The sequence below is a fragment of the Mesocricetus auratus genome, unplaced genomic scaffold (genome assembly GCF_017639785.1).
Source record: "Mesocricetus auratus isolate SY011 unplaced genomic scaffold, BCM_Maur_2.0 Super-Scaffold_4256, whole genome shotgun sequence".
NCBI lineage: Eukaryota > Metazoa > Chordata > Mammalia > Rodentia > Cricetidae > Mesocricetus > Mesocricetus auratus.
The window spans coordinates 70,500,711-70,571,895 of record NW_024429182.1 but is presented as its reverse complement, the minus strand read 5'-3'; the positions used below and the strand labels follow the sequence as shown (position 1 = coordinate 70,571,895).

Below are 71,185 nucleotides of genomic sequence, written 5' to 3'. Positions count from 1 at the left end.
TCCTCTGGAAGAACATCTAAACACCAGTCCCTAAACAAAATATTTTGTAATCACACACAGAGGAGCTGGGCGTTGGTGGCGCATGCCTTTAATCCCAGCACTCGGGAGGCAGAGGCAGGCAGATCTCTGTGAGTTTGAGGTCAGCCTGGTCTACAGAGCGAGTTCCAGGACAGCCTTTAAAAACAATACAGAAAAACCCTGTCTTGAAAAATCAAAAAAAAAAAAAATCACAGACAGAGGAATATTCAGTTATAAAAAGAAATGCAGAAATGCATGCTGCAACATGGATGAGGCCTGAAAATATTCTAAGTGAAAGAAAGTAGCCCCTAAAGGGTACATGTTATATGACTCTACTTTAAAAAAAAGTCCAGAATAGGTTTAGAGTAGTGCACTCGCATCTGCGCACGCACACACACGCACACACACACACACACACACACACACACACACACACACACACAGAGACTTGGGGTTTCTTTTGGGGATGATGGCAATAATAAAGGTGTTGGTTGTACAACATCATAAAAATACCAAAACCCAAATGTTGTGGAATATTATTTTAACTAGGCAAAGATGTGTTACATTTCTTTAGGCTGCATTTAATTATGAAAAGATGTGTCGAATTTGTTCACCTTGCCTGTCTAAGATACATGATTGGTTTAATAAAAAGCTATGCAACCAGTAGCTAGGCAGGAGAGGGATAGGGTGAGGCTGGTGAAAGAATGAGAAGAGAGAAAGGGAGAAAGAGAGGGACACACCCAGGGCCAGAAGCCAGGCAGCCACGAGAAGCAATTAAAGTATGACATGCAGAAAGGAAGAAAAGTCAAAGTCCCGAAGCAAAACATAGATAGAGAGAAACAGGTTAAGCTAAGGCCTAAGTTACGGTCAAAGCATCCATAACTAATAATAAGTCTCCCTGTCATAATGTAGGAGCTGATTGGTCTGTTAGACACAAACAAACAAAAAACATCCAGAGAGCTGGCTCCGTGGTGAATGCTGCTTGCTGCCAACCCTGATGACCTGAGTCTGATCACTGGAACCCGAATAGTAGAAGGAAAAGAACCAACTCCCATAAGTTGTCGTCTGACCTCCACACATATACTGTGGCATTCCTGTGCTCAAATTCCCCCCATCAAGAGTGTGAGCCCCCCACACCTATAATTTAAAAATACTAAAAATCGGCTGGACAAACCCCAGCACTCAGGAGGCAGATGCAGGAGGATATCTGTGAGTTCAAGGCCAGCCCAATCTACAGAGTGAGTTCCAGGACAGCCAGTGAGGGCTGTTACTCAAAGAAAGTCTATCACAAAAAAGGAAAAGGAAAAAAAAATCAAATAATAAAAGCATTTCACTCAACAGGAGAACATACTGTAACTTAACAGATGTATATTGGCCTTTTAATCACATAACAGTTTTTATTTATTTATTTATTTTTTTGGTTTTTCGAAACAGTGTTTCTCTGTATTGTTTTGGAGGCTGTCCTGGAACTCTCTCTGTAGACCAGGCTGGCCTCGAACTCACAGAGATCCGCCTGCCTCTGCCTCCCGAGTGCTGGGATTAAAGGCGTGCGCCACCAACGCCCGGCCAGTTTTTATTTATTGTAAAGAGAAGCTTTTTCCTTGAGAGAAGCCTTCCCGCCAGCCTGGTTCTAGAGCCGCATCAGTCCCAAATAAACATACAGGAGGCTATATTAATTATGAAGCTGTTGGCCTTGCTTGTTTCTTACTGGCTAGCTCTGACTTAAGTAATTACCCCATAATTGTTAATCTAAGTATTTCTCTTACCGGAGAATAGTTTCGGGCTTCCTAACCCATGGCGTTACATCTTGACTCTCTGTGTTTCTCCTTCCCAGAGTCCTCCTGGACTCCTAGTCCCACCTATCTTGATTCCCTATTGGCCAGCAGTGCTTTATTTACATATACACAGGACTTCCCCAATATCTCCTCTTTTCTGTCTAAACAAAAAGAAAGGTCTTAACTTTAACATAGTCAAATTATATATAACAGAACAGTTATCAAGTAAGAACACAGTTACAATATTTTAGCAAAATTTAAAGAAAATATCATCCATCCCATCCTTGTGAGTCCAAAGTTCTATATGTAGCTTATCTTTTATCATAACTAAGGAAAACTATAATTATAACTATCTGTCTTCAACTCCATCAAAGACCACAGAAGGATAATATGTAAACACTAGAATTTACAGAGACATCTTGCTACCTGGACAGTCACCCAAAGTTCCTCTGTAATGTTGGGGCATCCATCTTTAGCCCATAGGCCACAATGTATCCAGAAGATTTCTCAGCAAAGCAGGAAATTTCAAAACTGTCCATCTGCATTGGCAGTCTGTCAGTCATTTCTCTGTGTCCTGCAGAAAGTCTCGTAGACTCTTCCATGAAGCAGGAACCCTGTAAGCCTGAGTTCAGCAGTCACTTTCCTGTGGGTCCTGCATGTCCAGATTATACAACAACAGTCAAGCAGTACAGGCAAGAGCAGTTTCTTGCCCAAATGGCTAATCTTGCCATGTTGAAAGCAAACTCCATAACGAGTTTCTTCGATGCCCATCTTCCTCTCAGACGTAATTGGTGCTGCCAGGAGCAGACATTTCTCATTGTCAAGAAAAACCCTAAACCATTTTAAATGCCATTTTCTGAAGGTCTTTGAAAGGTTTGAAGACTATCTATCTCAAATATAATTTTGTATATCTAGAAAACCTAACTTACCTAACTATAAATTCTATTATAAGTAACTATCTATAGTCTGTATTCAATTATGCACTACGTTTTAAAAGATCAGTATAAGCACAATACTTAATCAAGAGGAGAAATATACACATCACAAAATTGACCTTGAATTTGTATCAATAAATGAAAAACAATACCCATACCATAATTCCCCTTTTTTACTCAAATACTCATGTATTTTCCCATGACTGCTCAATTCACTCCTTCGAGAATCTCCCCACTGTTAAGGCATGCCTCAACAGCCATGGCTATCCTCTATAACCCTCACAGCCATTAGAGCTAGCTAATCATGAGTTGACCACAGAATCTATGCTGGGCCAAGTAGATTTTCTATCCCTAGAATTTGGGACAAAGGTAAGTATAAGCTAGAACTGATAACAAGTGAATTTGTGGGCTATGGAGAAGTAAAACAGCAAGTTAATACATAGAGCCGAGAGTCCTAAGAGCTGCCTGGACCCCACCCTAACTCTAACCCCAATCCTGATCTTGCATAATTTACTTGTGCCAGACTCGACAATCATCTATTTTACTTCCTCTTACTTCCCAGTTTTAACTCTACTCAGTTCCTCAAAATACCCAGGTCTCTTCCCACTGACTTAGGGCTCCAGCCTTACCATAAATTACTTTTTAGTCCCTACCAAGGGCAGAGTGGTAAATAGAAGAGCTCCAAGCTAGGTTCAAACAATAAGATTGTGAACTGGATTCATAATGATAACAAAAACAGACCAACTTTCACTGGATATTACTACTGCTTTGAATTCTTGAAAACACTAGTGGTCAGATACTCAAACTTCCTCTCCTTTACACACTTGCTAGCCTTGTCCATTAGATTAAACCAAGGAGCAAAACTAAGCCAAAACTAACACACAATCAAGTGAAGAGGCCGTAAAGTAATTTAAACAGTTATGTGGTTAGTGACATGACAAGTGACTAAGACCATTTTCACTGTCAAGTCTGTTGATCTAAGTTCAATCACAGGAACCACATGGGACAGAAAGAACTGATTCCCAAAAGTTGTCCTCTGGTCTTCACATGCATGTGTGTGCACACACTCTTCCTTCACTCCCAAGTAGTTACAGACAGGATTGGTGGCACATGCCTTTAGTTCCAGATACTTAGAAGCTGAAGGAGGATAACTCAAACCCAGGAATTGGATGCTGGCCCGGTTAATATGACAAAATCTAGTCTCAAAGTAAATAAACAGTTATTAACAAAGGGGAGAGAGTGGTCAGGCCTTGTCATGCCTTCCAGTACTTGGGAGCCAGACACATCTTTGGTTAGAGTGGTATGGAGGCCAACCTGGGCTCCACAAAACGTTGTCTCAAAAAAACCAAGAAAACAAATGATTTTTTTTTTTTTTTTTTGGTTTTTCGAGACAGGGTTTCTCTGTGGCTTTGGAGGCTGTCCTGGCACTCGCTCTGTAGACCAGGCTGGTCTCGAACTCACAGAGATCCGCCTGCCTCTGCCTCCCGAGTGCTGGGATTAAAGGCGTGCGCCACCAACGCCCGGCAACAAATGAAAAATTAAGAGGAAAACCAGAGTAAAAAATGTTTCCTAGCAACTGCCTGCAACATCTGGTATTCCAGGGCACCTGTACATACACATATATACTTACAGAGAAACAAACAAGTAGATATAAAACACCTCAAAAGACATGCAGATAAAAGCCAGAGATGATGGTACCTGCCTGTAATACCAGAATTTGGAAGGCTCAAGGCCAGCCTCGGCTAGACAGTGGGTACCAGAGAAAGAAAAAAGGACTAGATCAGATACTAAGGTCATAATATACTAAGGTCAAAGGAGTTGGATGCAGTAGGCATGCTCATCTCTGCACTCCAGAGGCTGAGGTAGAAGGATGGAGAATTCAAGGCGGAAAAGCCTCTAGAACAACCGAAAGCTAGTGGTTCCAGCATAGAAAGTGTAGGAGAGAAACTATACTAGAAACAAGAAAGGAGGCTGTCACAGACACCCAAAAAATGACAGATGCTGGGCTATGACATCAGTGTTGAAGACTTCTGGACAGGGTCAAGAGATATTTAATAAATCTAAAGCCGATACAATACACTGACAGAAGCTGGGTGTGGTGGCACAAGAAATATTTAATAACTAAAGCTGATACAACATATTGACAGAAACTGGGTGTGGAGGCACATGCCAGTAACACCAGCATTTAGGTGATGAGGCAGAAGATTAAGTCTGTGGTCAGCCTGAGCTACACAGTGAGTTCAAGGCTAGCCTGTACCACACAAGATCCCACTTAAAAGCACAGGCATGGGGTTAGGGAGGTGGCTCTGCAGTTAAGATGGAGAACTGCTCCCTGAGTTCGGTCCCCAACTCCAGTTTGTTTTGTTTTCTGTGTGTGGTGGTGGAGGGGGGGGGTTTCCAACACCTCTGGCTTCTAAGAGCAACTCTATTCACATGAACATACCCACAACCCAGCACACATACACACGGTTAAAAGTAAGTCTTTTAATATTCTACAACTCTGCTGCCTCTTACAGTCCCTGCCCACATGCAGCTAATGAGCATTTGAAACGTAGTAACAACAAGGAACTTAACCTTTAATTTTGTGCAATTTTAACTAATTTAAGTAAGTGGCTGCTGTATCAGACAACACAGTTCTAGACTAGTCACCTAACTTAAAATATGAGACAGGATAATAAATTTGTGTAACAATATACAACAGGGACGCCGGGCGTTGGTGGCTCACGCCTTTAATCCCAGCACTCGGGAGGCAGAGGCAGGCGGATCTCTGTGAGTTCGAGGCCAGCCTGGTCTACAGAGCGAGTTCCAGAACAGCCTCCAAAGCCACAGAGAAACCCTGTCTCGAAAAATCAAAAAAAAAAAAAAATATAAATATATATACACACAACAGGGACACTCAGAATGGTAAAATAAATTCCCTAAGATAGGAAGATGTTCAAGACATATTAAGAAATAAATAATATGCACAATACCACATTTTTCAGTTTTAAGAAACTATAGAGCAAGGTGTAATGGCCCATAGCTGTAGTCCCAGAAATTGGAGACAGGAGAATGACAAGCTCAGAACCCTAGGTTACAAAGGGAGACACTATCTCAAAAAGCCAAGGATTAGATTCCACTCAGTAATAGAGCCCTTATGTAGCACGTATAAATTTCTGGGTTCCAAACTGTAACAAACTAACTCCATGCAAAGAAAATAAATTGAGTGCTAGGGGTATGGTTTACTGGTAGAGTGCTTACCTAGCACACTTGAGGCACTAGGTTCAATCCCAACACAGCCAAAATAAAGAGTAGACACTACAGTAAACAAAATTGGTCACCCTAAACAACAGAGGCCCTTCATATTTCCTTTCTTAAAGAGTCCCCATGGAGCCGGGCGCACGCCTTTAATCCCAGCACTCGGGAGGCAGAGGAAGGCGGATCTCTGTGAGTTCGAGGCCAGGCTGGACCGACAGCCTCCAAAACAATACAGAGAAACCCTCTCTCATAAAAAAAAAAAAAAAAAAAAGAGTCCCCATGGGGGGGGAGACACCAATTATCTTTCTATCTGAAGAGAAAACACAAGAGCTAAAACAATTCCCTGGGACAGAGGCTACAGCTTCAGTGGTAGAGTATGGGGTTCAATCCCCAGCACCAAAAGGAAAATCAAACACAAACCAACACTGTCTCCAACCTTAACTCATGCAATACCTTCAATGCTTTTACCATGCAGGTGCTTAATGGAATCACAACACAGGAAAACAGCAGCCAATGCAGAGAAGAGCAGATTACACTTCTCTGGAAGAGGTCATTCTGAGGATGATCTTCCCAAAACATTCCACAAGATTCATGTTATGTCTCAAACCCCTGACAAATGGCTGAGATGCCTATTTAACATATCAGAGTGGACCTGGGGGCCAGGTTCTCCCTGCATCCCTCAGTACCTGTCTCTTACTGAGTATGGTTGGCACACCCTGCCCCCTACCCTAAACTTCTCTAGCCCAGGAGCTGGGCTGCCCTTCCCCTTATAATCCAACCATTTTGGTTTCTTGGTCTCTTTGTCTACCGTTTACTTTCCTGGCCTCTCGGTCAGGCTCACCAGCACCACCACCACCAGCACATGGCTCAACTCAGGGCCATGTCCACTCCAGACTCCCCCTGCCCATGTCCCTGCCTCTCCCTTTTATCTACAATAAACCTTCTCTCCTTCACCATACCTAGGACCAGTCATGTCCTTTATTTTCTCATTCATTATATAAAATACTATAGTATTTATAATCAAATTATTTTTTCTGTACTATGAGATGTATGTGAACCTTAGGATTACAACTTAAGAAACAAAGTATGACAAAAAATATATTTAATCGTATTATATTTAAGGCCACTTTATTCCTACAGCAAGTCCAGGGTACTGGGATAGTTCTCATAAATGGGTATTCTGGCTGTGCAAGGTGGCACATGCCTGAGGCAGGAGGGCTTCCATGAGCCCCAGGCCAGCCTGGCCTAAAGATCCTGTCTCAAAGAAATGATAAAGAATTCTAATATCAGTCATGGGAACTTAACCCTTTAAAGGTCCAAACCTTTAACAATGGAAGGGTTTTTCCTAAAATGTACCTATGCATTTGTACCTTCAGCCAGTATGGAATTGAATCTTCACTTGACATTTGGGAGTCATTATTATTCTCAACATCTATTGCTGGATCCAATATTTTGAGCTCTAATTACTAGCATTTAATGAAGGAACACAGCACCCCCCCATACCTCATGGTATAGGCTATTCTGAAACTAGCAATTATGCCTCAGCCTTCCAAATGATAGAATCACAAGTAAACTGCCTATTCCCTTTGAGAACCACCCTAGATTACTAGACATGAATCTGAGTCTCTCCATCTGCATTGTACCCAAACCAGTCAGCAGGTCAGGCATGTCTTTGACTACTGAGCTATAAACCCAAGCCCATGTTTTATTCTTTCATGAGCAGGCACATTCATCCCCTCCCCTTCCTTCTTCATCAGACTGTGTGTTCGCTGATTACAGTACTTCTATCTGCTGGCTTTAGTTTCACCCTGGGAAACAACATAATTAGAATTTCTAGGCAGAATGAATAGTTGCTGTGGGAGCATTAAGGTCCTACTACAAGAAACACATTCCATGGAGAGTGGTGGCTCGTGCCTGTGACCCCCCAGCACTTAGGAGACTGAACTGACACAGATAACCTGGGCTATACAATGAACCCCGCACCAGCCTGTATCAGTCTAGGAAACAAAAGAATATATTTCATGACATCGGTTATGGGCTGCTGAGGACTTTGGCTTCTTATTAACTCTTCCCTAACGTACGTGCCTCTGTGTGTGTGTGTGTGTGTGTGTGTGTGTGTGTGTGTGTGTGTGTGTGTTAGGAAGGGGTTTGAACCCAGGGCCTTGCACATGCTAAGTATGGAATCTCCAATGAAATACCTTTCTGCCCACTCACTATGTTTTAAACGAGCTGAGAGAATTCCACAACCCTTTAATTCCAGTCAAGTCAGGTGCAGCGGATCTATCAGTGGTTTCTAATGAAGTCCGACTCCGTCGTCATTAAGCGCAACGAAATCAGGGATGAGTGGGAATCGGAAGGTCTAGCTAACTAAAAAAAGGAACGATGGCAATGACAACTAAAAATTTACTTAGCTCGCCTACAGCACCCTCGGCTCGTGCTCTATAGAAACTCATGTAAACAGCTAATTATTTCTCGCTTGCCTCGGCACGGGAGCAGGTAACAAAGCCGATGGGTTCTGAAGTCAACAGAAGAGAAAAATAAAGCACTGCCACCCATCTCAAGGGGGTCGAGTGGAAACGCGGGCAGAGTGAACTTCTGTGCGATGGATCGAGCACCCCACCCCACACATACATACACCGGAAGTTTTGAAATATCCTGCAGGCTCCCACAGGCAGGCTTCCCTCCGCCGCCGCTCTCCGGGCCCTCGGTGGGCAAGGGGATCTGCCCGTGTCTGCAGCACCCGAGCTAGGTAGGCCACCAGCCAAGAGCCAGGCCGTCAATCACAGCCAGCACTTGCAGCTGCGTCCCCGCCGCCCGCGCGCCAGAGCCAGGCAGCGGGCAGGTGGCGGCACCTGCGGCTGCGACCCGAAAGGGGGCTGTTCCGGCTCGGCTGCCAGGCCCGGGGCCACGCGAACCCTCGGCGATGATCTCTCGGACCGTCGTCCCGAGTGCGGCCGCGCGACAGGCCCGGCCACGCGAACTCGGCTCCGCTCCCGGCCCTGCTCGCCCCGCGCCACTCACCGAAGAAGCCTTGCACGATCCCGAGCGGGTGGCTCAGCCAGTCTTCTCCACAGGGCATGGCGCTGAAAGCCGGGGCCAGCGCGGCCCGTGCGGCGCTTCTCCGTGGGCCGAGCGCGCTCGAAAGCCCGCTGCTCCTCGGGGGCTCGTCTGCGCCCTCCCACGCGCGGGGCGTCGCGAGCCGCGGGCCGCCAGGAGAGGCTGCAGCGGTGACGAACGCCTCAGAGCTGCTGGCCAGCGGCAGGGGAGGCTTGACGGGCGCAACCTCCACTTCTCACAATGGCGGGAAATCGCGGCCACCGACCGCGCTGCCAGCGACCTGGGTGGAGCTCCAGAGGGAGGGGCGGCGGGAGCGAGCTGCGCAGTCCCGGAGGGGAGGGGGTGGGCGGGGCGCGGCGGCCATTTTGGAGACGGGTAAGGACGGGGCAGTCGCGCGGCCGCCATCTTGGAGATGGGCAGAGGGAAGAGACTGTGCTGTGTTTGTAGTAGTCACCATGTGAGCGCATCGATGGGAAACTCCGTCAGGCTGCCTCGTTCACCCAAAAGTTTGCGTCCTTGCGCAAGGACCAAAAGGCTCAGGTCTCGGAGTCAGCTCTGAACAAAATTAAGGGGTGAAACTCCATTTGGTGACCCCCAATCTGATCTCTTTGTGACCTTTTTTTTCTTCTGTTTTTGGTGCTAGAACTTTTCGATGGTGCCCTGCCCAAAATCCCATGTAAGAACTTGTCCCCAGCTCAAAGAGTTCTTCCTGAACGATATAATTATCAAAGAGGCATTGCAGCCTTTGTGGGCATCTCAGTATTGCAGAGCAACTGGTTCCTCATGGAGAATCAAGCGCTCAGAACTCTCTTCTAGCCCAGCCTTTAGTTTCTGACCTGGAAAGCACTCAGATGCATTTCTGCCTCCAACCTGGCAACTAGGGAGCTGTGGCAAGATACCCACTCACCCTAGAGTTACTCTTGGAGGGCAGATCCAGAAGGGCAACTCTACAGCAACCTTTAGCCTAGGGAATTTAGGAATTGTCCAAGTTTTCATAAAGAAACCATTTATGGGATGTACCAGAAAACCCTGATTTCATCATCTATACCTATCTGGCAAAAAAAAAAAAAAAAAAAAAAAGGAATGGTAATCTGAATGAACCCTAGAAAGTAGATAGCTGAAGAATAAGAAGAACTGCTGGGGACTGGAGAGAGATGGCTCAGTGGTTAAGAGCACTGGCTGCTCTTCCAAAGGACCTGGGTTCAATTCCAAGCACCCACATGGCAGCTCACAGCTGTCTGTAACTCCTGTTCCAGGGGATCCAACACCCTCACACAGACATATATGCAAGCAAAACATCAATGTACATAAAATACAAATAAATAATTAAAAAAAAAGAACTGCTCAGTGGTAGTGCACTAGCCTGGTGGCCTGGCATGCAAGAGACACTTGGTTTAATCCCTAGCAAGAGATAAAAGAGGGAGAGATGATAACAGAAATAGAGACAGCAAGCCTGAGTCCAGAGACTTCCATGGGGAAGTGAGGAAAGGCAGCAAAGCCTGCCCCTCTGCCCTTCTTGGTCTACTGCTCTTAAAAGCACACCCGTTGATGAGGGAAAGCTGCCAGGCATTGTCTCTAAATCCTAGGGAGATATAGGCAAGATAGGTCAGGAGTTCACAGCCAACCTTGGCTACATACCCAGTTTGAGGCCAGCCTGAGCTATATATAGCCCTGTCTCATAAAAAATAATTTTATTATTAAAAAATTAATAATAAGCCGGGCGTTGGTGGTGCACGCCTTTAATCCCAGCACTTGGGAGGCAGAGGCAGGTGGATCTCTGTGAGTTCGAGGCCAGCCTGGTCTACAGAGTGAGTTCCAGGACAGCCTCCAAGACAATACAGAGAAACCCTGTCTCGAAAAACCAAAAAAAAAAATTAATAATAAAAAATGTGAACATGTATGCCACAAGTTTATGAACAACCAGGGACAAATAACTTAAAGTGGCTTACAGTTTGTGGTTATGTAGCAGTGACCCACAGAGAACGATAAATTTGTAATGATGGAAGTTTTCAGTTTCCAAAGACAAGTTACAGGAAATCAAAATACGAAAGTCTCATAGTAGACATAGTCTAGTAGTGGGTAAAATCTTTCCACTTCTGGGCTGATAAAGATCTAAGATTCGTCCAGGTGGATTAGCTTCTGGTGAAAGGGGAGGAGGGCACCTTGAAAACCTATATCCTGCTTTTATGCAAACAGTGGAAGGACAGGAGTTTTTCTTGTATATAATTCTGCTCAGTTGCCTTCAACTCTAGCTTGCTACAGGATGGAAGAGGTAATTTGGACTTGGCATCTCAATATACTTTTACATCTGGCATTTGTGAGTTGAAAAATTAACAAGGTAAAGACGGTGTTATTCTTTGAATGATAATTCCTCATAGGCTCATTTGTTTGAATACTTGATCTTCAGTTGGTAGAACTATTTAGGAATGATTAAGAGGTGTGGTCTTGTTGGAAGAGATGTGTCATGGGGGCAGGCTTTGAAGTGTGGAATATTACTGTAACTATGTAAAGGTGTGTTGCATTTGTTTATGCTGCATTTGTTTAATAAGGTAAAGATGTGTTACTTTTCCTGCCTAAGGCACCTGAATGGCTAATAGCTAGGCTGAGGAGGGATAGGCATGGCTGGCAGGCAGAGGGAATAAGTAGGAGGAGGGATCCAGGCTAGAGAGAGAGAAGAGAGAATGAGGGAGAAGAGGAGTGAGACTCCAGAGTCAGCCAGCTAGGCAGCAGTCAGACAGACAGACATTGAGTAGGACATACAGAATGAAAGAAAGGTAAAAAGTCCTGAGGCAAAACACAGATGAAGAGAACCAGGTTAATTTAAGTTATAAGAGCTGGTGGGACATGCAGAGGATAAGGCCAGTGTTAGTGCTCGGGCATCTGTACTAACCTGCCCTTGGGGTTCTGACAGGACATGTCCTCAGCTGCAGCCACTAAGAGCACCTCCTTTGCACATTCACTACACACCCTTTCTCCTCTCTCTTTCTTCCCCCCTCCCCAGTCATTTCTTACTCTCTGCTGGTCTGTCTGTCTCTCCCCCTTCTCTCTCTTTTCTGCTGTTCCTGTCCCCAGAAGCTGACCTCCACACACCCCACCCCTGTTTTCCATTCCCTTTTCCTTAGTGAGCTCTGTAGCATGGCATCTTTCTCTCTCAAGCCACTTTTTAAGTTACACAGTCAAGCATTCATAACTAATACTAAGTGTCCTTGTTGTGATTTGGGAGCTGGTTGGTCACCCAAAAGAATGTCTGCTGCATTGGAGCTTCAGAAACCTCCCACCATCCCCAGTGTGTTCTCTCTGCCTTCTGCTTTCAGATCATGACTCGAGATCTCAGCTGTTCCTGACACCATGCCTTTGCCCCGGACTCCGACCTCTGAAACCCAATTAAAATCTTTCTTTCATAAGTTGTCTTGGTCATGGTGTTTTATCACAATAGAAATGTAGCTAAGACAGATGATATCACCACTTCATTCATCCATTAATTCATTCGATAGGGACAGTAGTCATGTTCTTGGAATTGAATGGGGGAAATTTCATATTTTAGCTTTGTTCCTCATAATATAAAAAAATTAAAGATTGTGCTAAGTTTTTGGCTTTAGAAATTTATTTATCGATTAATTTTTATTGTATCTCAGGTTTTTTTGGAACTCACTACATAGCTCAGGCTGAGCTACATCTCCAGTCCCCAGCAATGGACACTTTTGCGTGTGTGTGTGTGGGGGGGGGCTTTTTCAAGACAAGGTTTCTCTGTGTAGCCCTGCCTGTACTGGAACTCAAAGATCTGCTTGTCTCTGCCTCCTGAGTACTGGGATTAAAGGCTTTTGCCACCACCTCTTGTTTTCCACAATAATGGACTCTTTTTTTTTTTTTTTGGGTTTTTCGAGACAGGGTTTCTCTGTGGCATTGGAGGCTGTCCTGGAACTCGCTCTGTAGACCAGGCTGGCCTTGAACTCACAGAGATCCGCCTGCCTCTGCCTCCCGAGTGCTGGGATTAAAGGCGTGCGCCACCAACGCCCGGCAATAATGGACTCTTAATCTAATTGTGTTATTGGTCGGATTGGAGTCCAAGAAGAGGAACTGATTAGAATAAGGCCACTTTTCAGACCCTTTTCTCTCATTATTACTCTGTTTTTCTTCCTATTGTGGTCTAAAATGTAAAAAAATCGTATGTTAAAGTTAATTAGTCAAAGTGATAGTTTTGGAATTTGGGCTTTTTCTGAAGTGACCACATGTAAATCACAGAAATCTGCCTGCTTCTGCCTCCCGAGTGCTGAGATTAAAGGCATGCACCACCAATGCCCGGTTCAGGAAAGCTTTTTATCATTTCAGGCTGAGTAGATTCTTTGCTATTGGTCTGATGGAGAGAGATATATGTTCTCTCCTCATGGAATGTTTAGACCTCTGCTCCCTTATGATGTCAGTGTTCCAGGAAACACACTTAAGTCTGCAAGTTATTGTTACTATATGTCTAGTTGATTGTTTTGCCAAGCTGTAAACTCAAAAAAAAAAAAAAGGAAGGATTTCAGGTCTGTTTCACACATCATTCTCTGGTGTGTAGTTCTCTGCCTCACTTATTAATGCAATGACAACTTCTAATCTAGCATGACTTCTGACAGTTTGAGGCCATGTTATCTGTGATTCACCCATAAGCATCTCCAACATTATTCTCCCTCCTTCCAGGCCCTGTTAAAATGCTTGTCTAAAGAAGCTCAACACTAGCCGGGCGTTGGGGGCACACGCACTCGGGAGGCAGAGGCAGGCGGATCTCTGTGAGTTCGAGGCCAGCCTGGTCTACAGAGCCAGTTCCAGGACAGCCTCCAAAACAATACAAAGAAACCCTGTCTCGAAAAACAAAACAAAAACAAAAACAAAAAAAGACCTAAAAAAAAAAAAAAAGAAGCTCAACACTGCCAGAATTTGCTGTTTTTCTTCCAGCCAAAACCTGCTAATAGGCAGATAGGTCCCGTGACCCTAGATTAGAGCAGTTACTCTGGTATGTTTGCAATTACAAATCTATTCCCTGCCTCTTTGAAAGGTAAATCGTCTACCATTTGGAGCTGCCTTACCAGAGACACTTTTTTGTTTCTCCAGGGTTTCTCTATGTAGCTCTAGTTATCCTAGCTCTCACTCTGAAGACCAGACTGGTCTCAAATTCAGAGATTCACTGGCCTCTGCCTCCTGAGTGCTGCTAATAAAGGCGTGCACTACCACTGCATAGCTCCAAAGACTTTCAATGCATACATGCAAGGAGACAGTAGCCTGGAGTTGTGGCACATGCCTTTGAAGCACTTAGAAGAGGCGATAGGATTTCTGAGAATTCCAGGCGACCCTGCTCCCCCCCACCAAATCAAGGAGATAGTAACTCTTACTCCTATTTCCTACTACTGCCTGTCATAAAGATAGGAAAATTGCTGCGTGTGGTATTACTAATCTCAGGACAGGAAGAGCTGATGCAGGAGGATGAAACCTAATCTGGGCCACATAGCAAGATCTTGCCTCGTAAGCAAGCAAATAAACCAAAAATAAATAAATGAATAAATAAAAATAATAATTAAATAAATACCAATAGCCGGGCGGTGATGACACAGGCCTTTAATCTCAGCACTCGGGAGGCAGTGGTAGGTGGATCTCTGTGAGTTTGAGACCAGCCTGATCTACAGTGCGGGTTCCAGGACAGCCTCCAAAGCCACAGAGAAACCCTGCATCGAAAAACCAAAAAAAAAAAAAAAACCCAACAAAAACCCAGATAGCCCATGAGAAACTCAGATAGTCAGGCGCAACCAAGAACCTGCGACTTTCAGCAAGATTTACTGCTTGGATTCGGAACCGGAGCGGCCACGCCCCTCTTCGCTAAGGTTCCTGCGTCTGGCCTAGTCTCGAGAGGCCGAGGGTATCACGTGACATACTTGGGCCTGAAGTCCATTCCACCTTATTGCTTTTGGGCGGCGTCAGCTTCCGGAAGAAAACCGGTCCCAGAGCAGCATCCCAGGCCTGCAGTCCCGGGCGCAAGTGCGGAAGTGCGGTGGCACCGTGGGTGATCGGTTTCCGGTCTGTGCTGCTGCACCGGGCTCTTAGAGCCACGTAACGGCTGGGGGTCTGCAGCCATGGCGGATAGGAAGACTAATGGTGGCGGAGCGTCCGCCTCCTCGTCGGGCACTAACTTACTCTTCTCCTCCTCGGCCACGGAATTCAGCTTCAACGTGCCCTTCATCCCCGTCACGCAGGCCGCCGCCTCCCCGGCTTCCCTGCTCTTGCCCGGAGGTAGTGAGTCCAGGGCGCTTGGGGGCCAGTGTGTGCTCAGAGGAGGGTGGGACAGGAACGTCGCCTTCTCTGGGCCGCTTTTCAGGGTCAGCAGTGGCCAGCTTCCAGAGGGCCAGGGCCTGTGCGATCCTGGAGGAGGGGCCTTGCTCTTGGTTCAAGGAACTCCTGTCATTGCACAAGTTTTTGTTGAACACCCACTGGTGTGCTGGGTGCTGGCAGGGAATGCAGCTGGATTTGACAGTTACCCTCTGCTAGAGTACCACAAGCTATCCTCTTACTGGGAAACCCCTGTGATGGGGCAGGACACCATCTAGGAGACAGTAAGCTGTCTCCAGAGGGGACAGGACCCCCTCTTGCAGAGTCCTATAAGCTCTCCTAGAAGAAGACTTCGGGTTTCAAGAGGATACCTCCTAGGATAGACAGCGTTTTCTACTAGGATTGATACGTAATATCCGGGGTGTAGGTACAGAATGCATTTCTCATTTTTCAAGGTATCGCTTCCTCTGAGTTTTGCCTTATTCTCTCAGGCTCTCACCTGCCCTCACCTCCTTTTGCTTAGGCTCTGTGTATTGTCTGGGAAGATTGATTTTTGGACGAAATTATAGTGCTTAGGAGCGCAGACTGTTCCAGTCCAGGCCCTGCCACTAACTTGCTGTGTGGCCTCAGGCATGACTTTTATTCGTCTGCTTAAATTTCAGATTTTTAGCCCCCACCCCAACCTTTGAGACAAGGTCTCTACATTGTCCTGGCTCTCCTGGAACTCACTATGTAAAGGAGGCTGACCTCAAACTCACAGATATCCTACTGCCTCTGCCTATGAGTACTGGGATCAAAGGCGAGCCGTCATGCCGTCTCTCTCTTTTTGTAGAGTTCTATAGTGCTCTGCACATAGTGTTGTGTAAATATTTGTGAGCTAAGAACCTCTGCCTCTCCATTTGGACTGTGAACTTCTTACCTGTTTTATCTGCAGGGTCTTGTTTATAAATGTGCCTAGCACATAGGTCCTTATCGGATACTAACCCCTTTCCACTAAATAATTCCAACTTGGAAGATTAAGGGAAACTTCCTGGAGAGGAGAAGACAGACTAACTGGAAGTACCTGTGTATGAAGGGTCCCCTTTCTGTCCTGACTCTTCTTGGTGCTGTTAACTGTCTGACATGTACACACACCTGTTCATCCTACCAGGCGAGAGTGTAAGCATCTTCAAAACCGGGACTTAGTTTAGCCCTCGCTATAGCCAACTGCCCAGAGTGCAGAACTCATGATATCCAGTGGTGATTTGGTGAGTGAGTGCGGGATATTGGGTTGTGGGACTCAATACCGAGAGTTCGCCTGTCTCATCTAAGCAGCAGTGTTGCTGAAAGGTTAAGTGTTGCTTTCTTTGCTAAAGGATTGTTGTGGCTGCTACAAAGTGCCGTGAAGGATCCAGGAATAAATAAGGTGGTGCCTCGGAATTTTCAGATCACTCTCTGTGTCCTGAGTGGTGTTTGATTCATGCCCATCTTCCTTGCTGTATAATAATGGATTTGTGTGTGTTTTGAATTATTATTATTTTTAAAAATTCTGTGTGTTGGTGTTTTGCCTGCATCTGTGTCTATGCGAGGATGTCGGACCCCCAGGAACTGGAGTTACAGTTATGAGCAAGCTGCCATGTGGGTCCCACCTTTATTCATTTGTTAATTGACTTTTGAGACATGGTGTCATCTTGTAGCCCAGGGTAGCTTGTGCAGTCCACTTGTCTCAGTCTCCTTAGTGCTTTGGGTGCTGGCATGAAACACCATTCCCAGATTTATACTATCTTTAAAATGCTTGATGATCTAGTTTTATTATTATTATTTTTAAAATTTGTTTACTTTATGTATATGAGTGTTTTGTTTTCATCCATACCAGAAGAGGACACCAGATCTCATTATAGATGGCTGTGAGCCACCATGTGGTTGTGGGAATTGAATCAGGACCTCTGGAAGAGCAGCCAGTCAGGCTCTTAATTACTGAGCCATCTCTCCAGCCCCCTAGTTTTATTATTTTTAAGAATGTGTACTAGTGTGCGTGTGTGTGACTTTGGATCTCTCTGGAGCTGGATTTGCAGGTGGTTGTGAGCTGCCTGTGTGGATGCTGGGAAACCAATGTGGGTCCCCTGTAAGAACAGCACATGCTCCTAACCACTGAGCATCTCTTCAACCCCATCTTGAGAAGTGTTACTTCTTAGATGCAAGCTTTTTTTGTGAGAACACACAAATAGCTTTTAGAACTGCCATTCCATAGCAAGTATTTTCTTTCTTTTTTGTTTTTGAGACAGAATCTCTTGTGTTCTGTAGCTCTGGCTATCCTGGAACTCCCTATGCAAACCAGGTTGACCTTGAATTCACAGAGATCCACCTTCCTCTTCCTCCTGAGTGCATAACAAGTATTTTCTACACTTAAAAGATTTCATGATTAGAGATCTCTTCAGAGCATTTCTGGAGACAAAGGAGACCCCACCTCCTGGGAAATAACAGTGAATCCCCTCAGTGGAAGAGACAGGAGGCAGCCTTAGGAGAGCCTCTCTCTGTCAGGCCCTGTCGCAGAACAGCGTGTCCATACACACCAACACCTCCTTACGTAAGCTGTTGTGGTACAGCTTTTAAAACAGCTGGAGGTGGGATGTGCTTGACCCCTGTGAGTCTCAGCTGGTGAAATGGAGGGATGATGTTCCTTAAGGTCTCAGAGCCTCACAGGAAGTGATTTGAGCAGAGTTTGAAGGATCCGAAGAAATGAGGGAGTCTGGAGATATGAGAAAAATCTGCAGGCTTGGCGGGAGTTGGTGGTGGATGGTATGGGGCAGTCTGGACCTCTCTCCTCTCCTGTTTCCTGTCCTTCTACTCTCCTTCACGTAGATCACTGACTAGAGTGTGTGCAGGGGAGTGACCTAGTGGCCTGCGGGACTCATACTGTGCTAAAAGGTTTGTGCTTCACTAAACTCCGTGGGGAGCCTTTGAAGGGTTTTGTTGAGAGTCTCCCTATGTAGCTCTGACTGGTCTACAACATAGAACTTGCTATGATGACCAAGTTGGACTTACTGTCACTGAGGTCCTCCCGCCTGTTACCTCCTGAATGCTGGGATTAAAAGTGAGTACCAACACACCTAATCTTTGAAGGATTTTTAGCAAGACATTGAAATTAGAAGTGTACTTAAGAAAGGCTTGGGTTTTCTATTTATTTATTTTTGTTTTTTTGAGACAGGGTTTCTCTGTATTGCTTTGGAACCTGTCCTGGAATTCACTCTGTAGACCATGCTGGCCTCGAACTCACAGAGAGCTGTCTGTCTCTGTGCCCCCCCCCCAGTTGCTGGGATTAAAGGCATGCACCACCAACACCTGTCAAGGCTTACATTTTCTAAGAGTGCCCTGGAATAGGATTGATGGTCACAAATGTGGTCAGTTGATAGCCCCTTTAGGTCAGGCAGGAGTAAATGTTACCCTAGCCCAAATGAACCACATTGAGTAACAAGGGTAGAAGAAAGATAAGAGACTTTATTTTTGATTTTTATTTTGTAATGCTGAGGAGCAGACACAGCCTTGCACACTCCAGGCAATCAGTCTGCTATTGAGGGGCGTTCCATGGCAGAGGTGTTTATCAGAGGCCTCATGACTCTTGGGCCAGACAATCAACTCTGTGTGAGTGTCAAGGTCCATTATCCTTCATTAGAGCTCTGAGTTCAAGCTCTGCAGCTGGTGTGTAGTAGGTACCCCATTCCTGATTCTTCAGTGAATATTGAAAGGACCATACAAAAGGTCTGAGAGATGTGAGGTTTCACATTGACATCTGGATAGTTGGTGAATTTCTGTTTGAAATGGGAATGGTTAACATAATAAATTCATTGTGAGGCTTACTAAGTTTGACACACGTGACTGGGTCTACCAGAAGTATTGGAAAATTATGGAATACAGGAGGACAGTCTGAATTTGACATGAGATGGGAGAGTCACAAGCTCCGGGTCTAGACCCATTTGTGTCTCTATAGAATTAGAAAGTGCTCCTAGGATGAAGCTGGAGATATGTTGAATCTTCTTCTTCTTCCTCTTTATTATTATTATTATTTTAAATTGGCTTCATGTCTTAGGGTTTCTATTGCTGTGAAGAGACACCATGACCACAGGAACTGTTAAGAAGAAATCGTTTATTTGGAGTGTTCACTTTACAGTTTCAGATGTTCAGTCCATTAACATCGCAGTGGGAAGCATGGCAACATTCAGTCAGATGGTGCTAGAGCTAATAGAGCTACCTACATACTGCAGGCAACAGGAAGTCAACTGAGACTCTGGATGGCATCCTGAGCATAGGAAATCTCAAAGTCCAATGAGACACTTCGTCCAACAAAGCCATATCTCCTGATAGTGCTACTCTCTATGAGATTACTGGGGCCAGTTACATTCAAACTGCCACACTTTATGTTGGCCAATATGATTTGGAACTTTTAGGCCCAAGTGTTTTGTCTGCCTCAGTCTCTGAGAAGCTGGGACGTAGGCATGTCTTTGGATAGTGTAGTCCATCATAGGCCAGAAGGACAGCCATAGACTCTGCACTCTGACTAGAGCTACATTTTGGGTATTATGGCCAAACCTGTGGAGTGGAGTCTCCTCACTATTGGTGTGTGAAGTATAATTGGGACAGCCTGAAAGCTGAAGGCAGAATCACTATGAGGTCACAGAGAGTCCAGAGCTTTGGCAGTTCTCCAAGGGCAGGAACCATAATGTGCCTGTGTGCTGGGAGCGGCTCCAAACATCTGATGGACTGTAGCCCTCCAGCAGTTGCAGATAAAGGTGACCAAAGCAAGATTAGGAGGAGAAAGCTGAAACTTGCTCCTAAAAGTAGAACAAGGAAGAGTGGGGTCTTGATGTTAGTTAGTGGGAAAATGATTCCTTGTGAATTACTTGATTAAAAAAAAAGATTTCTTGTGAATTACTTGATTTTTCTTTTTTCAAGACAGTGTTTCTCTGTGTAGTTCTGGCTGTCCTGGAACTAACTCTGTAGACTAGGCTGGCCTCAAACTCACTATTTCTGCTTCCTGGGCTCTGGGAATAAAGGAGTGCAATCCTACACCTGGTAAGAATTACTTGATAGCAGAATAGAAGAGATGTTGTTGGAGCTTGAGCTGAAAATACAGTGAAGATGCAGTTGTCCAGTCAGGAGACCTTCTTTTAGAAAAATTTCTTTCTAGTGACTTGCTGTTTTGCTAAATTTTTCATTTATTGTGTGTGTTATATGTGGAGGATCAGAGAATATTTTGTGGGGGTGGTTCTCGCTTTCCTTCCTGTTGGTTCTGGGACAGCCAACTTTACCTGCTGAGCCGTCTTACCAGCCTGTGACTTGGTGTTCTTTAATGTCTGAACATGTAGTTATGACTACTGCTTACATTTTAGGGGTTGCAGTTAATGGGCAACATACCTTGCCTTGGAAACACTAAGAGCTCATGCTTGATGGCAGGTTTTCATCAGGACCACAGGCTCCCAAGTAACTACATGGATACTCCTTGCTAATTATGAAAGCTCAGCCAATAGTGTAGGTTTGTTTTTAGTTAGCTCTTATAACTTAAATTATCTCATTTCTGTTCGTCTTTGTGCTGCCCTGAGGCTCATTTGCCCATCATGCTTCTTCCCCATCTGCCTCGAGACTCCTCAGACTCCACTTTTCTTCTCCCTGGCAATCTCTCTGTCCTGAAAAATCCTGCCTGGCTGCTGACTGTGTAGCTTTTTTATCTTTTAATTTTTAAATGTTTTCAAAAAATTTTTTTTCAAGATAGGGTTTCTCTGTGTAGCAGCCCTGGCTGTCCTGGAACTCACTTTGTAGACCAGGCTGATCTTAAACTCAGAAATCCACCTGCTTCTGCCTCCCGAGTGCTGGCATTAAAGGTGTGCACCATCACCGCCTGGCCAGTTTTTTTATTAAACCAATCATAGTGACATATATTCACACAGTGTAAAGGACTATTCCATATTTCCCCCTTTTCTCTAAATAAAAAGAAAGGCTTTAACTCTATAATAAGAACAATTATCAGGTAAGAATTACATTTACAATGTCCAGTCCATTTGTATTTGGCATATTTGGAGAAAATGCTACATTATCTTTGTGAATTTAAAGTTTTATACCTAATTTACCTTTTATCATAACTAAGGAAAATTTTAAGTTTGATTACTTAGTCTTTAACTCCATCAAAGACCCCAGAAGGGTGTAATGTTACCTAATGACAGGGGCATTTGGCTGCCTGGGCAATTGTCACCCAAAATTCTTCTGTAACATTGGGGCATCCAGCTTTGGCCTACAGTCCTAGTATATCTGACAGACGCTTTTGAGAAGCAGGGCATCTTGAAAGACTGTCCTACCTTGTCTTGTCAAAGTTTGGCAGTCACTTTGCTTTGCAGCCTGCTGGTCCATTTTACACAGTATACTGTCAGCAGTTGAGGCGAGGGCAGTTTTTTGCCCAAATCGATAGCTTTTACCATAAAGAAAGCAGACTCTATATGGAGTTTCTTCAGTGCTATCATCCCATTTTGAAGCAAATTGGTGGTGTCAGGAGGAGACATGTCTCTGTTATGAAAAGCCTTAGGTTATTAAACACCTTAAATGCCATATTCTAAGCTGGGCATTGGTGGCACATGCCTTTAATCCCAGCACTTGGGAGGCAGAGGCAGGCGGATCTCCGTGAGTTCGAGACCAGCCTGGTCTACAGATTGAGTTCCAGACAGCCTCCAAAACAATACAGATAAACCTTGTCTCGAACCCCCCCCAGAAAAAAATGCCATATTCTATAGATCTTTGAAGTGTCTGAAGACCATCTATCTATCTATCTATCTAAATATATCTGTTTAACCTTTAAAACATGACTACAAGTTTGATTATTATGGATGACTATTAACCTATATTTCTTAATTCTATATTACATTTCCTCCCTCCCTCCCTCCCTCCCTCCCTCCCTCCCTCCCTCCCTCCCTCCCTCCCTCTCTTCCTCCCTTCCTTCCTTCCTAATAGGCAGGGTTTCTCTGTAGCTTTAGAGCCTGTCCTGGAACTCACTCTGTAGACCAGGCTGGCCTCAAACTCACAGAGATCTACCCGTATTTACCTTCCGAGTGTTGGGATTAAAGGCGTGTACCACCACCACGCAGCTTATACATTACATTTTTAAATGAGCTGCATAAACACAATACCCCAAACAAGAGTAGAAATATACATACAGTATAACAAATTTGAATCAATAAATGAAAATCCATACCAGTGTAAAATATTTTGAGATTAATAGCTTTTTGGATTAAAGTACATTCGATAATCTACCCTTTTTCCTGTCATCCCTATATTGTATTCCCCTTTTTTCCTTTAGGAAAAGAGCTTTGAATTTAACTCCTTTGTTTAGCTTGTTTTCTGATAATGACCAATAACGATTTGTAACCAACCCCTTTTAAAAACTGTAACGTGTTTAGGGTTTTTTTCTGTCTGGATCTCTCTTTACTGAGTATCTTTACTGTTTTTTTGATTGCATGAGACAAATCTTAAACTGCTGTGTCAGCCGCTGGCACTGCTTAGTTTAATGAGTGGTGCCACATGGCGCTTGGTGACTGACATACCTTTACTTGTCAATATAACTACTGCCTGTGCTTTAGTTTCTCTTTATCATTGCAGAAATAAATTTAGATAGGTTTTGGTTATATGGTAACATTTGAATTATATCAGGAAAAAAGATTTAACATATAAAAATAAGTACAAAATTGCTTCTTTAAAAAAATCCTTTATGTAAACATGAACATTTTTGTTTTATTTTGTTTTGGTTTTTCCAGACAGGGTTTCTCTGTGTAGCCCTGGCTGTCCTGGAACTATGTAGACTAGACTGGCCTTGAACAGAGATCCACCTACCTCTGCCTTCTGAGTGCTTGGATTAAAGGCATTGCCACCTCACCTGGCTGTAAACATAAATGTTTACAAAAGAAGTAATTACATTTATATAGAAAGTTAAAAGGGCACATTCCAAAGTGTTTTCCTTTTTTTTTTTCTGTTTTTTTTCTTTCTTTCTTTCTTTCTTTTTTTTTTTTTTTTTTTGAGACGTTTCTCGGTGTAGCCCTGGATGTCCTGGAACTCACTCTGTAGACCAGGCTGGCCTCAAACTCAACTATCTCTCTCTCCTGAGTGCTGGAATTAAGGTCGTGGACCACGATGCCTGGCTTTCCAAAAGTTAATGTTAACAATGACTGGCTGTGGTGGATGAACTCATAACTTTTCTGTACTTTTTAGCTTTTTCAAATTAAGTTTTTTCTCAAATTTTTAAGTTTGTTTAAAAGATTTATTTATTTATTATATATACAGTATTCTGGCATGTATGCCTGCATGCCAGAGAGGGCACAAGATCTCATTACAGATGGTTGTGAGCTACCATGTGATTGTTGGGAATTGGACTCAGATCCTATGGAAGAACATAACCTCTGAGCCATCTCTCCAGCCCCCAGAGGGTTTTTTTTTTAACTTTTTATTTATTATTTGTATCTTTTACATGCATCTTGATCTCATTCATTTCCTTGTCCCTTTATATCTGACCTCTGCCCTTGCACCCTCCTCACCAAAATAAAATGAAATGAAATTTAATAATAATAAAAAAAAGAACTCTTGTGGTGGAAACAGTAGTATGACACAGGGAGTCACACAGTGTATCCTTTTGTCCGTATATCTTTAGTGTTCATTGCAAAGAGTCATTGGTTTGGTTTGAGGCCTCTGGTTAAGAGAAAAATTTTAAGAGAAGGACTTTCCTTTTTCCCTTATAGTACAGAAAATACAAATTAAGAGTAACAAAGTAACAGGTCTATGCTCCGTCCTGGTCACTGAGCCTCCCACAGAGGTGCTGCTGCTTTTTAAGCATTGTTTCCTTTGCTCTCTCCTGTTGTGTTGCAGAGGACTCCACAGATGTTGGTGAGGAGGATAGTTTCCTTGGCCAGACTTCTGCTCACACCTCCACCCCACAGACATTCAGTTACTTCTCTCAGGTGTCAAGCAGTAGTGACCCTTTTGGGAATATTGGACAGTCGCCCTCCACAACTGCATCGGCTGGACAGTCAGCATTTTCCAAGCCCCCAACCACACTCCCTTTTACAGCTGGATCCCAAGATGTGTCGAATACATTTCCCCCGTCTGTTTCCAAGGCTCATTATGGTGCTGCACCTGCCTCACAGATGGGAATAAATACCTATTTGCCTTCTCAGCCCAGTAGTCTCCCTCCAAATTTTGGGAGCCCCCCTCAAGGGATTCCTCAACAAGGACATAACCCATATCGCCACACTCCTGTCAGCAGCAGGGTGAATCCCTACCTTACACCCCCACAACTGCAGCAAAGCCAGACGCCAGGCCACCCCTCCTACCCTCCGCCTCCTGGACCCCCTGTGCAGACGTACCAAATGCCGCCAGGACCGATGCCACCGGTACGTGGACGTCATGCCAGTTTTTTCTCTTAGTGAAAGTTTTAAAAAACACTGTACATTAAAACTTTTTGGGGGTTTATTTTTATGTGTTTTGTTTTGTCTATGTGTGTTTGTGTACCTTGTGCATACAATGCCCTTGGAGACCATAAGGAGGCATCAGATCTCCTGGAACTGGAGTTACAGGTGTTAGCCATCATATGGGTGCTGGGATTTGAACCTGGGTCGTCTGGAAGACCAGCCAATGCCCTTAATTGCTGAGTCATCTCTCCAGCTCAGCTTTATACATTTTAACATACACTGAGGAGAAAGTATATTTTTAACTTATTTTATGTGTATGGGTGTTTGACCTGAATGTGTATCTGTGCACCATATGTGTAGTGTATGCCTGGTGTTCCAGAAAAGGTTACCAGATTCCCTAGAACTGGGGTTGTAGATGATTGGGAGTTGCCGTTTGGGTCCTGGGAATTGAACCCAGGTTATCTGCAAGCACAAGCACTGGGCCATCTCTCCAGCACCAGGACAGAATTTTTTTGTTTGTTTTTTGAGACAGGGTTTCATGGTTTAGCCCTGGCTGTCCTGAAATTTGCTCTGCAGACCAGGGTGGCTTTTTACGGAGGGGTGTGGTGTGTTACTGGTGATCAAAACCAGGGTGATAAATGTGGTAGGTAAGCATTCCCATTGAGCTATACCCCCAGCTCACTTTTTAGTTTTGAGATGGGATCTTACTAAATTGCTTGTTTGGTCTCAAACTCTTGATCTTCCTGCATCAGCCCCAAGTCCTTGATATTATAGGTATATGTCACAAAGGTTATTCTTTGTAAACTGCATGCTTAAAAGTAAACTTTTTTTTTTTTTTTTTTTTGGTTTTTCGAGACAGGGTTTCTCTGTGGCTTTGGAGGCTGTCCTGGAACTCACTTTGTAGACCAGGCTGGCCTCGAACTCACAGAGATCCGCCTGCCTCTGCCTCCCGAGTGCTGGGATTAAAGGCGTGCGCCACCAACGCCCGGCAGTAAACTTTCTTTTTTTTTTTAAAATATTTTATTTATTTATTGTGTACACACAGTCTTCTGCCTGCATGCCAGTGGAGGGCACCAGATCTCATTCAAGGTGGTTGTGAGCCACCATGTGGTTGCTGGGAATTGAACTCAGGTCCTCTGGAAGAATAGTCAGTGCTCCTAACCTCTGAGCCATCTCTCCAGCCCAGTAAACTTTCTTTTTAAAGTAGCTAGTTGGAATTAGCAAGATGGCTCAGGGGAAAGGCACTTGCCATGCAGCCTGAGGACCTACCTGATTTAGATCCCAGGGCCCATATGGTGGAAGGAGAGAGCTGACTCCTACAAATTTTCCCCTGACTCCCACACTTGACTGTGGTGCAAGCCTCCCCACCCAAATAAATCAATCAGTAAATACATAAATATATAAATACAGAAATAAAATTTGTTTTAAGGTAGCTATCAAATGGCTCATATTCAAGTTTACATCACCTATTTACTGAGTAATGGTTGATTTTAATTGCCTAGGTACATGCTGATATTCTCCAACTTTAGTGTATAGTTTCAGTAAGTGTTATCTAAGATGTGAAAATTGAGGCAATGTAGTCTTCACAGAATGCCAGCTGCTTCTTATCTTACCCATACTAGTTAGTGAGAATGCTCATTTACAGGGCTAAAAGTGATTCCTCCACTAACTTTAATGTTTATAGTTTGGTTGTAGCCAATCAAATGTGTGTGTGTGTGTTAGATTAACTTTACATGTTTACATACTTAGAATGGAATGGCTGGGTCAAGAAGTATGGGTATTGTAAAGATGTTAAAAATTATGGGACTTGCCGGGCGTTGGTGGCGCACGCCTTTAATCCCAGCACTCGGGAGGCAGAGGCAGGCGGATCTCTGTGAGTTCGAGACCAGCCTGGACTACCAAGTGAGTTCCAGGACAGCCTCCAAAGCCACAGAGAAACCTTGTCTCGAAAAACCAAAAAAAAAAAAAAAAAAAAAAAAAAAATCATCAGACCTATGCAGGTCTTGTGCAAGCTGCACAAGTTCAAGCCATACAAAATCCAAGCAATGAGAAGGAGAAGTGGGCACAAAGTTCCACCCCTAACCAAGAGGCTGTTTGCACTTCATAGCTTCTGGGAGAGGGAAAAGCCGTTTTTGTTGATGGAGTGGCACTTACTATATCAGCTACACTCCAGGGCAGGCCTCATGCTCTGGAGTAGTTGGCCAACACAAAATGAACTACATGGGTTTTTTGTTTGTTTTGTTTTTGTTTTTCGAGACAGGGTTTCTCTGTGTAGCTTTGGAGCCTGTCTTGGACTCTGTAGTCCAGGCTGGCCTCAAACTCACAGAGATCTGCCTGCCTCTGCCTCTCAAGTGCTGGGATTAAAGGAGTGCACCACCACCACCCTGCTAAACTCCATTTTTGTGTGTGTGTGGTTTGTTTGTTTGTTTGTTTATTTGGGTTTTTTTTTTAAAGAGAGAGCACAAAGTTGGGTGATTGGGGACTTGGAAGGGGTTCGTAAAGGGAAGTATATGTCTAATATAGTGTATGAAAAAAATTAAAAATAGATTCATTAAAAATTTAGAAATTTCCAGGCAGTGGTGGTGCACACCTTTAATCCCAGGCAGAGGCAGGTAGGTCTCTGTGAGTTCGAGGCCAGCCTGGACTACAGAGTGAATTCCAGGATAGCCAAGGCTACATAGAGAAAACCTGTCTTAGGGCAGTAGGTTAAATATGGGAAATATATTTGTGGGTATCATTGTGCCTTTAGTGTGCAGAAGTCTAGTTTATTTTGCAATTGTTTATTACACTAGTTGTGATGCTAAATAGTTACCTAGAAATACATGTAGGATAATTATTGATGTCAGTTGGATTCTGAAGCAGTTAGAGAATTTCTTTTGGGCCCATGTGACGGTTTTAACCTTGTTCCCTTCAGCTTCCTCCGTCAGTGCAGTCACCAGCACAGCAGCAGATCCCTGGCAGACCTGCAGGACCCCCTGCATCAGTACAGGGGCCTTCTCCTTTTGTACTTCCGAACCAGTATGAACCTGTTCAGCCTCACTGGTTTTACTGCAAGGAGGTGGAACATAAACAGCTGTGGATGCCTTTCAGTGTGCTTGACTCTTTGAATCTTGAAGAGATCTATAATTCTGGTAAGTACCCGTTTTACATTATTCCATCTCATTTGAGGAAGAGAAAAGATGAAGGGTGTTTATCCATTACCTGCTTTTTCCAACTGTCAGATTCCTGACTCTGTGTAGATCTCCAGATCCCACTTTAAGATGGTGGTGCTGATTCATATGTATCCTGAGCTATTGAGCAAAGGATTTAAAGAAATAATTTAGCAATTTCTTTTGCTTTATCTGAACACAATGGCACACTTTTCATCCCAGCACTTAGGACAGGCAGATCTCTGTTAGTTTGAGGCCAGCCTTGTCTACATAGTGAGGTCTATGCCAGCCAAAACTACATAGTTAGACCCTGTCTCAGTGAAACAACACTACCAAAAAGTTGTTATAAATCAGAGAAATGTAGTTCTTACATAATCCAAGTTTAGCTTTTCCCATTTACCTTACTCATTTGTAGTTTTAGGACATCAAGTATTTCCCATGGAACCCTGGTTTGTGAAAAAACTTTTCTGAGATCAGATGAGTTTTGGAAATTATTCTCATGTCTGCCTCTTGAGAGAGATGCTACATAGGTCTTAAGGCTCTGAGAAGTCTTGCATACAAATATGATTCTTTATCTTGATATTTGATTATGAGACTTAAATATCAGTCATTATTCTTTAGCAATATACTTCATGGAACTCTGTGGTACATTGATGCTATTGCTGTGTTTTACTTTTGAAATGGGGTCTCATTCAGCCCAGGCTGGCTTCTAACTTACCATGTTGACCGAATTAGCCAGGAACTCATAATCTTCCTGACTCCATACCCAAGTACTAAGATGACAGGTATATGACAGTCTGGTTTGATTAAAAAAAACATGAGCTATTTCAGTTATTTGATGATTTGTGTTTTAAAAGCTTGCCCTCACTCTTTCTTTCTACTCACGAAGAGTCATGATGCATGGCAGCTCACTCCTGTGATCTCAGTACATGGGAGACTGGAGCAGGAGAACTGGTGGGAGTTTAAGGCTGGTCTACACTACGTAGTTGGGTGATGGGTGTTGTGGGAAGTGTAGGCAGAGAGCAGTTGTCATGTGATTCCTGGGAAGAGAGGATGGAAGTGAGGCGTTCTCCAGTAAGAGAAGAAATACTTAGATTAATAATTATGGGTTAATAATTAAGACAGAGCTAGCCAATAAGAAACCCTAGTCACCAGCCAGTAGTTTCCTAATTAATATAAGCCTCATGTGTTCATTTGGGACTGACATGGCTCTGGGACCAGGCTGGCGGGAAGAATGCCCATAACAGTTGTTGGAGCCCTGTTTCCATCTGGAGTCTATTCTGACTTATAATTATGGCATTAGAGTTCAATCTTGCTTGCTTCAGTCTCCTTGAGAGCCGTGAGAAAGTTCTGACTAAGCCCATGGGATAGAGTATATTATCTCTCTAATGAACTGATGCCAGCTGTAGGCACACAGAGAGCTAATGCAGCAGCTTGCTGCCAGCAGGACCCACATGATAGACAGGAAGCCTGGCTGCTCCTTTATTCAAGGACAGTACAGGGAGCTGGTTAATTGACTATGCTGCTCTTTGGTCTGCTTTGCCTCTGGTCTGTATAAAAACAGGGTCCTAATTAAACTCGGGGCTGTCCGGTGTGCTGAAAGGCATGGACTGGGCAGTCCTTCCAAATCTATCCTGTTTCTGTCTCTGTTTCTTTATCTGCCATTTCTCAATCCTCACACCCCTATTCAGGTAACCCAGCTGACTCTTTGGCGCACGCTGTGACACATAGTGAGACTCTGCCTCAAAAAAAAAAAAAATGTATGTCATAATTTTGAGTAATACAGGTTGTCTAGTGTTTTTCAATAAAAACAAGCTTAGTTGTCTTCTTTGAGTATTGACTTGTAACATCATGAATATTAAAATTCATGTTACTTGCATTTTCAATTGTGCCTGGTAACATTAGGGGAAAATGTCTTCTTTTGGTTCCTAGTGCAGCCAGATCCTGAAAGCGTGGTTCTAGGCACGGATGGAGGACGCTATGATGTCTACCTCTATGACCGCATGAGGAAGTCTGTGTATTGGGAAGAGGAGCCAGCTGAAGTGAGACGCTGTACTTGGTTTTACAAGGGGGACACAGATAGCAGATTTATTCCCTATACAGAGGAGTTCAGTGAAAAGCTGGAGGTATGATGTTTACCTTTTTATACTTTTTTTTTTTAAGCAAACAATGACATGTATGAGAGAGGCTTCTGTAACTTACATCATTCACAGTGGAGATGACTTTAATTACAAGATGGTCTGTCTTGATCCTTGTCACTAAGGAGATTGGTCTTTAGGTGGTATCATCACTCAGGAAGTACTGCACAAAGCTCAACCCCGTGTCAATATAAGACTGTATCAGGGTGTGTTGGGGACAGTCTACATCTGCTGACGTGCTTATATCAAGCCTGCAAACAAATTTAGGCAGAAACTAGGCATGGAAGCAATTGTCTGTAATCTCAGCATTCATGAGGCCAAGGCAAGGCTATCATGAGTTTGAGGACTGTCTTGGCTACAGAGAGAATCAGTCTACAAAAACAATCTCCTTTTGATTTTTCAAGGCAGGGTTCTCTGTGTAGGTTTGGAACCTGTACTGAAACTCACTCCATAGACTAGGCTGGCCTCAAACTCCCAGAGATCCACCTGCTTCTGCCTCCCAAGTGCTGGGATTAAAGGCATATGCTACCATTGCCTGACTAAAGCATGATTTCTGAAACAGTTTTATGGTGTGTGTGTGTGTGTGTGTGCTCGCTCTCACTGTGGTGTATGACTGGAGGTCAGAGAACATGCCAAAGTTGGTTCTTTTCCTTCCACCACATGGGTTCTGGGAATGAACCTCAGGTTTTTAGGTTTGGCAGCAAGTGCCTTTATCCACTGAGCCTTCTGGATGGCTCTTTAAGTATAATTTTAGTATATAATTTTAGTATAACAGGGTGCTGATTCCTAGAGCTTAATTTTGAATCTAAACAAGCAAATAACTAAGGATATACTATAAATAATTGTTTGTCTTTTTTAGGTAGGGTCTTACTGTAGTTGTAATATCTCAAAGTCAAACGTTTCAGGCTTACTATTTGAAGCTAAAAGTACAGTATTCAAGTGTGAGTATCTGAAAGCAGAGTAAGCACTTTTAAAAAAATTGTAATGATAATATTGTATGTGGGTGACACAGGCTCCAGGCTGGGGTGGCTGTCTAAGCTCTGCCCAGCTTTCCAAGAAACCCACAGTATTGGTGGAGGCAAAGGAGGGTGGGAAGTGAGAGACATTTGATGCATATGACTCTGTGTTATGTTGGTAATCCTGCCCTATCTGAGTACCAGGACAAAGAACAGAAAATGCTTTTGATTTGATAATGACACAGTTGTCTCTGCAGAAAACCAGGAGAGGGGCGGTGGTGGTGCACACCTTTAATCCCAGCACTTGGGAGGCAGAACAGGCAGATCTCTGTGAGTTCGAGGCCAGCCAGGTCTAGAAGAGCGAGTTCCAGGACAGGCTCCAAATCTACACAGAGACGCCCTATCTCAGAAAACAAAAAAAAAAAACAAAAAAAAAACAACAAAAAAAAAAAACCAGGAGAACATTTAGAAATACCATTATTAGCTCAAATACAATAGTTGAGGGTGACCGTTTATAATCAGCCAATGTAAATTAGCAACATACCTGTTAAGAGAAGCTTTCTTTGAGAGGAGCCTTCTCGCCCGCCTGGTTCCAAATCCGCATCAGTCCCAAATAAACACACAGGAGGCTATATTCATTATGAAGCTGTTGGCCTTGCTTGTTTCTAACTGGCTAGCTCTGACTTAAGTAATTACCCCATAATTGTTAATCTAAGTATGTCTCTTACCGGAGAGGTTTCCAGGCTTCCTACCCCAATGGCGGTTACATCTCGAACTCTCTTGTCTTTCTCTTTCCCAGAATCCTCCTCGACTCCTAGTCCCTCCTATCTAGGTTTTCTATAGGCTCAACAGTACTTTATTGACAAATAACAGGACTTCCCCAACATCTCCTCTTTTCTGTTTAAACAAAAGAAAGGTCTTAATTTTAACATAGTCAAATTGTATATAACAGAACAGTTATCAAATAAGAACATAGTTACAATATTTTAGCAAGATTTAAAGAAAATCATCCATCCCATCCTTGTGAGTCCAAAGTCCTATATGTAGCTTATCTTTTATCATAACTAAGGAAAACTATAATTATAACTATCTGTCTTCAACTCCATCAAAGACCACAGAAGGATAATATATAAACACTAGGATTGACAGAGACATCTTACTGCCTGGACAGTCACCCGAAGTTCCTCTGTAACGTTGGGGCATCCATCTTCAGCCCATAGGCCACAATGTGTCTGGAACACTTCTCAGCAAAGCAGGAAATTTCAAACTGTCCATCTGCGTTGGCAGTCTGTCAGTCATTTTTCTTTGTCCTGCAGAAAGTCTCGTAGACTCTTCATCAAGCAGGAACCCTGTAAGACTGAGTTCAGTAGTCACTTTCCTGTGGGTCCTGCATGTCCAGATGATACAACAACAGTCAAACAATCTAGGCAAGAGCAGTTTCTTGCCCAAATGGCTAATCTTGCCATGTTGAAAGCAAACTTTATAACGAGTTTCTTCGATGCCCATCTTCCTCTCAGACGTAATTGGTGCTGCCAGGAGCAGACATTTCTCATTGTCAAGACAAACCCTAAACCATTTTAAATGCCATGTTCTGAAGGTCTTTGAGAGGTTTGAAGACTGTCCATCTCAAATATATTTCTGTATATCTAGAAACCTAACTTATGTAACTAGAAATTCTATTATAAGTAACTATCTATAGTCTGTATTCAATTATGCATTACGTTGTAAAAGATCAGTATAAGCACAATACTTAATCAAGAGGAGAAATATAAGCATCACAAAATTGACCTTGATTTTGTCTCAATAAATGAAAAACAATACCCATACCATAATTCCCCTTTTTACCATTAAAAAAGATTGGCTGTGATCACTAGCCAATTATAAACAATCCCATTTAAATGAAAACAAAGATTTATAAACAAGATGGGAATTGGGACGTCGCTCATTCCAAACTGCTTCCTGCTGGAAGGGGGCGCTGTTTATACCATGGGGATCATGACAAAACTCAGAAACCTGTATAAGTCCGTATTTTCGGGGTCTGTAAGGCTGTATCATCTTAGCTGTCTCGGTCGTTGAAACACCTGGTCCACTGCTTCTGGGGGGTCTTGGTTCGTGAAACCACAGAAACATGGAAGGAATTCTCAGCTTTTCATTTTCTGTAGAAACATAAATAAAAACTCCTTTTCCAAGTAACATATCCTTACACTTAAATTTTGAAGTCAAGGCATTTTTAAAAGATAGAAGTTGGATTAATTCAGCAGCATTTATAATCAAGTGTACTTTAGCAGCAGTTCCTTCCTGAGCAAGCAAAAAACTGAAAAACACAATAGTGTACAGTATCCAGACTCTCTGTGTATTTTCCATCTTTGTGTGGCTTATTTATTTATTATTACTTTATTTCTTTCACTTTTATTTCTTTTTCTCTGAGACAGGGTTTCTCTTTGGAAATCTGCCTGCCTCTGCCTCTGGAGCAATTCCTACTGGCGTGCGCCACCACAACGCCAGCTTTTATATTTATTTACCACTTTGCCGTTTCATTTTCTCTCTCAATCTCACATATATTTTAAAACACACTGTAAACGTTTAGAGATTTTCTTCATCCAAGTCTGACTTTACTGTAAATCTTTATGTTTTTCTGACCACGTGTCTTATCTGTAAAACCACGGCTGTTTTAAACTGCCGGTTTTTCCGTCAAGATGTGACTCCAGCTTACCGCCTCAGTCCATGCTGACATCCAGCAAAAGCTGCCACTTCCAGCTGTACGTACACACCTTTCAATCGTTAGCAGAGTCTCTTAAAACAACCTTGTTGGTTTTTTTTTTCTTTTTCTTTTCCTTTTTCTTTTTCTTTTTCTTTTTCTTTTTCTTTTTCTTTTTCTTTTTATGCCGAGTCAGGAAGACTCCAGTAAGCGAGCCGCGTGAATCTCGGCTTGTCGCTAGCAAAACAGAGCACACCTGAGAAAAATGCTGCTACCAAAATCTGTGCTTCTCTCTGTTCTTCTGTTTCTAAAATTCCTTTAAAGCTTTTGTCATTCTGCGTGGAAATTCATGATCCCACTCCTGATCACCATTATGTTAAGAGAAGCTTTCCTTGAGAGGAGCCTTCTCGCCCGCCTGGTTCCAAATCCGCATCAGTCCCAAATAAACACACAGGAGGCTATATTCATTATGAAGCTGTTGGCCTTGCTTGTTTCTAACTGGCTAGCTCTGACTTAAGTAATTACCCCATAATTGTTAATCTAAGTATGTCTCTTACCGGAGAGGTTTCCAGGCTTCCTACCCCAATGGCGGTTACATCTCGAACTCTCTTGTCTTTCTCTTTCCCAGAATCCTCCTCGACTCCTAGTCCCTCCTATCTAGGTTTTCTATAGGCTCAACAGTACTTTATTGACAAATAACAGGACTTCCCCAACAATACCTGTGTAATAGAACTGATCAGTTAGAAACATAATAAAAAATATTGTTTATAATGCCAAGAAAACTACAAAGTCTATAGAAAAAGTCCAATAAAAGATGCTCAGTTGGGTGTTGGTGGTGCACACCTTTAGTCCCAGCACTCAGGAGGCAGAGGCAGGTGGATCTCTGTGAGTTCAAGGCCAGCCTGGTTTACAGAGCGAGTTCCAGGATAGGTTTCAAAGCTACACAGAGAAACCGTGGTTCGAGAAATCAAAACAAACAAACAAACAAAACAAAACAACAAACAAAAAGATGCTCATGAGGGCTAGGGCGTGTAGTCGAGTGTAAAATGTCTGCCTAGTATGCATAAGGCCCCTGAATTTGATTTCTAGCATTTTGAGGAGAGAAAAGATATCCATAAGTTGTACACAGTGACATGAGCTGTTAGGCTCAGGAATTCAAGGTTATAATAAGATTACCCCCCATCTTTATGGAGGAAAGGTATAAAAAAGATGGGGAAAAGACTGTAGAGGTTGTCTCAGGAGTAGAGCAGTCTCAGCATCAAAGTTGTCTTCTCAGAGTCCTTGAGAGACTTAATGTGTCTTCTTCCTCTCTAGCCCAAATACTGTTGAGTTACCCACCCCTAGTACCTATGAAAGCAACTTTATGAAGAACTAGGTTGTTGCAGATGAAGTTACTTGGGTAGGGTGTCCGCTAACTCCATATAGCTAGTGCCTTTGTACATAATAAATAAACAGGCAGACATGTTCAGATAGACAGAATGCTATCTATGGTTTGATAGAATCAGAATTTGGAGTTAGGCTTCTGCCAAGGAATGACCTTGATTGTAGCAAGCCAATGGTAGTTAGGAGGGGTGTTCTATACAGGGTTCATAGGGATTGGTGTCCTGCTGTCACTGTGATTTGGAGTGGTAGCCTCAGGACTATGTGACAACAAGATCATTTTATGCTACTTGACTTCTTCAGCCCTAAGAAACTGATACACTGTCTAAACCTCCATTATCTTCTCCTTGTAGCAGAGATAGGACTTAGAAGTGTGTGAGAGCAAACGCTGGAGTAGTTTATGTCAGAGGATAGAAAGCAGGGTGACCAGCAAGCCAGACCTACTGTTTCTGCTGCATTGCCAGCATGATTCCACTCCTTCTTCACACTTGTCCTGATGTGGGTAATGACTGATTGGTTATGTGTTGTTTTGTCACTGTAGGCTGAGTATAAAAAAGCTGTAACGACGAATCAGTGGCACCGCAGATTAGAGTTTCCAAGTGGAGAGACCATCGTTATGCACAACCCAAAGGTGAGGTGCTTTCTGAGATGGTGGGAGGCCCCCTTTAAAGGCTTTTCTGCTGTGTGTGTGATACCATTTCATTTTTAGTGTTTTTCACTAAATGTATTGCTTTTTAATTAATTAGGTTTTTCGAGACTGGGTTTCTTTCTCTGTAGTTTTGGATCCTGTCCTAGAACTCTGTAGACAGGCCTCGAACTCACAGAGATCTGCCTGCTTCTACCTCCTGAGTACTGGTATTAAAGGAATGTACCACCGCCACCCAGCTTTAATTTTATTCTTTAGTGTGTGTGTATTGAGAAAGGGTCTCTCTATGTAGCCCTGCTGTCCTGGAACTCACTTTGCAGAACAGGCTGCCACGAACTCAGAGATCCAGTCCATTTGCCTTTGCTTTAAAGGTTCAAACCGCCATGCCTGGCAAGTGTATCTTGGAATACCTTCCCAAGTGCTAGGGTTTTTATTTTTATTTTTTATTTTTCTTAGACAGGGTTTCTCTGTATAACAGTCCTAGCTGTCCTGGAACTCTCTTTGTAGATCAGACTAGGCTAGAACTCACAGAGATCCACCTGCTCTGCGTCTCACGTGCTGGGATTAGAGGCGTGCACCACCTGTTTGGCATTACCTCAATACTGAAATAATTTTTTCTTTTTGCGTTTTTTGTTTGTTTATTTGTTGTTGTTGTTTTTTTAAGATTTTATTTATTATGTATACAGTGTTCTAGAAGGCACCAGATCTCATTACAGATGGTTGGGAGCCACCATGTGGTTGCTGGGAATTGAACTCAGGACCTCTGGAAGAGCAGCCAGCGCTCTTAACCTCTGAGCCATCTCTCCAGCACCTGTTGTTTTTGTTTTTAAGTAGTTAAGTTTTTTTTTAAGATTTATTTATTTACTATGAATACAACATCCTACCTCCATGTATGTCTGCACACCAGAAGAGGGCACCAGATCTCATTATGGATGGTTGTGAGCCACCGTGTGGTTGCTGGGGATTGAACTCAGGACCTCTGGAAGAGCAGTCGCCATCTCTCCAGCCCAAGTAGTTAAGTTTTTGAAGAATCAAAGTTATGTGTAGATTTCCCCCCCCCCTCACTTATTTGTTTGTTTTGTTTTTAGGTCCCAACCTCACTTTCCCCTCCCTCTCCTCCCAGGTCCACCTCCCATCCACTTCTCTTCTGTTACTCTTCAGAAAAGGGCAGGCAAGTCATGGATATCAGCCAGGCAGAGTATATCAAGTTGTAGTGAGACTAGGCACCCCTTCTATTAAAGCTGGATCAGGTAGTTTAGTAGGAGGAAAGGGTCTCAAAAGCAGACAACAGAGTCAGAATCAGCCCCTGCTGCCACTGTTACAAGTTCCACAAGAAGACCAAGCTACACAACTGTAACATATGTGCAGAGGGCTCCCTAGTTGTTGGTTTGGTCTCTGAGCCCCTATGAGCTCAGGTTAGTTGATTCTGTGGGTTTTCTTGTTATGTCCTTGACCCCACTGGCTCCTCCAATCCTTCTTCCCGCTCTTCCATAGGATTCCCCAAGGTATGCCTAATGTGTTTGGCTGTGTGTCTCTGCATCTGTTCCCAACAGTTGCTGGGTGAAGCCTCTGAAGAGTTGGGCTAGTCACCAATCTTAGTATAGCAGAATATCACTAGGAATCATTACATTGACTTTTTTTTGTTTTGTTTTGTTTTCCAGTCATGTTTGTTCTATCCTAGGTCTCTCGGCTGTCCCACCTCTGGGTCCCAACTCTCAGGGGTTATTGCCCCCTCATTGTATGGGTCTCAGGATGAATCAGTTATTGGTTGATCACTCTTACAATTTCTGTGCTATCTTTACCCCCAGAACATCTTGTAGGCAGGACAAACTGTGGGTGGAAGGTTTTATGGCTAGGTTGTGTCCCAGTCCCTCTACTGTAAGTCTTGCTTGGTTACAGAAGATGGCTGGATCGGGCTTCATGTCCTCCATTGCTTGGAGACTTAGCTAGGGTCATCCTTCTAGATTGCTGGGAGTATCACTTGCACTAAATTTCTAGCTAGTCCTAGCGATTCTCTCCCTCCATCCTCCCCCCACCTGATCCCTCCTGTGCCTATCCCCTCCCCCTCATCCAGATCCTTTCCCATCCAAAGACAATGTCTGTTCTATTAAATCTTAACTTCTCTCCACAGGTGTGCATGTGCACATACCTTTATAACCCCTTCCCATTCTTGTGATGCTGAGACTCAAACTTGGGGGAAACAATCAATATATACTACTTTTGATTTTGGTGTATGATTCCAGCATAGGCATTGGAAATAACAATATGTTTAGTTTTGATAGTTAATGGTAGCTGGACCTTTACAGAATTTGCTTGGGGAACAGGTCTACATCATTTATAATCATGTATACTGTAATGCACAGGATTCTTCATATTAAACACATTAGTTTGAAGTAGGCTTAGCGGTACATGCCTACAATCCTAACACATGGGAGGCAGAGGCAGGAGGATGGCTGCAAGTTCTGGTTGGTCTGATTTTTATCTAGATAACAGGTTCCAGGCCAGTCAGGGGATGTGTAGTGAGACCCCATCTTGAGAACCAAACAACTCCCCCCTCCAAAAAAAAATACTGCTTAGCTTATAGTGGGAAATAATCTTGCTATGAGCCTTGTCATAATTTGTGTCTTGAAGGTTATTGTCCAGTTCCAACCTTCGTCAGTGCCAGATGAGTGGGGGACAACACAAGATGGACAGACAAGGCCCAGAGTTGTGAAGCGTGGAATTGACGATAACCTTGATGAGATTCCTGATGGTATGTTTAGTTTCCTTAGGAGAAAGGTCTGTTTGGGCTGCTCTGTCAGTGTCATCATTCACTATGAAAAAAGAAGCAGTTACTAGAATTTCTGCCAGAGTGCTCAGAGCCATATAGGTTGGTCACATTTGTTTTTTCTTATTATTGATCCTTTTTAATTTTTATTTATTTTTGTAAGTGGTGAGTGTTCTGCCTGCATATATGTTCATGTACCATGTGTGTGCCTGGTGCCAACAGAGGTCAGAAGTAGGAGTCAGATCCCCTGGGAGTTAGGGATGGTTGTGAGCTACCATGTGGGTGTTGGGAACTGAACCTGGGTCCCTTGCCAGAATAAGCACTTTGAACCGCCGAGTGAGTTGTCATCTCTACATTTCAATCTTTTTGTTTGGAGACAGGGTCTCACTATGTAGTGCTGGCTGTCCTGCCTCTGCCTCCTGAGTGCTGAGATTAAAGGTATGAACCACCATGTTCAGCTCATTTTTATCTTTATATGAAAAGGTTTTGGATTATTTATAGGGGCTTGTTTTCAGTTTCAGAGGGTTAGTTCATTATTATCATGAAGGGGAACATGGCAGCAAGCAGGCGACCAGGTAGGCAGGCAGGCAGGTGTGGGACTGGAGAAATAGCTGAGAACTTTAGATCTGTTCCAAAGGCAAAGAGAATGAGTGAAACCTCAGTAATACCTCCCAAGCCACACCTCCCAATCCTTCCCAAATAGTTCCACTCCCTGGTGGCTAAATATTTAAATATATGAGCCTATGGCTGCCATTATCATTCAAACCATACTCCTAGAGGTTTTTGGTTTTTTTTGTTTGGAGATGGGGTTGCAGTGTATAGCCCTACTTGGCTTTGAACTTGCTATGTAGACCAGGCAAGCCTCCAACTCAGAGATCCACCTGCTTCTGTCTCCAGAGTGATGGGACTGAAGGTGTTCAGGACCATGCCTGTCCCTCCTAGAACATTTTTGAATTAAGGAGAAGGATTTGGGGAATAAAGATATTGGCAGATTGCTTGTCCATGTCAGATTTAGTGCTCTGGGGAGCTATTTATTTATTTATTTATTTATTTATTTATTTATTTATTGTAGTTGTTTTTTGAGACAATTTCTCTCTGTAACATCTTGGCTGTCTTGGAATTCACTTTGTAGACCAGGCTGGCCTCCAACTCACAGAGATCCATTTGCCTCTGCCTTCTGAGTGCTGGGAATAAGGTGAGCACCGCCAGACATCAAAGTTTTTTGTTTTCGTTTGACTGAGCTCAGGGCCATTTCATGTGCTCACTTTATACTACCGAGCTACACCTTCATCCCAGCCCTATGGAACTCCGAAAAGATCACATGTTATGGTGGGTAGGTCCATGGGTTTGTGAAGAACAGAGCCTGTTTCCTTGACTTCTCCATTTAGTTTGTTGTTATTTGTCTTTTTTGTTATTGTTGTTGTTTTTTCAAGACAAGGTTTCTCTGTAGCTTTGGAACTACAGTTCTCTGTCCTGGAACTTGCTCTGTAGACCACGTTGGCCTTGAACTCACAGAGATCCATCTACCTCTGCCTCCTGAGTGCTGGGATTAAAGGTATACACCACCACTGCCTGGCCTGTTATTTGTCAAGGTAGCCAAATTATTTTAATTTGATAAAGGGCAATGAGGGATATTTGCTTAAAAGGGTAATAGATTTCTTTGGCCAGTTTTTGTTGTCATTGTTTTTTGAGACAGGTTTTCTCTGTGTAGCTTTGGAGTCTGTCCTGGAACTCTCTCTGTAATCAGGCTGGCCTCAGACTCTCAAAAGATTTGCCTACCTCTGCCTCCAAATTATTTGACTAGTTAATGATAAAAGAGATATCAAGAATTTAGCAATTTAGTTGGGCAGTGGTAGTACACACATTCCCAGTGCTCCGGAGGCAGAGGCAGGTAGATCTCTGAGTTTGAGGCCAGCCTAGTCTGCAGAGCGAGTTCCAGGATAGGCTCCAAAGCTATAGAGAAACCCTGTCTCTAAAAACAAACAGACAAAAAAGAATTTAGCAATTTAATTAACTGTGCCGAAATCTCAAAGTACGTGTGTGTGTGTGTGTGTGTGTGTGTGTGTGTGTGTGTGTGTGTGTGTGTGTGAAATGATTTTTGTTATTTGTTTCTTTTTACTAGGAGAAATGCCTCAAGTTGATCACTTGGTGTTCATGGTGCATGGCATTGGACCTGTGTGTGACCTGCGCTTTAGAAGCATAATTGAGTGTGGTAAGTGCAAGCCGCGTTTCATTTCATAGAAGAACCTGAGTACTGAGGGAAGGGCTCTTATTTTTATTTTTTATTTTTTTGGTTTCTCTGTGGCTTTGGAGGCTGTCCTGGAACTCACTCTGTAGACCAGGCTGGCCTCGAACTCACAGAGATCCGCCTGCCTCTGCCTCCCGAGAGCTGGGATTAAAGGCGTGCGCCACCAACGCCCGGCTGGGAAGGGCTCTTAATATTCATTTTATAGTAATTCCTAGCTGTGTATTTGTGGCTGAGGGCACTAAAAGAGGAGATTTCTGTGGTCAGTAGGAAGTATTAACATGTGTTGGAGGATCCTTGCTTCTAAAGAATTAGAAGGTGTCATGAGAATAATTTCAGGTTTTGGCAGACCTGGAGCTCCTGTGCACTGAACTGATTCATAGGGAATCCTCTGAGAAACTGTTTAAGGATGTGCCAGTGACCAACCATTCTCAGTTGGGCTGGGAATGTAAAGACTTTGTCTGCAATAATAGTTTGCATTTACTGGACACTTGGTATTACTTGTATTGTATCCCTCACAAATATACCTCTGGGTGTGAGTTTGCTACTGTTATCTCTAGTGCTAAGTGAGGAAAGGCCTTGGTTGAGGTAAGTACTCTACTGTCACAGTTAGTCAGTTCTGGAACCTGATGAGGAGGAGGGAGGGGATTTGATTCCAGTCGTCTGGCCTTACACTGTAGAGGTGGTTAAGTAATTATTTTAGGCTTCAAAAATAATGAAACCGCCGGGCGTTGGTGGCACATGCCTTTAATCCCAGCTCTTGGGAGGCAGAGGCAGGTGGATCTCTGTGAGTTTGAGGCCAGTCTGGTCTACAGAGAGAGTTCCAGGACAGCCTCCAAAGCCACAGAGAAACCCTGTCTCAAAATCCGCCCCCAAAAAGAAACTTTTTAAGGTCTTCCTAACAGATGTTTGTTCATTTACTATTTTGTCATTATTTTTAAAAGCATATATCTTTATATTATTAAAAATGCCAGCACATTTAGGTTAGCTTCCAAGCTAAGATAATCAATTTACCTCATGATTTTTTTTCCTTTTTTTTTTTTTTTTAGTGGATGATTTTAGGGTGGTTTCTCTCAAGTTGTTGCAGACACACTTCAAGAAGTCTATAGACGATGGGAAAGTCAGCCGAGTGGAGTTCCTTCCAGTTCACTGGCATAGTGCCCTCGGTGGGCATGCCACGGGTGTGGACAGGTTTGTAGATTTTTGATGTCATGTTTTTCAGAGCAGATTTCAGAGCAGAGCAGAGAAAATTAGAGGCAGATTTCAACTGTAATGCAAACGAGCTTATTCCAACTTTAGCAAATAAGGTTCTTTGTGTTAATGATAATCTTGCTCTGATGTGGCGAGATGCTAGTTATAAATATGTGACTGTTCCCCATGTATATCTGTGTGTTTGCTCTTACTGTCAATATTTAAGAGGATCTAGGAATGACATTAGACCCTTTGAATTTATTTTTGGTGCTGGAAATTGAACTCAGATTCCCAGGTGTGGTAAACACATTCTGACTCTGCGGCTGACTTTAAAACCCACTCTGACCTGCTGTGGTTAGGTGGGGCCCGCTGGGAATGCTCAGCAGCCTCCTTGTCTGGTTAATAACCAAGTAGATCTCCTTCAATACGTGATGTCCCCCATGGCGCAAAAACCCCACCCCTGTTTGGGATTTAGACTGATAGTTTCTTTGTGGGGATGTTAAATGGTAGGATGTCTATCGATGCCACTGAGGGCTAGCAGCATTTACCAGGCACTGTGACAGAAATCCACACTCAGTTTAGAATGTTCCCATTTCAGAGCCACAGGTTCAGATAATATTTACCCCGCCACATGTGGCTAATAAAATGCTCCCTGTTAGTGGTTCCTGTGATGTGTTGGGGCACATGCTTTCATAAAGCTATCCCTGCAGACAGCGTTCTGGCCACATTCTATCAGGTGCTCACTTCCTCAGTAAATGCTGAAGAGCTTTTGTTTCAAGTGACTCCTATATTCTAACTGTGACAGCCTCTTGTCTCTTGCCAACCACAATTTTTGTCAGGCATCCAGATTTTCAGTTAGTCAAAAGAAAATGGACAGTAGGTTTTTTTTTTTTTTGTTGTTGTTGTGTTGGTTTTTTTTTGTTTTTTTGAGACAGGGTTTCTCTGTATTGCTTTGGAGGCTGTCCTGGAACTAGCTCTTGTAGGCTCTGGCCTCGAACTCACAGAGATCTGCTAGCCTCTGCCTCCCAAGTGCTGGGATTAAAGGTGTGCACCACCAGTGCCCGGCAGACAATAGGCTTTTCTATGTAAAAATCATCCTGTGGCATTTACAAGTTCATTGTACTAATTAATGTATAATCTGTACCTTTGTATTTTTTTTTTCAGAATAAAAATCTAAACTGTTAAAAAAAACCCAGAGGTTGAAGGTAAATGCTAACAGTAACTTTGTTTTTCCTTTTAAACAGGAATATCAAGAAAATCACTTTGCCAAGTATTGGTCGGTTTCGGCACTTTACTAATGAAACTCTGCTAGACATTTTGTTTTACAACAGCCCCACCTACTGTCAGTCAATTGTGGAGAAAGTGGGAGTGGAGATAAACCGGCTATACTCGCTCTTTTTGAGTCGGAACCCAAACTTCAAAGGAAAGGTCTCCGTTGCTGGTCACAGTTTAGGTAAAGCTGTCACGTAGTTTCAGATGTGCCTGTTCAGTTTGTCCAGTCATTGCTTTGTGTTTGTCTGGCTGCAAAATTTTAGAGAGCTTGGGTTTTGAAGAGAAGACAGTGTTTTGTGTTGAGGCTGCCTTTGCTTTTTGTGTCCAGTAGCAGAGGAAGGGTATGTGTTTTCACTGTTGTTTCAAGGGTTTATTTCACTTACGTAGTGAGTGTGGGTCTGTTGAATGTATGCCATGTATATGTGGGCTTCCTTGGAGGCCAGAAGGAGGGTAACTCATCCCTGGAACTGGAGTTAATGGTGCTTGTAAACTGGTGGGTATGGGTACTGGGAACCAAGATCAGGTCCTCTGGAAGATCAGGGTGCACATAACCACTGAACCGTCTCTCTAGCCATTAGACTGTACATGTTGTTTTGTCTTTAGATGAAACAGAAATATTACTGGATCTAGAATGGGTAGGTAAAGCTGTCCCATGTAATTTCAGATTTGCGTCTTTGGTTTGTTCAGAAGTTGCTTTGTGTTTTTCTGGCTGTAAAACTTAGAGCATATACAAGACTCATACACATGTACACCCCTGGGCGTATGTACTACAGCACCCACTCAGGGTCAGAGGACAGCTCTGTGGGGTCCTTTCTCTTCCACCTTTACATTGTGCCGGGGAGCAGAGATTTTATTTTAGCTTACAGTTGTAGTCTGTCCCGAAGGGAGGGCAGGGCAGGGCTTCCTGTGTACACAGGAACCTGGAAGCAGGAGCTGAAGTGGAGACTGTGGAGGATGCTGCTTATTGGCTTGCTCCTCCAGGCCTGCTCAGTACACTCCAGGATCACCTGCCCAGAGATGGCACCACCCAGAGCAGGATGGGTCTTTCTGCTTGAGTCACTGCCAGTGTGATGGGGGTGTTTTCTAGTTGAGGTTTCCTGTTTTCTGATGATCCTAGCTCTGGCAGGTTGACAGAAACCTAAGAACCAGCACACATGGGCTCTGGAGATGAAATTCAGGTTGCTAAGCTTGCAAGGCAGAGACCTTTACTGGCTGAACCAGCCGTCTTGCTGGTGCTGATTGTTGGATTTTAATCAGCTGCTCATCATTGCAAGACTTCTGCTAGAGACTGATAAAAAGCCAGGAGGAAAGTACCTGGGGCAGGTAACTTTGTTAATAAAGCACAATATATCTTTTTCTTACTTAGGTTCATTGATTCTGTTTGACATCTTGTCTAATCAAAAAGATGTGAATGTCTCTAAGTCTTCAGGGTCCATGGCTGTTTCCAATGGAGTTATGAAACAGGAACAGCAGGTAAGTCTGTAGTTAACCTGTGAGATTTAGAGCTAGCCCCGGTTGTTCTCCAAAGCTTGTACTGTTTCTAGTAACTTTTTAGTTGTCAAAATGCATGGAGACTCAGAAGTACAGTAGAGGAGTTGGGCTGCATTGGAGGCAGATGGGAGGAGGATGGGTTCAAAGCCAGCCTGGCAGCACAGTGAGATGCTCATTCCTGTTCCTTATGGATTATAAAGTAAATGTGAAGACGTAGGATTTTAAACAGTAAATTATTATTACATTTGTTTATTTATCATCTATCTACTTATTTTTGAGGCAGAGTTTTTCTGCGTAACAGCCCTAGCTGTCCTGGAATTTTATTTTGTAGACCAGGTCTGAGATCCGCCTGCCTCTGCCTCCCAAGTTCTAGGATCAAAGGTGTGCACCACCACTGCCCAGCTTTAAAGGTAAATTATTATAGGAATGGAAACATGAGTGATTTACTAGACGAATATGCGTTAAAGTCCGGGTGACAGATGGAAGAATGCTAAAATTGTGGTTTATTTGTAGAGCAAAGTCATTTCAGATTTTGTGAAGATTAGGAGACATATTATGGGAGTTTTTTTCTGAGCTTTCTAATATTTTCTTCTCCTTTTTATTAAGATACCTGAAGAGTCTAAGTTGATGTCAGATGAATCATGTGACCTTGATGTTGAAAATGAAGAACCCCTAACTCTGCATGGAACCTTGGAAGCTCTCAGCCTCTTTGATTACATTAGCACTTTTGAAAAGGAGAAGATGGACATGGAATCCCTGGTACTGATAACCTGATTCATTTCACTGAAAATTATTCTTCCTTTGTATAAGCTTGAAAATTGAAGAATGGCATAAGCATTCTTACATCAGAATTTATTCCACATAAGCCAAAAATTTAAATGATTAAAAAACAGAGAACAGGCGGCTGGGGAGAGAGTTGTCTCAGGTTAAGAGCACTGGCTGCTCTTGCAGAGGACTGAGGTTTGGTCCCTGGCACTCACACTGAGGCTCACAACTGTCTGTGACTCCATTCCAGGATCCAGGGCCCTCTTTTGGCTTCTGTGGGCACTGGCACACACATAGTGACATAAAAAAAAAAAAAAAAAAAAACCCAAGGAACACATACATATAGAATAAGTACAGCAAAAAATTTTTTTCCTGGTTTTTCAAGTCAGGGTTTCTCAGTGTAGCTCTGACTGTCCCGGAACTCATTTTGTAGACCAAGCCTCAAACTCGGCAGGGATCACCTGCTTTTGCCTCCCAAGTGCAGGAATTAAAGGCATGCGCCACACCACTGCCTGGTGCTAGGTACAGATTTTTTTTAAGATTTGAGAAAAAAAGTAGTTAAATGTGTGAAGCTTTTTTAAAACATTAGACAAAACCCAGAAGCCATACATGGACAAGAATCTCAAAGTAGTGAATAGCATGACGTACCTCACGACCAGAGAGAGATTAGGAAAGCACTGGACACAGAGTGGCGACTTTCATGGTCAGAGCTTATCCAGGACTTTGATAAGGAAGCAGCAGGCAAACAGGCCTCGAAACAACATGATCTGTAGGAAAGAAAGTTACAGGTGCCCTCTTGCTGTGGGAGAACAAGTACAGAATGCCAACTAAGAGTAACTTGATACTGGTTTTAACCAGTTAGTGATAACAGTCTGTGTTGGCTAGGAGAAGAAGTTGGCACTGTTTTACTCTGGTTGCTAAGAGTGTAAATGGGCACAGTGTCTGCAGAGCTTTCTAATGTCTTCCCAAATAAGAGTGTGGGCCCTTTGCCCTGCCGCTTTGACTGCTGGAAATGGTTTCTGTAAGGAAGCCCCTGGAAATACCTGCAGGGATGCTCACTGAACACTGTTTTCAGTAGTGTGGGACCTTAGCAACCACAGTGCACACTGGCAGGGTGTTGGTGGAGTCATTTGTGCAGCCCTGCAGTAGGACTTGCAGCACTTGAATGACAGCAGTGTCATCGATCTTGACCTGTTAGGTACTCGGGTGAAAAGAGAGGAGCTCGAGGCCGGCACACGCACTGAAGTGCATGTTGCTGTTGTGCGCACATTAGGGATCTCTAAAGAGAGGGCAGTTTGCTCCAGTTATCACTGAAAGAACTGGGACTGGGATGGATGGGAAACGTTTTGGAGGAGAGATTCATTGTAAATAGTACAGTTTCAGAATTTTGCATGACATAAATATATTTTCTATTAAAAATAATAGAATTTTTAGTGAGACTAATGTAAAATTTTTTTATAGTGCTAGGTACTTTAGTCAAGACCTCACAAAGGCTAGGCAAGTACTCTGCCAGCAAACCAAGACTGAACATTTTAAAGCTTAAAAGTATCTATTGTTTTAAGTAAGAAGCCCCAGCTTTAAAATTATCTATTGTTTTAAGTAAGAAGCCCCAGCTTTTTTGAGGGTTGACTGACTTCTTGGTTGGTTTAGTTGACTTTTTTTTTTTTTTTTTTGGTTTTTCGAGACAGGGTTTCTCTGTATTGTTTTTGGAGCCTGTCCTGGAACTCGCTTGGTAGACCAGGCTTAGTCTCGAACTCACAGAGATCCGCCTGCCTCTGCCTCCCGAGTGCTGGGATTAAAGGCGTGTGCCACCAACACCCGGCGGTTTAGTTGACTCTTATAATGGTCTTTTTGTCCCACTTTCGGCTCATCTGTCCCTAGATTGATTGATTAATATGCTTTTGCTTCCCTTTAAAGCTTATGTGTACAGTTGATGACCTGAAGGAGATGGGGATACCCCTTGGGCCCAGGAAGAAGATAGCCAATTTCGTAAAACTTAAAGCAGCCAAACTGGTAAGGTTCATCTCTGCTCTTTTTGTTTGTATTTTTCATCTTTCAATGCAAGGTCTTACACTATAGCCCAGGCCAGCCTAGAAAGAGAACAACTCAAGTCATTTTAGGTAAAGCAAACTGTTTGATTAAGTGTTGAGAAAAGCCATGAGATTATAAGATGTTAAATAAATGAGTCCCTAATTCCAGTTCACAAAGCTGTCTGAGTCTCTCGTCGTCTGTGGACAGATCTCCAGAAGTTCATCTCCACACGTCATCTTATCCAAAAAAGAGAATGATCTGATATTACCCTAATGAGCATGGAGGTCCAGTACACATTGTTTCAGGAATGTGCTGGGTGCTTCTGTATGTAGGCACAGTTGGTTCTCCACTCACACAGCAGTGAGGCCAGGTCCTTGACAAAACAGACAAGGATTGAGGAGGGACATCTTTCAGGCTCTCTGCTTCATGTCCTTATTTTTTTCCTGCAATAAAAGATTAAAAAGTAGAAATGTTCACTGAAAAACTCCTAGAAGGATCCTGTTTTATAGATTGCAATGATTTAGCTATATAAGCTACGGCATTTTAAGCATGCTTGGAAATAAAGATCTATAGTATATTCTCTCTTTTTTTTTTTTTTGAGACAGGATTTCTCTGTATTGTTTTTGAGCCTGTCCTGGTACTCGCTCAGTAGACCAGGCTTGGTGTATATTCTCATTTTTAAAATCAAAATATAATTGCTTTTAGATGAACCAGGAAACTTTGCCAGCCACATTGCATTGATTACTCTCAGGAGGATCTCTGTGAGTTTCAGGCCAGCCAGGTCTGCAAAAGCTACAAAGAGAAACCCTGTCTTGAACAACCAAAAGAAAAAAAAAATACATTTTCCTGGGAGGCTGTAGAGATTGCTCAGCAGCTAAGAGAGCTTGGCTGTTCTTGTAGAAGGAACCAGGTTAGGTTCCCAGCACCCTTATGGTGGCTGCAACTTACTGTCACTGCAGCTTCAAGGGATGCAGTTTTCTTTCAGACCTCCATGGGCATCAACACACATGTGGCATTCACTCACACAGCAATACATGTGCAGATGCATATCAGAACTAATAAAATATTTTTTTTTCTTTTTGAGACAGTTTCTCTGGCTTTCCTAGAACTCACTCTGTAGTCAACCAGGCTGGCTTGAATTCAGAGATCTGACTGCCTCTCTCTCTCCTTAGTGTTAGAATTAAAGGTGTGCACCAATATTTTAAAAAAGTAACTTTTCCCAATAACCCCAGTGTTGTTACTATGCCTGAATTACTAAGAAATCCTTAATTGCATGACAGTATGTCTTGTAATGACAGCTAAGAACTGGCCCCTCCAGATGGTCTTCTACTGTTGTGGTGTTTTCATAGGAACAGAAAAAAGCCTCAGAAAAGAAGGCAGTGATGGCTGCTGTGGCAAAAGGACAAGATGAGAGTGCTCTGAAAACTAAGGAAATGGCTGCTGCTTCTGAATCCAGCGAGTCAAGGAGGAAGCTGTCAGTGGGGGCCTGTGTGTCGTCGGCTCGAGTTGATTATGAGTCTTTTGAAGTTGGCACAGGACAGGTGAGTGTGTGCTGTCGAGCTAATGTTTTAGGGTCCTTCTTTTCTTTCTTGAGATTGGTTTTCTCTGTGTAGTCCTGGCTATCCTGAAACTGTAGATCCGACTGACTCAGATCAACCAGTCTCTCCTTCCTTAGTGCTGAAATTAAAGGTGTGTGCCACTAACCCCAGGTTTTTTTTTTTTTTTTGGCTTTTTGTTTGTTTTTCCAAACAGAGTTTCTCTGCATAGCCCTAGCTGTCCTGGAACTCACTTTGTAGATCAGGCTGGCCTCAAACTCAGAAATCCACTTGCTTCTGCTTCCCGAGTGCTGGGATTAAAGGTGTGCACCACCATTACCCATCTAAGAAGCAATTTTTTAAACATAATTGCTTTTCCTTTTATTCTTTTTCCTTTTTTTGTGTTTTATTTATGTTTCTGATGACTTTACAGAGTAAATGGTAACATGGTATCTATCACATGTTAGCACTTGAGAGGTTAGATATTTTCTCTTTTAAAGCATTTGTGTGTGTGTGTGTGTAGTCTGGAGGACAGCCTTGGCTATGATACTCAGGAACAATGATCGATTCCTTTGAGATAGGACCTCTCCTTGATCTGTCAGTCACTGGTTTGGCTAGACTGGCTGGCCAGTAAGCTCCTGTCTCTGACTCCCAGCACTGGGATTTCAAGCATGCACCACCACATCTGGCATCTTTATGTGGGCTTAGGGATCAAGGTCAGGTTCACATACTTGTAAAGCAAATGTTTTCCCTATTAAGCTATCCCTAAACCTCACTTGTATTTTTTAAGGCATTTTTTTCCTATCATAAGGTACCAGTTTTACCTAATTTCTATTGAATTACACGTTTACTTACACAAACTCTTTAGTCTGTTATGTCTATAATCTCTGTACTTTGAAGCCTATGGCAGGAGATTGTACACTCCAGGCCAGCCTGAGCTACATGGCAATTTAAGGTTAGCTTGAACTATGTAGTGAGACCTTACCTCAAGAAGAGAAATAAAAAAATCTTCCAATATTAAGGCTGTTAATCTCTCATCATGTAAGTTGTAAATGTTTGTTTTACACACTGTGATTTTTCTTTTAACTTTGTTTTTTCTCATTGTGGACCAAAACTTAAATTTTCTTTCTTTCTTTTTGAGGCTGGATTTCTCTGTGTAGTCCTGGCTGTCATGGAACTCACTCTGTAAACCAGACTGGCCTCAAACTCAGAGATCTACCTGCCCGTGTCTCCTATGTGCTGGGATTACAGATGTGTGCCCACTTAAAACTATTGAATTTTCATAGTTGAAGGCAAATGTAAGGATATGAAGTGTAGATTCTTAGGAAGACAGCTTAGTAGTAAATTATAGAAGGGTCATTGGATTTGAAATTGGGCATCTAAATCTGCATCATGTCACTTACTAGCTGCATTATTGGTGAGGGATCACTTCTGGCTTTCACTGTCTTCACCGGTGAAGTGGGCGTGATGGGTCTTGCCTCATCTGGTCTGTTAGTAGACCTCTGTTCTTGGATCATGCCATTGGTTATTCTTTGTTCCCAAAATGGCAAAGACATTTTCTTGCTCCTAAAATAAAATAAAAGGGATGAACTTTGTAAACACAGTATGTTTTTACACAGCTGTCTGTTCTTCCCTTGAGAGACTTCATGCAAACTATCCCATTAAGCTCCTTTGGGCAAATCATTTTTTTTCTAGATGAAGTCTCATGTAGCTTGGCTGATATTTAAATCACTGTGTATGTAAGGATGACCCTGTGCTTTCTTATTCCCCCACCTCCAACTCTCTATGGGAAGATAGAATTAACGTAGACTACTCTAGACTAGAACCCCCTCATTGTGTTGATGAGTGCCTTCTGTGGCCTTATTAAACCTCATTCTTCACTATATTCAGTTTGGTATTGTGAAACCCCATGTTATAACTGAAGCAGAGAGGCAAAACACTTAAGAAACTTAGCTAAGAGTAGAATCAGGCCCAAGCAGGGTAACTATAGGTTCTGCATTTGAACCACATTTATTGTCATATTTCTGTGCTCTATTTATTATATTAAACATTAGAAGTAGAGCAGGGGATGCAGTAGACTCCAAAGATTGTTGAGAAATTCTTATCTTAGCTCACAGCAGCTCTCTCTGAGCTAGTGCAGATCCAAGAATATTTACAAGTTCAAAGCGTTTGCATATATGATTGTGGAAAGATGGTTTTTATTGTTGTTTCTTCTAGGTTTCTGTCACTTACACCTCTTTAGACTTTGAACCAGAGATCTTCTTTGCCTTGGGCTCGCCAGTTGGCATGTTTCTCACTATCCGAGGTGTGGACAGGATTGATGAGAACTACCGTCTCCCTACCTGCAAAGGCTTCTTCAATATCTACCATCCGGTGAGGGCTTGAATTCACTCTGTGCTTTTCATCCAAATAGATTCTCAGGTTCTTATTCCTTGGAAATTAATAGCAGTTGGGCTGGAGAGATGACTCAGAGGTTAAGAGCACTGGCTGCTCTACCAGAGGTTCTGAGTTCAATTCCCAGCACCCACATGTAGCTCACAAACATCTGCAATTCTCTCTGGTGCTCTCTTCTGTCCTGCAGGCAGAACACTGTATATACATAATAAAAAAAATCTTAAAAACAGATAAATCTGAAAACAAAAAGAAATTAATAGCAGTCATGAGTTGCAAAGCTCAGCTGTCCATTCTAAGAGTCTGTTGACACTTTTCAATAAGTATTTTTACCAGAAAGTTTTTACTCAAAGGAAAAAAATGTGTTGATTTGCTTGCTAAGTAATTTCACCTCCAAATTGGAAATGGCATTGCCTGTGGCTGAGTAAGGTGTGGGAAAGAGAGCCTCTGGCTTGCCAGTTAGGTGTTTGCCTTTTCCTAGCCATGGCATGGAAGTCCGCATGCGCATTCACAGGTCTCCACTTTTCCTCCTTGCAGCTTGACCCAGTGGCGTACAGACTAGAGCCTATGGTCGCTCCAGACTTGAAATTGAAAGCTGTTCTCATCCCACATCACAAAGGCAGAAAGAGACTTCACTTAGGTAAGAGGCAGATGCTTTGTCCATTTCCTGCACAGCAGGCAAAGATTAGGAGCTCAGGGTTGTGCCTGGCTACAAAATGAGTCACAAGTAGTCGAGTCACAAGAGACCCTGTCACACAAAACACAATGGAAACACAAAAGGTACACACAGTTGTCCTTTCCTGTAGATATTGTAGTGAATTGTGAAAATTTAAAACAATTTATTATTATGTGTGATGTCTTTGTGTGAGTGTGGACACATGTGTGCCACTGTGCACATGTGGGATCAGAGGACAGCTTTCAGGGACCAATTCTCTCCTCCAGTGTGGGTTCCCATGGAGGTCAGAAGAGGGGCTTGGATCCCCTGAACTGGAGTGCTCTAAATTACTGAGCCACCTCTCCGTCCCTCTTGTAATTAGATTTTGATAGTATGTCATTTTGGAAAGGAAAAGACTATATATGTGTATGTGTGTGTATATATGTATATGTAAAAATGAAATCAAATAAAAATTTAAATCTTTAGAAGTTAAAATTAGAAATTTGTTAGCTTGCAGAGTGATTTAAGGGCTGGAGAGATGGCTCAGAGGTTAAGAACACTGACTACTCACTCAGAGGTTCTGAGTTCAATTCCCAGCAACTACATGGTGGCTCCCAACCATCTGTAATGAGATCTGGTGCCCTCTTCTGGTGTACATGCAGGCAGAGTGATTTAAATGTGATTATTAGACAAACAGGTGGCAAAGAGGTAGAGCTTGTCTTCTAAACTGGAAGTTTACGTTGTGGTCATCTGAGAGAGAGAGAGAGAGAGAGAGAGAGAGGGGGAGGGGGAGGGGAGGGGAGGGGGAGGGGAGGGGGAGGGGAGGGGGAGGGGGAGGGGAGAGGGAGAGGGAGAGGGAGAGGGAGAGGGAGAGGGAGAGGGAGAGGGAGAGGGAGAGGGAGAGGGAGAGAGAGAGAGAGAGAGAGAGAGAGAGAGAGAGAACATGATGTGTATATGTGTTCACGAATGGAATGAAGTCAGAGGACACCTTTGCTTGTCTGTTCTCTCCTTCTACCTTGCTAGAACATGGTCTCTGGTTTTTCTCTGCTGCATGCCAAACTAGTTGGCATACCAGTTTCCAGGGATTCTCTTGTCACCAGCATCCATATCTCTCACATGAGCTCTGGCAGTATTAGATGCATGCTACTCCATATGGCTGTGCAAGGATTCTGGGGTTCAAACTGAGGTCTTCATGCTTGCATGGCAGGCACTACCCCTGGAGCTGTCTCCTCAGTTCCTTTATCCAATTATTTGTTGTTGTTTTTTCAACACAGGGTTTCTCTGTGTTACAGCTCTGGCTGTAACTGGAACTCACTTTGTAGACCAGGCTGACCTTGAACTCAAAGTAATCTCTCTGCCTCTGCCTCCTGAGTGCTAAGATTAAAGATGTGTGCACCACCACTGCCGGACTCCTTCATCTGGATTAAAAAAAAAATTACAGGGCTAGAGTGATGCCTCAGTGGTTAGAAGCACTGGACGCCCTTCTAGATGGCCTAAATTCTATCCCTAGCACCTACACGGTGCACCACAACCTTCTGGAGCCACAGTGTCACGGATCCAGTACCTTCTTTTGGTCTCTGAGGGCACTGCATGCATGTAGTGCAGACATATACACAAAATAAAGCAATCTAAAAATTAACTTCATTTTTAAATTATACTTGTGCATGCATGTGTGTGTGCCTCAGTGTGGGTGTGGAGGTCAGAGGACAGCTTGTAGAATCAATTCTTTCTTTCCCATGTGAGACTCTAGGGTTTCTCAGGTTGTGAGGCTTGCCAGCAAATCCCTTACTTAGTCATTTTACCAGCCTAGAGTCTTACATTTTCAAATTTATCTCATTATTGCACATTAGAAAAACTGACTTTTAAAGTCCTACAGGCTTGTTTTTTTTTGTTTTTTTTTTTTTTTTTTGAGACAGGGTCTCCTGTCCTGGGACTCACTATGTAGAGGAGCACTGGCCTTGAGCTCACAGAGATCAATCTTCCTGCCTCTGCCTTCTTCTGAGTGCTGGGATTTAAAGATATGTGCCCACATGCCCAGCTATTACAGGCCTGTTTTAAAACTTTCCAGTAAAAATGTATAGGATTATGTTTATGTTATGGTGTTTGAACTACTACTTTTTGTTTGTTTTTTTGTTGTTTTTTCTGAGACAGGGTTTCTCTGTGGCTTTGGAGGCTTCAGTGCCAAGACACTGTGTCAAAACAAACCAACAAAAAGCCAGGCATGGAGGCGGAGGCAGATTTCTAGTTCAAGGCCAGCCCTTCATAGTGAGACACTGTTTTCAAAACAAATCAATGCAAGTCAACATTTTACTCTGTTGAGAGTTCTTAGTTCCAAGAGGCTCCCATGAAATTTAGCCTGGAGGAGAGTCCTTACTTGTCTGGGGACATGGTTAACTTTTGATTTCTGTGGCACAGAATTCCAGTGACTAATTAACTTGGTGTGTCTTCTGAATTTGTTTAGAGTTGAAAGAAAGCCTTTCTCGAATGGGATCTGATTTGAAGCAGGGCTTTATCAGCTCTCTGAAAAGTGCTTGGCAGACACTCAACGAATTTGCACGTGCTCACACCTCTTCAACTCAATTACAAGAAGAATTGGAAAAGGTGGTCAATCAATTCAAAGAGGAAGAAGAAAAGCAAGTAGTTGAAGGTAAGTTTGCTATTGGACATGTTTTCCCCTCTTTAACAGATGATGTTAAAGAGCATAATGCTTGTAAATGTGGGAGACAGTTTTCCTTTCTAGACCTCATCGGATTGTATAACTCCTGTAAAGGAGACTATGCCCTGGTAGTCCATGTCATCCTTCATCAACTGCTGACCAAGGGTTTACCTGCTAGTTCTTAGACTTTTCTCTGCAATTTTAAGATTTTATGTAGTGTCATCAGGCCGGCGTGGAATATGAGTTGAGAGCTAAGTTTGTATTCAGACTTTGTGAAGGCTCCACGAGGTTCCTGCCCTTTAGCTCCGGCTGCACTGTGTGTTTAGAGACTTCGTATGCAATGCCAGGTCATCGTGCTCTTTGACTTCCTGACTCTAATTCTGTTTCTTTTTCTTTTCTGCAATGCTCTTTCACTCCTTCACAACTTGTGTCAGCTGTTGACTCTCGCTCCCGTCTCTTGGGGAACCAGCCCCTCTTCCCCTGTTCTCAGGAGGAGGCGGGTGAGCCTGTCATCTCCTCAGTTGCTATGAGCGTCAAGTGATATTCATTCAACCCAGCTAAAGTCAGGGTAATGATTAAGTGATTGACTTTGATATTGAAATGGTTTAAATTCTAGCTGAAAAGATTGAAAGTCCAGAACTTTCCAAGGATGAGGACTACTTAGGAAAGGTTGGAATGTTAAATGGAGGCCGCCGGATTGATTATGTTCTTCAAGAAAAGCCAATAGAGAGTTTTAATGAGTATCTCTTTGCTCTTCAGAGTCACTTATGCTATTGGTAAGTATTTTTCATTTTGATTGTTTTGAATGGCTTCAACTAGCACAGTGATTTCACTGTAGGGTGGGTCTTTTACTAATTACCCAGCTGTTACTGACTTAATAGATTCCCCGTTGAGCTCACACATTCCATCAGGTTTTTGCGGTTGCTTGCTTGGTGGTTTAAATCCAGATGGACACAATGAGGAGAGAGACTTGGACAGCAGTTTACATTTCTGACTTGTTAACAACCTTTCCAAGTCTGCATAGAATTTAGACATCCACAAGGTGGCAGTGTGCCATCTGCCCTTGACCATAGATGATTCATTGGTATTTGGGCAGTGTTTTTATAGGGGGACCTTTAATGACAGGAGTTTAAAGCCTTTAAAAGCATTCTTCCATATGTTCCCATCACCGAGGAGATTCCCAGCATGCCTGTTTTGGAGCTGATTGGAGTCCATACAGTCTTTAAAGATTGCTCTGTGTTCTACACTTTGCAGTCTGTTATCCTCCCATTCAGAGCTGAATAGGATAGAGTATGGGGCACTTACCTCCTTTGTGTAAATGGTAATGTTTACTAACTATTTAAATATTGGTTTTTTTGTTTCTGCTAGGGAATCTGAAGATACCGCCCTCTTGTTACTTAAAGAAATCTATCGAACAATGGACATTAGTCCAGAGCAGCCCCAGCATTGAGCAGACTTGCATTTTACTAGGTGAGTTAATTCTTACTAAATGTGTAAGAGCTGATGCTTGTGTTACTGGAGTTTTGGGGTCCCTTTGTGATAGATGATAGAGGGAAATCAGGTCCTCTTGGAATTCTTAGTCTCATTAATAAGAGAATTTAGGAATGGACTCAAATGGAAGCGCAGGAACCATTTTACTATTGTTGAAAAGGAAAACCAGGCCATGGCAGCTGTAGGAGGAGAATGCAGGAGAGAAGGAAAAAAGAGAAGAGGAGAAGGCCATTTAAGGTGGCACAGTGGTGACTGCGACTCTGACCACAGGAGACAGCTAATGAGAGATGATTGGATTTGGGTCTGTTACAGAGGAAGAGCTGCTACTAAGTTACTGATGAAGTCGTTGTGGATGTATGATGATGCTTTCTTCTGGCAGGGCCCGTTGAGGGAGCAGGTGTTTTGGTGGAGTGGGTAATCATTTGTTTTCTTGAGTCAATAGTTGATCATGTTGGTCTGAAGGCCAAAAGAGCTCTCAGAGCTAAAGATGACTTCAGAGGCGCCAGCATGTATTTGCCATCCAAAGACTCAGTTAGTAGAGGTCACCTTGAAGGACTGTGGGGGAAGAGGAGGAGTCCCTAGAGTAAAAAGACTCCAGGACCTGAGTGAGGAGGATTGCCGCAGAAAGCGGTCACAGGACAAGCAAGAAGCAGCCTTTGGCTTTGGGCAGACTCAGACCATTACTGGTGACCTGGATCAGAGTTGCTTTAATGTCAGGCCAGAGGTCAAAGGTGAGGTGAGGAGAAGGAGTTTTTGTCATGAAGGGTGCTTTGTCATGAAGTAAGGCAGCAGAGGGGGTGGAGGCGGGGAGGGGAGGGGGTGGGATAGGAAGGTGCTAGCTTGCTGGTAGGGATGTTCCAGAATTGAGGAGAATGATCATTTTGGATGAAGTGGGGATACTGGGGTGTGGGCATTTGGAAAGGCAGGGAGCGTGCAGCCAAGTGTGGTCAAGAACTGACCTGTAGGAAAGGAACAAGGCAGTGGTGTGGGTCTAGGTACTGCTGGAGAGGAAGGGAGGTGTTCTCTGACAGGCTTTGCCTTCTCCGAAGTGTGTGGGAAGGTTGTCAACTGAGAGTGAGGCAAGGGGCCTGCTGGGTGAGTTGAAGAGAGAAGAGCAGATGGATACCTCAATGTGGGAGGAAAGAACTCACCAGCCTAGTGGGATTGCATTGGATTGAAGGTTGGAATGCCTGCTGATATTTTGATCATAAATTTCAAGTTAATTACTTTGTTACAGTGACTAGCTTCTCTGGCCATGTTCTGCTGCCTGGGCAAGGGTTAGAGTTGGCAAATACTTGTGTTTACCAGGGATAGGTAAGATAGGAGGGGATGGATACTCACTGTAGTGGGGGCACTGGAGACATATGGAGGGTTGGAGGGCTTTGGGCAGAGCATGGTATGTGTGAATGTGATTGCCAAGACTTGGTTTGCCCTATGACAGGATTCATTGGAGCTGTCATACTTTGTTCAACAAATGCTTCATGTACTTGGAAGCGATTATTTTCAAACTTTTTCTTTAGATTTATTTTGTGTGTGTGTGTGTGTGTGTGTGTGTGTGTGTGTGTGTGTGTGTGTGTGTGTGTGTGTGTGCACGTACCATGTGCATGCAGGAACCAATGGAGGCCAGAAGAGGGTATCAGATCCCGTGGAGCTGGAAGGGTGCTGGGAATAGAACTGCTGGTTTTCTGCAGCAGTAGCAGCAAGTATTTTTAGTGGCTGCTGCGCTCTTTCTCTAGCGCTAGCTTTTCTTTTAAGTTTATATATTTCATGTTGTTTGCTATTTTGTAGCCTGCCCTTTTCTGTGTAAGATACTCTGTTATTTCCCATTGGGATATATATTTATATAGACATATTTGTGGTACCAGAGATTGGTCATAGTGCCTTGCACATGCTGTACCACTGAGCTGTATGCTCAGCCCTGTTTACAGTTTTTGTTTTCTTTATAAAGGGATTATACATATATGTCATTCAGCTTTATTTAGATATGTAAACCTTTTAAATTAACATTTATTTATTTATATTTGGGCGTGTGTGCCATGCATGGTGTGCACCTGCTGGAATAAATACTGTCTTTGCTGAATTGGGTTCCAGAACTCAAACTCAGGTTGTAAGGTTGTGTCATAAGTGCCCTTACACACTCTGAGCCATTTCACTGGCCCTTTTTTGATGGGTTTATTGAATTCATTTCACAGTTTTATTATTTACTAATTTGTCCTCCATTCTTGAATACTAGATAACCCCCTCATTTCACTATTATACATAATTTTGATATGTAACTTTACATGCTTTTAGCCTGTCTGTGACTTGAGATAAACCCGTGAGTGGCATTGTTAGATCTAGAATATTGCATATTTTGAAAGGCTTTCTAATCTATTCTTATTGTTCAGTTGTATCTTAGAGAAGTCCCTCAGTTTTTTTTCCTTAAATTTAGATTTATTTATTATGTATACAGTATTCTGCCTGCCTGCATGCCTACAGGCCAGAAGAGGGCACCAGATCTCATTACAGATGGTTGTGAGCCACCATGAGGTTGCTGGAAATTGATACCAGGACCTCTGGAAGAGCAGTCAGTGCTCTTAACCTCTGAGCCATCTCTCCAGCCCCACCCCTCAGTTTTCACAGCTGCTGTTAATGTATAATTGCCAGTTTTTCTTCTGCCTCGTCAACACTAATTGTTGCTGTTTTTGAATTCTGGCCATTTGAGCACCAGAAATTGCTGAGTCATCATTTTGGTTGTTTTCCCCATAACTAGTGAACTTGAGTTGCTTTGATGTATTTAATCTTCCTGTTACATTTCTTTGCCAAGCTCCTTTTGACCTTTTTGCATTTTCTGGAGGAGTAGGGTAGGGACTCTGTTGGGTGTGTGCATGTGGGTATGCCTGTGTGAGTATTTTTGCTTAATGAAACTGATAGATGATAGTAATGTTTAAGGCAATTCCCCTCCAGTTTATTACTTGTCTTTTTTTTTTTTTTTTTTAGTTTAGATGGGGGTATGTTTTAAAACTACTAACTACGTAGATATTTACTTTTGCTTGCTTTTAGTTCTTCATTTAGCTCTAGAAATGTGTGGTCTGAGAGGGACTTAACTTGTTCCCTGTGCTGTATTTGAATGTTGTATCCTCTTTTTTTTTTTTTTTTTTTTTTTTTTGGTTTTTCAAGACAGGGTTTCTCTGTATTGTTTTGGAGGCTGTCCTGGAACTCACTCTGTAGACCAGGCTGGCCTCGAACTCACAGAGATCCGCCTGCCTCTGCCTCCCGAGTGCTGGGATTAAAGGCATGCGCCACCAACGTCCGGCTGTTGTATCCTCTTTGCTTGATGCCTTTATCATTTGTCTAGTATCTGTTTTCTAGGCATTCTGATCAATTTATTTATCATACTTTGTTCATTCATACTTTAGCATCTTTTTCAAGACAGGGGTTCTTTGTATAGCCTTGGCTGTCCTGGATGATAAAGTTGAGCGTATGGCTGGCTTCACAATAGAAGGAGCAGCTCTTACTGAGAGTCTGTCAAGTTCACTGAGGATTTTACAAGACTCCCTTGTCTTTACAGGAAGTTCCAGCATGAGTGCCGTTGCCTAGAAGCTCTGTGGTGGCCGATCCCCCCTTTGCTCCTATGATGGTGACAGAAAAGTGACCAGCAGCAGTTTCTAACATAGGCTTCTCAGATGTAGGAATTCATTTTAAAAGGCACAGGACAGAAAGACACTGAAAAAAAAAATCAGTACCACATGGATAGTATAGAAGAAAAACTGTGATCATAAAATGATGCTGTGTAAATTCTCAGATCTGTTTAGCTGTGTAGTTATCAAAATTAAGTATGTCCTAATGAAGAGAGATTTGTAGCATGCACACTGTTATTTCTATTTCTTGAAACTATTGTCAATGGAATATTAAACCTAGATTTTTCTTTGTATTAATGCAATATTTTTATTTAAATATGGACTTCTTGAGAAACTATAGTAACATGATTTTTAAGAAACTTATGCTAGTCTCTGGGCATGGTGGCGCATGCCTTTATTCCCAGCACTTGAGAGGCAGAGGCAGATCTCTGTGGTCTACATAGCAAGTCCCAGGACAGCCAGGACTACGTAGAGAGACCCTTCACAACAAGAAAGAAAGAGAAAAGAAAAGAAACTTATGCTGTTCTTTATTGAGCTGCCCTGATGCAGAATTGTTCCTCCTTGTCACAAGGCAGTAGCCAAGGTCTCTTCTGCCCAAACTGACCTGAGTGTGTGTGAAGCTGAACACCACCACTGAAAGCCTAGTTGCTGGAGTGAAGCACTTGTGATGATCTGACCTCTCCTGACCTGTCCATATCCCCTGGGAGATGAGCAAGTGACAGGCCTTCATTGTGACTGAGATATCTGTGCCAGCACTCATGGCTGAGGTTCCAGTTAATTGAGAACCAGAGTGGAAGGTTTTGTTCTTTGGTTTATTTTTACTTGTACCAAAGGGTTTGAACAGTGGATTTACTTCTGGGATGTAGAGCTGCTTGGTGAAGACTGCTCTGTAACATCACTTTGTTTACTATAAACTCTTTACCTAAATATTTCCTTACAGACACTGGGAATGCTGATTTCCTTCTTTTGTTACATAGCAGAAACATTTTATGTCGTTTACATAGTTCTCATGGAACATGGAAGTTTTTGAAAACAACATATAATACACATTTTTGTGTATGTATTCTAATTGGTGTGAATAAAACAGTAACATCGATGCTCTTTTCAAGCTGCAAATTGTTGTTTCTCACCCTTCTTAAAGGGTTCCCTTGTCAACCTGCAGCCTCTGTGTGGTTAATTTATAACTTGATGGGATTAGAATGGGAGGGTCTAGAGCAGTGGTTCTCAACCCCTATGGGGTCCAATGAAGGGATCACATCAGATAATCATATCAGATATTTATGTTACAATACATAACAGTAACAAAATTACAGTTATGAAGTAGCAATGAAAATAATTTCTGGTTGGGGTCACCACAGCATGAGGAGCTGTATTAAAGGGTGGCAGCATTAGGAAGGGTGAGAACCACTGCTCTAGAGCTTGCTTTGACCCCAGGTTTCCGGTCGCTTCATCATCTGTCTGAGGACACACTGTTCCCACTGGGGAGGCACATAGCCAAGTTGGGTTCTCTTGATTCCCTTTGCCCTTCGCTTCCCTCCAAGACAATCACCGTTCACTTAGTTTTCATATGACTTCTAATACTGTCAGAGGAAGGGAAAATAGAGCTTCCTTATGTGTATTTTAATAAACTCTATTTAGCTTTTTCAACTTGTAACAAGTTTGAGTTGTATCATTCTGTTTGTGTCTTGTGAGTCTTGGGAAAAGAAGGGACGTTTGGAGTAACAAGTCCATGCCAGCTGGGTGCCCCTTGTTGCTACTTCTTTTTAATAGTTGGGGAGCACACAGTACAGTGTTCCAGTGAACATCCCCAAAGACGGTTTTCTATCACTGTTACTTCTTTCTTTTTATTTTACCCATCCAAGACATGTAGCCCAGGCTTGGCTTGAACTCGGTGTGTATTTGAGGATGACCTTAAACGTCTGATTCCCCTGCCTCACCCAAATGCTAGGGTTTCCACGCCTGGTTTATACAGCACTGGGCATCAAACCCAGAGCACCAACCGTCTTAGCCAAATCATGCCCCGTCACTGCTTCCTTGGTCTCGGTATTAGTGTCTGACTTACACTGAGCCTCAGGGTCTTGCCATTAAGTTAGGTGCCTATTATACACTTGTTGGTTACGGGAATTTAAAAATCAAAACTGTAAAGTCACAAAGAATTTTCAACAGAACAATCGCAAATGGTGGAAAGACATTTAGGGAAATGGTCAACATCCTTAGTCATCTTGGAAATGCTAATCAAAACACCTCATTTACCATCTTACACCAATCAGAATGACTAAGATCAAAAACACTGATGACAGTTTATGCTGGAGAGGATGTGAAGTAAGGGGAACACTCTTCCATTGCTGGTGGGAGTACAAACTTGTACAGTCACTGTGGAAATCAGTGTGACAATTTCTCAGAAAATTAGGAATCAATGTACCTTAAGACACCACAATACCACTTTTGGGCATATACTCAAAGGAGTCACACTCATACCACAAGGACATTTCCTCAACTATGTTCATAGCAACATTATTTGTAATAGCCAGAGCTTGGAAACAACCTAGATGCCCCTCAACCAAAGAATGGATAAAGAAAATGTGGTATATTTACAACTGGAGTACTACTCAGTAGTAAGAAACAATGACATCTTGAAATTTCAGGCAAATGGACAGAACTAGAAAAAAACATCCTGCGTGAGATAACCCAGACCCAAAAAGACAAATATAGTATGTATTTGCTCATAAGTGGATACCAGGCATAAAGCAAAGGATAACCAGCCTACAATTCACAACCCCAGAGTAGCTAGAACCCTCTTCCAAAAACATGGAAGCAGATGCAGAAATTCACAACTAACCATTGGGACAAGCTCCTATAGTACAATTGAAGTGAAGGAAGAGCAATAATATGAATAAAGGAGTCAAGACCATGATGGGGAAACCCACAGAATCAGCTGGCCCGAGTTAGGGAGAGATCACTGACTCTGATCTGACCACTGCAGAACCTGCATAAGACTGAACTAGACTCCCTGAATACAGGTGATAATGGTGCAGCTGGGACAATATATGAGGCCACTGGCAGTGGCTCCAAAATCTAACTCTAATGTACAAACTGATTTTATAGAGCCTATGTAGAGTAATCCTTGCTCAGCCTAGGGGAGGTGCCCTGGTCCTGCCTCAACAAGATGATGGGACAGACTTAGTATATGTCCTAGGGGCGGACCATGGTTTCTTTGAGGAGCCCAGGGGGTGTAGGAGTGAACCCCACAAAGTTATCCACCCATGAGGGCGACGACAGGTAAATTAGCACAGATAGAGATAAAAGGAAGCGAAAGGAAAAAGGGCCTTTTTTTTGGAAGCTGGCCACGCTTCTGACTCCCAGCTTGTGTGCCTCTCTCTCTGGTAAATAAATATATTGTATTCCCTATTGCATTGGCTATCATCTATAAGGGGGATTGGAATGTTAAAAAAAATGTTGCTGTGGTTTGGGCTGGATAGATGGCTCAGAGGTTAAGAGCACTGGCTGCTCTTTCAGAGGTCCTGAGTTCACTTCCCAGAAACCACATGGTGGCTCACAACCATCTGTAATCAGATCTGGTGCCCTCTTCTGGCATGCAGGAATACATGCAGTCAGAAACTATCTACATAATAATCTTAAAACAAAAACAAAAACAAAAAAAACTGTCAAGTCAAGTGACACTTGAAAGAGACCTTGTAGCATCATCTAAACCAGTGGTTTGCAAACTTAAGGAGGAGTGGCGCCAACCCCTTTCCAAGTGCAGATGGTTCATATGTGTTAAACAAGATGAGAATACTGCTGAGCACTTGGGGCTTCCCTTTACTCCTTGGTTACTCTTGTTTTCCTCGGGTGATGAAAGAAGTCTGGTCATCTCAGATGTGTTTCCTGTGTAGAGTTGTGACAAAAACTTTAAAAAGTAAGCACTTGAAGGTTAAGAGTCATCCTAAAATCATGGGGGGCAACTGCCAATCGTGCGGGCGCGTGCGTGCACACACACACACACACACACACACACACACACACACACTTCTACTATGATAGGCAGTTTTCTAAGCCTGGTGTGTGCTGCTTGAATCCAGTCAGATAGACGTGTTCTCTCAAAGCCAGACTGGTTTTTTAAAAAGGGACCCAAGCAGTGTGTTTCTGCTTATACCTGTAATCGCAGCACTTGGGAGGACTGCCTGAGCTACAGAGTGAGACCCTGCCTCAAAAGACATTTGAGGTAAGTGCTTCCTTAAAGGTAGGGTCCATATAAAGCCTTGAAAAGAGGACAGTAGATAGCAGGTTCCCTTGTGCTGGCACAGATAGTTGTCTGACTGTGTGGGACATGCTGGAGAGCAGGACTGTGGTCTGACTGTGTGGGACATGCTGGAGAGCAGGACTGTGGTCTGACTGTGTGGGACACGCTGGAGAGCAGGACTGTGGTCTGACTGTGTGGGACACGCTGGAGAGCAGGACTGTTGTGTCACTGTGGAACATGCTGGAGAGCAGGACTGTGGTCTGACTGTGTGGGACACGCTGGAGAGCAGGACTGTGGTCTGACTGTGTGGGACATGCTGGAGAGCAGGACTGTTGTGTCACTGTGGGACATGCTGGAGAGCAGGACTGTGGTCTGACTGTGTGGGACACGCTGGAGAGCAGGACTGTGGTCTGACTGTGTGGGACACGCTGGAGAGCAGGACTGTGGTCTGACTGTGTGGGACACGCTGGAGAGCAGGACTGTGGTCTGACTGTGTGGGACATGCTGGAGAGCAGGACTGTTGTGTCACTGTGGAACATGCTGGAGATCAGGCCCAGATGCGTTACTTCTCAGAGCTTCCCAAGCCTGCGTCCAGCCATTTCCCTGGAACCTCTGTCTTTCCTTCCAGAGTAGATTGACTAGTCAGAAGTTGGAAGTTGCTGTATTCTGAAGAGCACTTGTGGTACTTGGGCAGTGTCTGGTGAACAAGGCTGCTGCTGTTTTGTGAGGGTTGCTCCCTGGAGTAGAGATTAGGAGAGCCTCTTGCTTTGGGGTACTTGTGTTTCAGACACTGCCGGCTCAAGTCCTTTATCATGTTTACAGAAGTCCAGTTGGGGGCAGGCAGCATCTTCTAGAGGAGACACAGAGACTATGCTGGCTAGATTTATGTCAGCCTGACACAAACTGTAGTCAGTCATCTGAGAGGAGGGAACCTCAATTAAGAAAGTGGCTCCATAAGGTCAGGCTGTGGGCCAGCCTGTAGAGCATTTTCCTAGTTAGTGATTGATGCGGGAGGCCCAGCCCACTGTGGGTGATGCCATGCCTGGGCTGGTGGTTCTGGGTTCTATGAGAAAGCAGATTGAACAAGCCATGTGCAGCAAGCCAGTTAACAGTACCCTTCCATGATCCTCTCCTGCCTCCAGGTTTCCTGATCAGCTTGGGTTCCTGGCCTGACTTCTCTCAGCAATGTACTTTGCTGAGGAGCAGTAAGCTGAAATAAACCCTTCCTCCACAACTTTCTCAGTGGTCATGGTATTTTCTCACAGACATAGGAATCCCAGCTAAGACAGAGGCCCACAGGAGCGGGCTGTTGTGCCCAGGGCCTCTCTGTGATTACGGGTAGAAGAAAGTGCTTGTGCTTATACCTTAAAATTCTGCGACAAACATGTCTTTCAAGTACTTGAAAATTGCCTGCTTCAGTTTTTGCAAGCACCTAGGCAGTCAGAGCCCATTTCTTTCTTTGTAAGCAAAAACATCTTCAAAGGATAATGTTGGAATAGAAGGTTAGGAGATTTGAATTAAAATATGTCTTTGCCTGAATGCTTTTTTTTCCTTATGGCGATTAAAAGCTTTGTGTTAATGAAGATCCTCCAATACTGTTCTGAACAGAATGCAACTATTTCTACAAATACCCTTTGAACTGTAGAGGAGGAATAAATACAAGATGTTTTATTTGTCCTTAAGGTATAGGAAATATTCACAATAACCAAGATACAGTCAGCCTGAGTGACCATCAATGGATGCATAAGTTTTATATATGTATGTTTATATACACATACATATATAAAATGGAGGGAAATGGAGGGAACTAGAGGTCATTCACTATGCTAAGTGAAATAAACCAGACTTGCACAAATACTGCATGCTGTCTTCTATAGGCAGAATCTATATTTTAAAAAGTAGAAGGGGTTAGGGCTGGTCTTGCAGAGGACCCTAGTTCAGTTCCCAGCTTGTACCCTGGGCAGTTCACAACCACATGTAACTCCTTTTTCCCCACACCTTCAAGTTCAAGTTATGCTGCCCATGTATTCTCAAATGTGTGGCCTTCTCCTGAAGTATGCTAAGCTTACCAAGGGCCATGCTCTTAAAGAAAAAGGATTCTTCTCTTTCCAGCAGTTTTGAATTGCCAAAGTTTTAAATTAAGTAAATAAAAATTAAAAAGAGTATCTCTCTTCTTACAAAAAAAAAACCCAAAACATGCTTATAACCAGATAGTGCAGTATCTGCCTTCAATCCCAGTGCTTGGGAGGCAGAGGCAAGTGGATTCCTGTGACTTCAAGTTCCTTGTCTAAATAGCAAGTTCCAGGCCAGTTAAGGCTACATAGTGAGACCCTGTGTGTCTTAGTTAGGCTTTCTACTGCTGTGAGGAGACACCATGGCCATGGCAATTCTTATAAAAGATAACATTTAATTGGGCTGGCCTGCAGTTTTAGAGGTTCAGTTCATTATCATCATGGTAGGACATGGTGACATGCAGGTAGACATGGTGTTCTATGTAGAAGGAACTGAAAGTTCTGCATCTTGATCTCCAGGCAACAGAAGCAACTATGTGCCACACTGGATATAACTTGAGCATAGGAGACCTCAAAGCCCACCCTAACATTGACACACTTCCTTCAACAAGACCATACCTACTCCAACAAAGCCATAGCTTCTAATAGTGCTACTGTCTGTGGGGGCCATTTTCTTTCAAACCACCATACTGGTTCAAAAACAACACATAAAAACACTGTTCATTCTGGTAATTAAAAGTAAAGATGTGCATGCAAGCTCACACCAGAGCTGTGCACTGGTCTGCACCTTTTAGCTGCACCTTTGAGAAACAATCTAGAAACAAACAAAGAGGTGTGAGGGTTGGATTCTTCCCATAAGATAGTTACACAGTGGAAACCAGGACAGGAAATGTTCAATGATTAAATATGAGTTTGGGAAGAGGGGCTGCAGAGAAGGCTTAGCAGTTAAGAACACTTGTTGCTCTTACAGAAGATCTGGGTTTCATTCCCAACAACTACAGAGTGGCTCATAACTATCCATAACTCCAGTATCAAGGGATCTGATGCCTTCTTCTGACATCTGTGGGCACCAGGCACATACATTGTGCACTTATATACTTATGGCAAAACACTCAGAGTAAATATTAAAAAAAATAAGGTTGGGAAGAAATCAAATGAAGGGGAGGGAAAGTGAGTTTAAGATGACATTTCTAGATTTGGTCACGGAAGTCACATGACAGATCAGGACAAGTCTGTTCCTGCCTGTAGGGAAACAACCCAAGAGGGCTGGTGTGAATGGCAGTTGGCAGAACTGTCTGGATAAAGTCAGCACTCCAGGCCTGGCAATTTGCTCCGTACGCATGAGACCCTTGGCTTGAGCCCCAGCATTTACTAAGCTAGCATGGCGATGCAAGCCTGTAATCCTATCATTTGGGAGGCAGAGGCAGGAGAGGGTCAGAAATTCAAGGTCATTCGAGGCTACTTAGCCTGGGATACAGGGAACACTGGCTCAAACAACAACAACAAAATATTAAAAAGCCAGCACTCCAGACTGATGCAGAAAACCATTACAAGGCAGAGAGTCACCTGGAACACCAGGTTGCCATTTGCATGGAAGCAAACAGGTCCAGGAGAACAATTTCTATTTCTAGCCTGCATTCTTACTGAAATAAAACCAGGAATCTTCCTAACCAGTTCTGGGCAATCAAATGGAATCAGGTGTGGTCACCACAAAACAATTTCAGGACCATAGGGACACTCTTCTTAGTGCGAGTCCTTTCATAGCTTTTGAACATCTTGTGTCTAAACCTGGCTAGCAACTTTATTTGGACTCAGGCCTGCTCTATAGAGGAATAGGTCAGAAAAGTCAAGTGACCTCAGCATGGCACTCTGTGCTGGAACACAGTAGCCATTAACCAGAAACTTGCTGGAGCACTTTTTAAAGTTGATTCAACCAGAGGAATTTACCAAAAAGGAACACCCAGTTGTACAAACTGACCTGCCCATGACTCATGCACATGCTCTCGTAAACCTAGTGGGCTTGTTTCTAAACTGTTCTGAAGCGTCTGCAGAGGCTCTATTTTTGGGAGGTTTTGAATTATAATCTCTTGTGCTTGCCATATTGTGATTTATATCATATTTATTTGTTTTTATTCCAATGCATGTGTCTTACTTTCATATTCCATCTGATTCATATAGTCAGTGGCAGTGATATTTTAAATTCTTTGCACAGTATCTCTGGCATTTCATTGATTTCCTCTCATGTTAAAATGAAATCCATAAAACTTACTTTTAGAAAACCTAATAATATAACTGGGTATGGCAGTTCCTACCTGTAATCTAGAGACAGGAGGATTATGGTAACTTCAAGGATAGCCTGGGCTATAGACTGAATCTCAAAAACAGGCAAGCAGACCACAAAAAGCTAACAGAAAGGAAGTCTAATTATTAGCTGTAGGTATTTGTCATATTTGAGGTGTTCAATTTCCCCAACAGGCTCGAGTGTTTGAATGCTTGGGTCTCATCTGGTGTCACTGTTCTGGGGGATTGTGGACCCACTGGGAGGTGGAAGCATTGCTGTGGGAAGTGGGTCTCTAGCGGTGCCACCTTTGAGATTATAGCCCATTTTGGTTCCTTGTTCCTGATCCCTGAAATGTCACAGCCTTGCTGCAAGCTCTTTCCATCACTGCCTGGAGCGATCACTCTCTGTCCTGCCTTTTGAACTGCAATGGACTGCTCTCAAATCGAAAGCCAAAATAACTATTTTCTTCCTTAGGTTGGTTCTTATAAATATTTGGTTCAGGATAAGCCAAGTAACCAACACTGTATTATTATATCCCTGACAGATCTGTTCAGAACTTCCAGTTTCCCTTCCATAAGATCTCTAGTCTTAATTATGCATCTAAGAGGAGAGAGATCGGAATGATTCACTGGGTGCTCCTCTTTGCTGAGGAATTTCATCTTTCAGGCTACGTCTTTGCTGGCTGTGTTCCCCATTTACCCAAGTACCCAACTCCGTGTTTTTTCCCATTGCAGCACGCTAAGGAGATTTCCATGTTCAGTGAACCAGCTTTTTGTGCATGAAGTGGCCACTAAAACCAACCACAAAGTATAGTGTGGAAGAAAAACCCTGTTTAAAGGTAACAGAGACCCACTAAGAGACTGGGGACACAAGAGGCCCCAGTGGTGACGCTGAAGATGCGTGCTGGGCTTGTCTATGACACTGCTTCCAGACAAGTTTACCTGAGGCTGAAGACCTCACCTGGTGTCGGCAGCATCATCTCACAGGCTTGAATTATAGACAGAGTAAAAGGACATAAAGAAAGGGGGTGTTAGGAGCATATGTGACTCTTGCAGAGGACCTGAGTTCAGTTTTCAGTACCTATGTGAGGCAGCTCATGACTGCCTGTAATTCCAGCTCCAGGAAATCTGATACCCTGGCTGTCAAGGGCACATGCACTCGCATGCACCCCTCACCCCCCCCATAATTAAAAAATAAAATAAATCTTTAAATATGTTTTACTTTTCTTGTTGTTGTGACCAAATACCTGTCAAGAATCAATTTAAGCCAGGTAGTGGTGGTGCGCGCCTTTAATCCCAACACTTGGGAGGCAGAGGGAGGTGGATCTCTGTGAGTCTAAGGCCAGCTTGGTCTGCCTACAAAGAGAGTTCCAGGACAAACAAAGACACAAACAAGCAAACAGAAAACCAAAAAGAATCAATTTGAAGGAGGTAGGATTCACTTTGACATGGAGTTCCAGGTGATGGTTCTGTCATGGAGGGGAACATGGAGGAAGTAGGAGGCAGCTGGTCACATTGCAGGTGCAGAGGTGACTGCTCACACTCAGCTCCGCTCTCCTTCATATTTAATCTGGTATCCCTGCCCATGGGATGGTCCACCCACAGTTAATGTGGGTCTTCCCGCTTCACTGTCTCAATCCAAATAACCCTCGCAGGCATGCCCAGAGGCTTGTCCCCTAAGAGATTCTAATATCTTGTTCATCTTGTCACTATTAGCCAGCAGAGGGTGTGAGAAATACTGCTGCAGGTAATAATTGAATTCCTTTTTAATATTTTTTGGAGAAGTTCAAACTAAAAACAAAACAAAATGCTGTTTCTTTTGAGTGGCTTTTGCCTATGGATTAGGCTCTTCCATTCCAAAGGATTTCTAATCCAATGGCGGTACTTGTTGCCTTGTTAGTGCTGGTCCAAGGATGTTAAGGGTCTTGAGGCAGCTAAGACTGGAGGGAAGGCTGCTTTGACCTAAGAAGGGGTCCTTAGAGTGGTTGCTTTCTCCAGCCCATTAGCGTCAGTAGTCATGACAACAGTAGCCACCATTCTCCACTGGTGCTGAGGCCATCCTGCTTCCTCTCAATTTTCTCTAGTAACAGTTTTCATTTTACATGACACAATTGTGAGTAGGAAACACCAGGAGACTAGGTAAGATGGTTGTACTCAACTCCTTTGGATGAATACAAACTAGATGCTCCCTGTCAGATCAGATGGCTTGCTCCAGTGTGATGGAGCTGTAAGCAAGCCCCCAATTAAATACTTCCTTTTAAAATTGACATGGTCATGGTGTCTTTTGAGAGCAATAGAACAGTAGCTAAGGCAGAAATTGATACTAGGCACTGAGGTACCAGGGCCTGACCAAGGTGTTGTTTCAAGGAATATGGAAGATTTTGGGACTTTGGACTAGAAAAGAGTTGAATGCCTTAAATAAGAGCATGGAAGACAGTAGTGCTGAAGGCAAATTGGACTATGAGGTCACAGCTCAAGAGATTTCAGAGGAAAAGAATATTACCAGCTGGCCCAGAGACCATTTTTGTGATATTTTGGCAAAAACTGTGGCTGTATTTTGCCCTTGCCCTAAAAATGTGCTTGAGGCTAAATTGAAGAATTTGGATTAATGTTGTTGGCAGAGATTTCAAGACAGTCTAGTGTTGACTGTGTCGCATGATTATTAGTGATCACCCTTGAGCCAATCAACAAGTGGAGTGAAGAGAAATACAAAATGTTCAGTTTGAGGAGAAAAAGAGCAAACACCATGAAATGTAATGTTGGAACCAAATCCTGTAGGAAGAGAATTTAGGACTGTGCTGCTAACCACATCTACTTTGGGGGTGGTAACAAAAGGCAATG

The 71,185-nt window shown here is 43.2% G+C and overlaps 2 protein-coding genes across 8 annotated transcripts in view; one reads left to right on the top strand and one right to left on the bottom strand.

The window, feature by feature from the left end:
• Positions 1-9,306, bottom strand: part of LOC110341288 (minichromosome maintenance complex binding protein) — a 50,785-nt gene extending 41,479 nt beyond the window's left edge. Inside the window, exon 1 of one of the 2 annotated variants that reach the window (XM_040753304.1) lies at positions 8,987-9,306. In XM_040753304.1, coding sequence (XP_040609238.1) covers positions 8,987-9,044 — 58 coding nt within the window. In that variant the 5' untranslated portion in view covers positions 9,045-9,306. The remainder of the gene's footprint in view (positions 1-8,986) is intronic. The other variant, XM_040753302.1, reaches the window with a different exon arrangement.
• Positions 9,307-14,982: 5,676 nt separating this feature from the next.
• On the top strand, positions 14,983-69,558 carry LOC101840419 (SEC23 interacting protein). 6 transcript variants are annotated; one of them, XM_040753238.1, is made up of 19 exons: positions 14,987-15,283; positions 24,194-24,717; positions 27,650-27,866; positions 29,817-30,010; positions 35,598-35,687; positions 38,334-38,454; positions 40,592-40,681; positions 41,764-41,905; positions 43,150-43,358; positions 44,544-44,650; positions 45,275-45,427; positions 47,351-47,446; positions 48,814-49,005; positions 51,217-51,372; positions 51,928-52,030; positions 54,507-54,692; positions 55,318-55,477; positions 56,070-56,171; positions 69,080-69,558. In XM_040753238.1, the coding sequence occupies exons 1-18, from the start codon at positions 15,127-15,129 to the stop codon at positions 56,149-56,151; spliced, it is 2,979 nt and encodes a 992-aa protein (XP_040609172.1). In that variant the 5' UTR covers positions 14,987-15,126; the 3' UTR covers positions 56,152-56,171; positions 69,080-69,558. The 6 variants fall into 6 exon arrangements, with proteins under 6 accessions (XP_040609184.1, XP_040609185.1, XP_040609172.1 ...); XM_040753235.1 differs by lacking the exon at positions 69,080-69,558 and adding an exon at positions 59,743-61,466 and having other exon boundaries at positions 14,988-15,283; XM_040753245.1 differs by lacking the exons at positions 14,987-15,283; positions 69,080-69,558 and adding exons at positions 19,440-20,085; positions 59,743-61,466.
• The last annotated feature ends 1,627 nt before the right edge of the window (positions 69,559-71,185 follow it).

Bases quoted from the DNA above. Each gene is read 5' to 3' on its own strand.
- LOC101840419 (XM_040753238.1), top strand. From the start codon at position 15,127: ATGGCGGATAGGAAGACTAATGGTGGCGGAGCGTCCGCCTCCTCGTCG. The intron at 41,906-43,149 runs GTTTGTAGATTT...CCTTTTAAACAG, and splicing joins CATGCCACGGGTGTGGACAG to GAATATCAAGAAAATCACTT. The intron at 47,447-48,813 runs GTAAGGTTCATC...GTGTTTTCATAG, and splicing joins AACTTAAAGCAGCCAAACTG to GAACAGAAAAAAGCCTCAGA.